General features: G+C 38.1%; 2 protein-coding genes across 2 annotated transcripts; both read left to right on the forward strand.

Moving 5' to 3' along the window:
- The first annotated feature begins 9,160 nt into the window (after nt 1-9,160).
- Nucleotides 9,161-11,189, forward strand: hes5.1.S (hes family bHLH transcription factor 5 S homeolog). The gene is given in 3 exon segments (NM_001095627.2): nt 9,161-9,226; nt 9,365-9,530; nt 9,790-11,189. Coding segments are annotated over 3 exon segments (465 nt in total). The 5' UTR covers nt 9,161-9,172; the 3' UTR covers nt 10,035-11,189.
- A 2,217-nt stretch (nt 11,190-13,406) lies between these two features.
- pank4.S (pantothenate kinase 4 S homeolog) lies at nt 13,407-50,208 on the forward strand. The gene is made up of 19 exons (XM_018227850.2): nt 13,407-13,562; nt 18,745-18,827; nt 22,997-23,205; nt 24,872-25,055; nt 25,367-25,459; nt 27,333-27,486; nt 28,799-28,980; nt 29,732-29,813; nt 31,222-31,322; nt 33,483-33,638; nt 34,258-34,370; nt 34,626-34,713; nt 37,098-37,249; nt 39,024-39,079; nt 39,674-39,723; nt 40,126-40,230; nt 47,007-47,107; nt 48,230-48,298; nt 49,795-50,208. Exons 1-19 carry the CDS (start codon nt 13,445-13,447, stop codon nt 50,006-50,008), a joined length of 2,310 nt encoding a protein of 769 aa, XP_018083339.1. The 5' UTR covers nt 13,407-13,444; the 3' UTR covers nt 50,009-50,208.
- Nucleotides 50,209-57,512: the final 7,304 nt, after the last annotated feature.

The raw sequence follows: 57,512 nt of genomic DNA on the forward strand, positions 1-57,512 counted from the left end.
TTTATTGCAAAGCTAAATGTGAATACATTCAATTTATCTTTTACTGCTAACTTCAACACACAAAAACTTGAATTCCTTGATGTTGAGATTTACAAAGATTATAGGGGCAACGTGTCTACGACCCTATTTAGGAAAAAAACAGCAAGTAACAGCCTCCTACATGCCCATTCCATGCACCCAAACAAATGTATAACAGGTATCCCCAAGGGGCAGTATTTAAGATTGAAAAGAATATGCTCCTCAGATGAGGAGTTCAGACATGAAGCTTATAAGCTTTATAAAAGATTTAAGGCTAGGGGATATAAATCCAGATGTTTACACCGAGCATACCAATGGGCAGCAGCCCAAGACAGAGATACATTATTATACAAGTCCACGAAACCACAAAAAGTCCAGAAAGTTCCTGGACCACGAGAAGGAAGAGAGACCAGACTTATTGTCACTTACAATACTAATGACAGTGAAATGCGATCAATAATTCAGAAACACTGGCAGGTTTTATCTGGAGATCCCCAAGTGGGCAAGTTAGTTTCCACATGCCCAAATATTACTTATAGGCGTAATACAAGCATTGGGGATATGGTAACACATAGTCACTATCAAAAATATTCTAAACAAGCCTGTTGTAAAAGACCTGGCACCTTTAGGTGTGGGGACTGCGAACAATGTCAATTCCTTAGAATATCTGGTGGTTTTGGAAGAACAGACAAAGAGTTCAAGATGCACCACTATATATGTTGTAATACCACCCACGTGATCTATTTATTCACATGTCATTGTGGTGCCTTATATGTAGGTAAAACAACCAGGATGCTAAAAAGGCGGATCTATGAGCATATAAGGGACATTAAAATTTGTAATTTGCTATCTAGTATTGCAAAACACATCCATTGTGCACACAATGGACGGATGGGAGACGGTTTCTTTCAAGGAATTGATCGCCTACATGGAGATATCAGGGGAGGTGACCTGGACAACAAGTTGTTGCAATTAGAGACGGAATGGATTTTTAGATTGAATACTTACAAATCACAATGGGGCTTAAATGGGCATTTAAACTTTCAGGCATTCATCAATAAATGATGAAATACATAGCTGAACTAATATTGGTATGAACTTACTTATCCTTGACATCTTCAGGCCCATGTAATCTCAATTGCTGTTCCTCCACTTAACATTTGGGATCACTATTTTTTCGCAAATGTGGACGGCCCCTTGGAGCTCTTTTTACATTTCAATCTCAACATGCCCCCTTTCCAACTATTACGTTTATGATAGTACAATTGTCTTCCCTGTTAAGGTGGCATTTATATTGTATATTATATTTTATATGCCTTTTTTTTGGGGATTATTACCCTGCTGTGACAGATCCTTACTATTGTAAATAATAGACATAAAAATATTTATTTTGCTTATTTGAGAAAGGTAGCGTGCTCTATTTGAGCGATATTGCCTTCCATAACACTTACTAATCTTTAACCTTAATTTTGTTTATTTTTTGTTATTTTTGTTGTTTATAATTTTTGTTCTAATGTCATTATACGTCAATCTTTAGGATATAATACCATGCAGTGACTGTATAGCAATCACGTACTGTCCCTCTAGCATTTATGGATCACAGAGATATAACTAATGTTATTTCAGCGCACTATCAACAGTGCGAACAGCAATTGAAGTGAAATGATATTTCCGGGCATTTCTGGATACAAATTCAACTCTGAACAAAATGTAACAGCTGAGTAGCATGTGGATCCGATTTTCACAATGAACATTGTCTAACAAGTGCAGTTTACAACATAATTGCAATGACACAGCGAGAGGACTGATCACGTGATGAGATGTTTAAAGCCCCACTTGATTTCCGACGCTTGATCTCTTGACAAAGCCACTTTCGTGGCGAAACAGCTGTCGAGCAGTTCGGCGCTGCTGGGCTCAAAGCGGTGTTTTTCCCTTGCGGATTGGATGCAGTTTTTATCCCGGGGATGATCTGACGGATATTTGTGAGCGTCCCACACCACGGACGATATCCACACAAGGGCAAGTATAGGAAACCTTTTGCTGGCATACTGAACTGGGATTCTGCATATATAGCCTTTAGGCTACTACATTGGATCCAGCGTTTGCTACAGCTAACTCCTTACTTACCCTGCATTTAACCTCGGCTCAAGGGGCTTCCGCTGAGGGACTTGCAAGGGGAGCCAGCCCCTACCCTGCTTGGGATATAGTTCTTATACAGAGAAGAAGGGACATTTTGGCACATATGCCCTTAATGTGGTCTTTGCCGGGAGTTCACATCTAATACGCTTTACTAAACCATCTACACTGCTCCAACCACATTTTTTACTTACGCAAGGTTTTTCAACCAGTATGGAAAATAGTGATCACTAATTAACATCAGGGTATTCCCCGTTTTTTGTTTCCAGCAGCGCTGTTGGTTTTTAAATATGTTTTAATTTGTTTCACTAGCATGGTTATTAATAAATATTGCTTTTTACTGTAATACATTGTGTCTAAATTTCTACAGTGCAACGGGATAGGGGGATAAGTCCTCTTTTGTATATAGGATAATTGCTTTAAATGTGGCGGACACCCCTCCCCCCTTGCACTGATACATAATTGAATGCTGGCGCAACTGTGGATGTCTGCTTCTTTTAACCCGGCGTTCTAATGTATCCGTAAGGTATGGCGTATTACAGAAATTCATTATTCAAAATAATAAGGGGCACATTTACTAAGGGTCGAATATCGAGGGTTAATAAACCCTTGAATTCAACCCTCGAAGTAAAATCCTTCAAATTCGAAGGATTTTGCTCAAATCCTATGATCGATCAAAGTAAAAAACGTTCGATCGAACAATAAAATTTTAATTCGATCAAAAAAAGCTTAGAAACTGATGGGGAAGGTCCCCATAGGCTAACATTGTACCTTGGTAGGTTTAAACTGACAAAGTATGTAGTCAAAGTTTTTTTTAAAGAGACAGTACTTCGAATAGTCGAACGATTTTTAGTTTGAATCGTTCGAATCGAAGTCGAAGGTCGTAGTACCCTATTCGTTGGCCGAAGTACCCAAAAAAATACTTTGAAATTCAAAGTTTTTTTCATTCGAATCCTTCACTCGAGCTTAGTAAATGTGCCCCTAAGTCTCTGAGCTTTACTGAGAGCATAAATTCATCTGCAAATATCCAACATATCTTTGCGTGGTCAAGGGCAAGGAGGTTAAATGTCATTTAATAATTTATTCACTTCATTAGTAATGTTATGCTAGGAAACTATACTTAGTCAAAGTGACTCTATAGTAGGTACTTAAATTTCAGTTGTATTTGAGTACAACTTATATAAGTGACCCAGGCAGCACTGTATCCTGTTCCAAAAAAAGACTCCAACAATGAGCTGAATGTTTCATCATGTAATAAGCCATCTCAGAACAGAGAAATGAAAGAGCTCCGGAAGTAAAGATATACTGTACCTATAAATGAACTGCTTCCAACTGCAAAAAAAAACAAACTGTAGTGTGGAATTGTTCCAAAATACTGAAACAAACATTTGAGAAGTTGAACAGGTAGAAGAAATGAAAGAACTGCCATCTGGAGATTTAGAAGGAGGAAGAAAATGATTATGATTCATCTGCAATGGGGAAGGGTGAAAATGTGTAAGCAGGGAAGAATTGCACACATGGGCGAAAATATAGGTGGCCATAGACATAACAATTACAATCTTTTTTGGAAAAGATATTTTCAAGAAAGATTGTTCATTTCAATACACACGTGTAGAGCTGAATCGTCAGATATACAGGTAGAAACAATAGAATTCTACCTGTATCTGACGATTCAGAACTAACAATGGCCGATGTTTGGGTGCCTTCAACGTTACCTGATCGGCAAACCGACTGATATCCAAGTATTCTGCCGATATCGGTCGGCTCTTTTCCCACCATACACGCACCGAATATCGCACGAAAAATTTTTCATACAATATTATCTGTGCGTCTATGGCCACCTTAAGTTATATCTCTAAGCCCAAAGCAGAAGCAGTTCAGTAAATACATAAATAAACAACATAGCCATTTATTTAAACTTTTACTATAAGCAAAAATAAAGGTTCGAATTTCGAAGTAAAAAATACTTTGAAATTCGACCATCGAATTTAAATACTTTGAATTCGAATATCAAATTCTAACTTTTTTCATCAAATTTGGGTATTATGCGGACGAAGTAAAATCGTTCGATTTTACTGCGACTTCAAAAAACGTAGAAAACTGCTGTAGAAGGTCCCCATAGGCTAACATAGCACTTCGGCAGGTTTAATTTGGCGAAGTTTTGAAGTTGAAGTTTTTTTAAAGAGACAGTACTTCGATTATCGAATGGTCGAATATTCGAACGATTTTACTTCGAATCAAATTCAAAGTCATAGTATCCTATTCGATGGTCGAAGTATCCACAAAATTACTTCAAAAATTCCCTTGAATTCAGTTCGACCCTTGATAAAAAGACCCGTAACATAATTTTTTTAAAAAATAAATAAATTTGTTTCTATTTAACGAAAGAAAACCCACCTAAGGAAGTTTTAAACTTTCAATTCGCAAAGTCTTTATTAAGAAATTACTTACCGATTCACTACTTCCTCTTCAGAAACGGTGGCAGGGCAATGATCCATCGTGCAGCGCTCGATTTCTCCTCCCTGCCTTCTATATGAGATAGCCAGGGAGGAGATTTTTTCTTAAAATTTTTTTTGTTACTGGTCCTTTAAGCAAGTGACATAAAAATAACATAGTAACATAGTAAGTTAGGTTGAAAAAAGACACACGTCCATCAAGTTCAACCATTTAACTCTATTTTAACCTGCCTAACTGCTAGTTAACAAGAAAACAATTGTACTAAAACTGTCAGTTTATAAAATATATACTGTACAATGCTACAAAGTGTTAGAATACAATTATTTACAAAGGATATGTAATTTGGAACTAAAAAATTCAATAAACAATATAAATATAGAATTTATATATAAAAGGTAATGTTTTCATTAAAACATTGACAAGAGGTATTTGTAGTGTAAAAATTGTGTAAATATATCTGAAATGTATTATCTTAAGCTAATCATGAAATGGTCCATCAAAATAACAGAATAGTTTTTGTGAATAGTGTTAAGGGTTAGTTTAGCATAGTAAATAGTTATTGGTTTACATTATTCTATGTATCTGTTTTAAGTTACACTTTAAACACCTACGGGCCGATTCACTAACTTCGAGTGAAGGATTCGAAGTAAAAAAACTTCGAATTTCGAAGTGTTTTTTGGGCTACTTCGACCATCGAATGGGCTACTTCGACTTCGAATCAAAGGATTCGAACTAAAAATCGTTCGACTATTCGACCATTCGATAATCGAAGTACTGTCTCTTTAAAAAAAACTTCGACCCCCTAGTTCGCCACCTAAAAGCTACCGAAGTCAATGTTAGCCTATGGGGAAGGTCCCCATAGGCTTTCCTAAGTTTTTTTGATCGAAGGATATTCCTTCGATTGTTGGATTTAAATCCTTCGAAGGATTTAATCATTCGATCGAAGGAATAATCCTTCGATCGTACTATCTGCGCTAAATCCTTCGACTTCGATATTCGAAGGATTTTAATTCCCAGTCGAATATCGAGGGTTAATTAACCCTCGATATTCGACCCTTAGTGAATCGGCCCCCAAATGAATTAACATGCAGTATATACATATTTTAAGCAATGAAACACAGACAGTCTTTCAGCTTCATTGTGTGCTGTCAGTTCGAACTGTGCAATTAGAGCATTAATGACTTACAAAATACAATGACACGTTTTACTTTCTAAGGAAAGTTCAAATTGTCCACCCACACTCTGAGAAAGTAGCCTTCAATGGGATGTGAATTTTCTTAGAATCTCCCACCGTTTTCCCTGTATTTGTAACTTCCACTGGAGTGGACAACAGACGTGTGTCTTACAAGAGGCGAATTGCTGATGATGTTTAACTTGCTATTGTGCTTACCATCAATTCCCAGCCCTACAGGCCATCTGGATCAGTCTTTTCCCAAGAAGCCCATTGATCGCTTAGCATTGTCATTTCACTCAGAGATCTGGGAAAGTAATGGCCCTTGACACTGAAGGAGTTGCTTAGTGGAAAGGAATTGAGTAGTATTAGGAACCTCTAAAATCATTAGAAATGCCTTCATTCTGCATTATACTATGCCTGATACTATATATTTTGTTTAAAAATATCAAAATAGCATCTCATGAAATGATAATTACATTTTGTTTATTCGTATGATGTGAATTAGTTGTTTTGACCCCCAAGGGGTCTCCAGGACATTTGAAGTCCGGGTTAACTCTGGCCAGAGAACACAATGACAGTATTCTCTGGGGGCCTCAATTGGCTTTGTGATGTTTACTGATTTCTCACCTTTAGCTTTGATAAAGACTTTAGGCCCAAACAACAAAGCTGTGCACATCAGGAAACAGTGGTGGTGGCTGTTGGTAATAAGCAGCACACTTAGGGGCAGATTTTTTAAGGGTCGAAGTGAAAGTTAAAAAATTTTTTTTGTGGTCAAAACTCTTAAATTGGAATTGTCAATTCGAATTTGAGATTTATCATACTCTGGCCCTTAAGAACTCGAATTCAACTATTTGCAACCTAAAACCTGCCAAATTACTGTATAAGTCAATGGGAGAGGTCCAGGGATCAATTTGGTGATGTTTGTAGCCTTCCTGACATTCAAGTTTTTTTTTCAAGGTTCTCGAGGTTTTTAAATTCGAATCGAGTTTTTATAACTCGAATCAAACTAGATTTTAACAATTCGATATTAGTAATAAATCTCCCCCAGTCGAATTTCGAACTCATTCAGTTTAAGGCAATTTAAAAAAAACTCACATAAATTCAAATTTGACCCTTGCTAAATGTGCCTCTTACTGTACTTTGATCTGCCATATACACATTTGGACAGAGGTTTTGTATTTCATTTTCTTCGCCGCCCTGAATTCAGGATCTTCTTTATTTATGATTATTGATTGATTAATTACAAATTATACTTGTTTCCAAATACCAAGCTGACCTTTAGATACAGGGCTGCCATGAGCAGTTTCTCTGGAATCCAATTGCTCAGAGAGGTCTTGATATAAGAACAAATTACATTTTATATTATAAAACAAATCCGATAGTATTCATGGGTATTGCACTGTACTGGACTATAATTCCTGCAACCCCCGCAGTCTTTTTTCAGACCGAAAACCTGCTTAAAGAGGACAAAGAAACAATATGCAAAACACAGATACATTACAGATAATGTTGCCTTGCTCTATATTTTTTCAAGGTGCAATTGTACAAGGTGCAGAATTCACAAATACTGTCCAGGGCACAAGTGATCTGTGTTCTTGCATTTGGAGCCATAGTAAATGAGCCCTCTAATTTGTAAAGAATGAAGGCCTCTGCTTGGAACCTGCTACCCTGAGATCATATGCGGTGTGCTCTTCTGTAAAAAGACATACACTGATACGATATAAGGTAATGTATGATTAACTGTAATCATACATTTAATTAATGTATGATTAACTGTTTACATTGTGGAGTTACTGCTGTTACAGCTGTTGCTGAACTACAGTTAAAAACTTTGCTGGCCAAAGAGATTTCTTGTGGAGATTTTTGTATGCAGCCAAATCTAAAACATTACAGATTAGGTGCATCCCTAATTCAAATCAAAAAGAACTAAAAAATAAATAAATATCAAACCAAAGAAATAAACATCATTCACTTTCTGAGAAGGTGACTGTGTGTGTGTGCGTGTGTTAATTAACCCTCGATATTCGAATGGGAACTAAAATCCTTCGACTTCGAATATCGAAGTCGAAGGATTTTAGCGCAAATAGTTCGAATCGAACAAACCTTCGACCAAAAAAACTTAGGCAAGCCTATGGGGACCTTCCTCATAGGCTAACATTGGGTTCGGTAGGTTATAGATGGCGAACTAGGTGGTCGAAGTTTTTTCTTAAAGAGACAGTACTTCGACTATCGAATAGTCGAACGATTTTTAGTTCGAATCCTTCGATTCAAAGTCGTAGTCGAAGTAGCTCATTCGATGGTCGAAGTAGCCCAAAAAACACTTCGAAATTCGAAGTTTTTTACTTCGAATCCTTCACTCAAGCTTGGTGAATTGGCCCCTTAATGTTTCTGCAAATGAAAATGGAATCATACACTGAATTTATTAAAAAAAAAAAAAAGTCAAAAATTGGGATCTAGGATTTTAAATGAACACAATTATAAATTATTATGATTTTATGCTAGCATAAATAATTGTATTATACAGGACATGTATTGGACCTGTTATCCAGAATTCTCGGGACCTGGGTTCTTTTCCCATTTGGATCTTCTAAAATTTTAGTTAAACATTAAATAAGTCCAATAAACTGGTTTTGCCTCCAATAAGGATTAATTATCCCTTAGCTGGGATCGTGAACAAGGTACTGTTTTATTATTACAGCGAAAAAGGAAATCAGCTTTAAAGATTTGAATTATCTGAATAAAATGGACTCTATAGGACATGGCCTTCCCATAAGTTTGAGCTTTCTGTATAATTGGTTTCTGGATAACGGATCCCATACCTGTACTATCATAACATTTGTATGAGGCACCACATTATCCAATGCATACATATGGCACACAGCATGGAACTAAATGTGCAAATTTTGCAGAGATATGATATTCCTTGTATTAAAGAGTAGACGTGCCCTATTGTTCAACATCTGGTTCTGCCACATACACGTAAGACTGCCAAGACACACTTCAAAAAAGAGCAGCATATTGCAGGGTAGATGTTCCCATCCAATCCTAGTTTGCTTCTAGTGATGGGAATCTCTTTCCCACGTTCTCCCATCTCATATTAAAGCTTGTCTCTATTGTCTAACACACTCTCCACCTGCTCCACTGGGAGCAGGGTATTATCCTCAGGCAATTCACAGTCAATTTACCATGCTGTAATAGATGCCTGCTCTATTGTCTGTCTCAATGCATGTATTGGCTTAACGAGTGTGGGAAAGTCTAGCAGGTTTGGGACTCATGCATTTATATGCGCATTTTGGGTATAAATACAGGCTCACTGGCTCCACAGCCCAGATCGTCTCCAGCTCAGCACTAGCACCCTGTGCACTCAACTCTTACACACTTTGGATAATGGCTCCTACCAACATTTCTCTGGATACTTTCTCCTCGAAAGAAAAAAACAAAGTAAGTATTACTTCAATGTACATTAAATCTCCTGGCTATTAGAAGGGACCCTCTTACAGCCATGGAATAATGCAGATGGTATAATACTACACTGACTTAAATGTTGCACTGCTAATGTTCTTGTTTTTTTCTTTATAGCTGAGAAAGCCTATTGTGGAAAAGATGCGCAGAGACAGGATTAATAACAGCATCGAGCAGCTGAAGCTTCTCCTGGGGAAAGAATTTCACGAGCAGGAACCCAATGTCAAACTAGAGAAGGCTGATATCCTTGAGAAGGCAGTGAGCTACCTGCAACAGCAAACAAGTAAGTATCCTATGTTTTACCTTACTCTCCAGAACCTGCACCAGTAATGCATAGCTTTACATAGTTTCATAATTCCATCCTCTATTACCTATAAAAAAACATAACATAGTTTTTTAATCATGCCTTATAAGTGGTGGACATTGATCAGTCCAATATGATTTGTAGTTATAATTAGGAGTTTCACGTTTTTTACAGTGTTAGAGTTAGAAACTTGTGCTGGGAATATGCTTCTAACCGATCGTGATGTTTTTCCCTCCAGGTCAGTCTCCCAATTTGGCAAAACTGGAACAAGATTACAAGCAAGGGTTCTCATGCTGTTTAAAAGAAGCCGTGCAGTTCCTGTGCTATTACCCAGAAAATGGAGAAACCCAGATGAAACTGCTTAATCACCTGCAAGCACCCCAAAGGCTCTCAGTTGCCCCTCACACCTATATCCCCAGTGTTTCTGACTCCAAACAAGTAGCTCTGGCGAGCACAACCAACAAAATATGGCGTCCCTGGTGAACTCCAATGGACTATTGAATCCCAGAGGGAAAAATGACTTGAAGTCACATATTCCTCTAGCAGTAAGGAACACTTTCCTAATAGTCTACCTGGATATGCTTGGATGTTGTCAATCAACTCAAAAAAAAAAACCTGATTCTGACAAGCATGCGCGTTATCCTATGGGATGCTTAGTAACTCCTATGAAGAAGTTCATTTACTTGTACCTTGCTCAAGGGTTTAAAGAGCGTTTTATCATTGTTGATAATGTAGTATCATTTATAATGTTTTTTTTAACATTTTATTTTATCTTCTATGAAGTATAATAGTTCTATAATACTTATAGATATATATATTGTACAATGGGGTGATAGTACATTCATGTGCCATATGTATTGTGTTATATACGGCAGTGCACCAGGATGGTGAAATCCCAACCCCCATTTCAGCTAGTTACTTCAGTGAAGTTGCCTTTGTAGCATATGTATTGTATAATATTTATATTAGGGCTATATTTTAGAAAATGAGAGAATTAGGCAAAGTTTTGCCAACGGTTTTATTTTTTTTAAACTGTACATTTGGATTTCTCTACCTGCAAAACAGGACCCTATTCTAATAGAATGTTGTTATGTGTATGTATAAAAGGATATTCTAATCCACAGCATATCATTCTTTAAGGAATGAAGACTAGTATTTCTAAAGAGGAAAAAGTGCTTTCATTTGTGTAGATGGCAACTTCCCATCTGGCAGCTATATGCTACATATTCTGTGTAACTTCTGTGAAGTTAATAGTGAGTAACCTCAATAACAGGTTCAAGGGAAATTATCTTTAAGAGCAGACTTTTATTAGAGAGTATCTTTAATGAAGTCAGAATAAAGATTCATGTATCTTTTATAAAGATGTGCTTCTATCTCTTTGCATGTTTATTTCTTGTTAAAGAAATGCCTGTTCTATGTGATCCTACAACTTTTTGTTGTAAAAAAAAAACAAGTGTATGAAATATTTTGATTCATCTGGTAGCTGCGCCTGTGGTTATATTGAGTAAATCGTCCTTGTGGGACGGACATTGTTTATGTTTAACATGTACTTCTGTACAATTTATATATTGCACTGAATTTGTTTTCTTTTTAAAGGAATATTGCACAAGGTTGAAATAAAATAATTCTTCTACAGTATACAATATTTCTTATGGCTTTTCTTTATTGATAGCAATTATAATAATTCTATACTAATTTGTGTCACCAATGTTGTTGTATCTGTGTGGCTAAAGGTCCCAGGCTTTTGGTGACATACAGTTTCTGGCATTCATTGGCTCCTATAGGATTCTGGGAGTTGTAGTATAAAAACAGCTGCTGGGAAAGGGGCAAGCTGCAGCTTATACAGTACATCCCTGGTGTATACACACACAAATATGAATAATGTAATAATGTTGTATATTATAACAAAAACATCTCGGCATTAGTCTCTTGTGGCTGTAGACCACCAAAATAATTTGATATAGACATATCAGCGATGCAATATAATCATAGCTAGACCTTCAATATTTACCAGTGTACATATATTATTTATTTAAAATGCAAGAATATATTCTGTTAGGATAGCTGAGTGTCAACAATCGATGGGTCAGACATCTTTCAGATATTCCCAACCAGGGGTGTAATGGAGGGCACCCTCTATAATCAAGCCAAGGTACATTGGTATAATTAATGCAACCATCACATTTGACCACGCCATTTATTGCCACACCCCCTAATTACCACGTCCATTTTACAAAAGGTTATAAAAGGTTGGACACATTTCTGGGAGTTTTTGGTCCATTTTTACGTGCTAATGAAGCTTTAATTGCCATTTAAGATAAGTTTCAGTTCTCCCAAGAGACTGCGCGCTGACCTGTCAAAATCGGCACTCTCTGCTGAAAACAGGACAATTGGGAGGTATGGTTAAAGCAGGGTATCTGTCACTGTGGGATATAGAGTTGGTTCATTAAATAGCCCTTAGTGGCCCTCCGGGCTCTTGACACACTAAAAAATGAAAGGGACACTTCTGTACTGCAAACCACATTTCTTACTGGACTACAAATCCCAACATACTTATTATCAAGGTTAAGGCATGCTGGGAGCTGTAGTCCAATGACAGCAGAGTATTCTTAAAGCAAAAGTGCACAATAAAACTTTTCTCCTACTTCTCCACAGCCAGTGGCTGCATTAATTCTCTAATGAGGATCTGTGTATATCTGGCTCCATGATGTTTGTGCCAGCAGTTGAAGTTGGAAGAACTAAAGCTGGCCATAGACGCAACGATTCGATCTTACGAATCGTGGATTCATACGATTTTCGGACCATGTGTGGAGAGTCCCGACATTTTTCGTCCGGCAGAGAACGGTCGTTTGGTCGATCGGACAGGTTCGAAAATTTCTGTCGCCTGCCGATAATATCTCTGCATGTATTGCCGATCATATGATTTTCAGTGGGAGACACTAGCTTTGTCAGACATAACTATCGTATAATTGCTGTCAGAGGTAGTACATTGGCTAATCTGTTCTTTTACTACTTTATTTGATCGGAATGGTAAGACTTTGATCTGAATGGTTAGTGGTGGGTCGGGAGATGGGAAAGTCTGATCGTACGTTGATTCGTACGATTGGATCTTTGCGTCTATGGCCAGCTTAAAGTGATACTAACACCAGTAGTATCACTTTAATGCATTTCTTTTTTTAAAAATAAACTACTGTTATCCCCAACCGGATTACGGGCTCTATTAGCCCACACCTTTGGTTGGGAATAACATTTTTACCCAACAGGTGCCCTTTAACATTAAATAAACCCAATATGATTGTTTTGTCTCTCATATGGATTCAAGCGGCTTAGTCACCATCAAGTACAGTTGAACTCGATGGACATGTGTCTTTTTTCAACCTTACTTACTATGTAACAAAGCACTACTTTATTATATTTATTATAACAGAGAAAAAAGGAATTAGTTTATAAAAAAATTTAATTCTTGCATATATGGGAGATGGTTCTTCATAATGTGGAGCTTTCTGCATAATGGGTTTCTGCTGGATAACAGAACCAATAAGTGTATTTAGGTTTATCAGCCGCTACAGATTAGTAGGGCAGATTTTATACATATGTGGACTGTCTGTTCCCAGAGAGATTCAATATATTCTGGTGTATTAAAAGTTTTGTACCCAGAGGACTATGCTTTGTTTCTATCTGTTGGTATTTCATATGAACATGATCTCTGTGTAGAAAAGTGCATACCCAAATATCTGAACCTTAGGCAGGGATATAAAAGTCAAAAAGAGATTGTATTCTTTTGTATTAACTCCCTACAACACATAATTCCTTCATGACACAAGGCTTCTCATTAACATAACCCATGCAAAGCATATTCAAATGTATGCGCATAGCATGGCGGGATATCAAATATGGCGGCCAGTGGAGGGAGAGGTAGGAGTGGGAACAGCATGGATAAAAGCATCACCTTGCCACCTGACGAGATTTTCCGTAATCTGGAGAATGCCAAGCGCTTTGCCATTGATATAGGTACGTGCTGTTACTGTGTGTTCAGAATGGGTCATTGACACAATGTGACCCGGAGACCATCATTTACATCCAGGCAGGCACTTGGGGCAAGTTAGCTTATTGCTTCTTCACCTTGCACTGCACGCCGGGTATTGTAGTTTTCGCTGATTTCTCATCTTCGTGGAAGCTTAGTTGGAAGGAGGTTTATAAACTACATGTCCCGCAATGCTCCATGGAAGATACGGATGCTGGGAGTCGTAGTTAATATAAGGGACTCTGCGGTTTAATTGAAGCATTTTTTTCGTTGCAGGAGACTACAACTCCCATAGTGCTCCTGGGGTCCTTACTGATGGGGACGAGAAGTAGAAAGTAAACAATTTCGCTGCGATAGTTCGTGCAGAACGCGGTGCTGTCAGTGTGGGTTTATTGCTGCGTGGGGCAATTTTCCAGCTCATTTAATGGCATTGCTTGGAGACATCTATTGTGATAGTATTGTGTGTGGAATAAAGTCAGGGGGGGGGGGCGAGAATTCAGGCCAATTAGCTCTCCTCGCCGATCTGGTCTAAATAAGAAACAATTGTGCTGCAAGCAACTGGGAGATTCCACTGTCTGTCCTGTCTCGGCGTATAAAATCGGTTATTTACACTTGCATTGGAATAGTTCACCTGGCCAAGTCAGTAATACAGGCCCATGGTGAAATAATAAAGAACAACACATGGAGTCAGACTGAATGATTGCACATTCCAGGCCAGTGCTATGGGCAGCTGCCTTTGACTTTTGTTGCTACTCTAATATTGACCTCTGATATTATGTTAGCAAAAGAGATGACTGAGACCGGTAGGGTGAACCATATCTGGGTTAAAATATTCGAGTATTTACCGTGTCGCTTGTTTACACGTTTGTTGTATGAGTAAGTAGTACAGTTGGGATTGTACAAAGAGAAATGTCCTTGCAGGGACACTAATGCAGCTGGTTGTCACCTTGTTGAAGCAAACACTGACTGGGATCAGAGCGGGTATAATCTAGTTTAATTTAGTAGCCACTGCCTTCAAGTTAATCTTTATAACCTATTTGTTGTTTTATTTAAAGCAGAGTGTCTACTCAAGGCATGTCCAAAGTCCGGCCCTGGGGCCAATCGCTTCCCGTTTCAAATTTACACCAGCCTTCAGCCTTCATCATGAAATTAATAATAATGTGGCCTGCCAGCACAGTGCGATCAGGAATCGCGTAGCCATAGCAGTAATATTTGGGCACATTAGTGAAATGATCTGCCACTTGGGGGCAAATTCACTAACCGGCGAAAATTCGCCAGGGCTGGCTTTGCGCACATCGTAACACTTCGCCAGGCGTAAATTCATCTGGACAACGCTAATTCACGAAGTTCCGATGTTGCGCACAGGGTACTGAACGCTGGCGAAATTACGTCAGCGAAATTACGCTCAGCAGTTTGAAGTTACGCTAGTGTTGGCTAATTAGCATGCGGCGTGCAGTTAAAGTACAATAGACGTATATGCTGCAGCAAATACATTACACTACACAAGGCCAGGGAACCTTAATAAAATTATATAAAGTTGTTATAATGCCCTATACATGTGCCCACAGTATAGTTTAGGTGTCATATGTTAGCAAATGTAGGGGGGAAGGAGGGTAGCCCAAAAAAAAAATTACGATCTTTTTCAGTCCCTTTGGGACTTAGAAAATGTTTCAACTTTTTTTTGAGGAACTCCTATTTACTCTATTGTACTTCCCTGGTTTGAGGTGGCGAAGGCAAGTCTGGCGATAGAGGTAATGGTCAGTAAAATCAAAAACGTAGTGAATTTGCGTAGTAAAGCTCTTTCACCAGACCGAAAATTTGCTTGGTGTTTGAGTGCGAAGTTGCGCAAGAATCTATCTCCTTGGCGAAATTACGCCAGCGACGAAGTGCCGAAATGACGTCACGATAATTTTCGCCAGCGTTAGCCACTTCGCCCTTTAGTAAATTTCCCCCTTGGTCTATACTGCTGCCTGTGTGCTGACGGTGTTAGCAATAGACATGTACTGGCACTTAGTGTTGCAATGCTGAAGGTGTTACTGACACGTAGTGACTCACTGCTCTCACATAGTTTTTTAGGGCTGAAGGTGCAATAGATGTACTAACGTGCCAGTTCAGTAAACGAAAGAAGTATGCGAAAACAGCGCGTCTCTATGTGCCAGTACGTGTCTATTGCTAACACCTTCAGCACACAGGCAGCAGTACAGACCAAGTGGCAGATCATTTCACGTGCCCAAATATTACTGCTACGCAATTCCTTGTTTAAATGATTTTAATGGTTCGAAGAATGTCATTCTGAATGGTCGGCCCCCACACATTTTCACCTCACCAAATCTGACCCTCGGTGCAAAAAGTTTGGACACCCCTGGTCTACTCTGTGTGGTCCTCCAGCTTTTTCTGTACTGAAACTCCCATCACCCCTACCAATAACTTGTGACTTTAAGGGACGCTGAAAATTAAAGTTGACTACCTTGAACAATGCAGTACTCGGAAATAACAACATATTATAGCTGCATATTGGGCAACCCTGATTTAGGTTTATTTAGATTCAGCAAGACAATGAAAGACGTCACTGCTTGTTATGAAAATGGCTGTTAGTTCCAGTTGTAGCTGTTACAAACCATGAATAAACACAGTATGGACTGCAAGACATTACAATTCTTTTTCCATTGGCTATTTTTTATTGAGTTGCATAACAGCCAGAAGAGTTTAAAGGGAAACAGGCTTCATTAGAATCAATCTGCTGCTTGAGTTATTCGAAGACATGTTTGCATATGCGCATGCACTTTCCCACATCTCCTCCTGTATTCACTATCTAATATTTAGTTTGAGCATTTAAACTCTTCAGACTTTTTTGTTCCAAATGCCTATCTGCTGTCGTGCATTTGCTCAGGGTCCCTGTTGGCATATTACTTTGTAGGCAGCATATACACTTTGTACACCCACAAAATCTCATACTAATGGGGTTTCCATCTGGACTTCCCAGAATATCTATGATCGCGAATACACTTGCCTCTGCATGTCAAGCACGTACTTTGGGCAATGACTCAGGCTTTTCTTTGTATGGAGTTGACAGAACTGTAAAAGTGTATACTGTATCTTGTTTGTACAGCAAATTTTATGCTCCTTATATCTTTCTTAAGTGAGATTTTTTAGATGTGTATTTAACCAAATAACAGCTCTGAAAATGGAGAACATGTTTGCCTTTTGTTTTTGCTTTACTTAAAGGAATGTCGCGGGTCCAATGGTCCCCATATGTTTTACACTCAAGCAAGCATTTGTAAGCAAAGGTCTGCCATGTGTTTTTTGGTGGCGGTGTGGTGTCCTATAAATTATTTTGCAATGTGGTAATGGGAAAATCGGTACTATTTTGACTGCTGTTGTTTATGGCCAAGGTCAGAATACTGTATGTCATATGCCAGCCTGTGTGCAGGCACACACGGCTGATTTTTGCATGAAAATGCAAAGTTGCCAAAGTCATCCACGTGTGTATACACCTAAACTGTCCAAACCATTCCGGGCTCAGGCAGTAGAAGGGGCTAGTGATGGGCGAATTTGCGCGATTCGCCGCCAGTGAATAAATTCGGGAAATGCCCGCGAAAATTCGTGGCAAAAATTCGCCGGCGTCAAAAATTTTTTTTTAAAAAAACAGGTGCCGGCGTCAAAAATGGGCGCCAGCGTCAAAAATGAGACGCCGGCGCCGTTTCGCGAACTTTTCGCGATTTTGCGAAATTTTAGGCGAAACGGCGGTAATTTGCCCATCACTAGAGGGGGCTAATGCCCACTTAGTGGCTGATTTTGGACTGCTTATACAAAGGCCGATTTTCCTGAGAAAGGAAGAGATGCATTTGGGGACTTTGCAAATCAGCCAGGAGCAAAGTCTTTATGATTAGAAGGGCAGTGTGCAAAATAAGAGTGAAATCTGCACAGTGAAAGGAGACGTACTCATAGTAAACTTTGTCAAGGCCATTAAAGTGTTTGTGCAAATTATGCTGCAACCCTTGCATATGCATATTTTTAAATAGCACTTCCATTGCTTTTATGTAAGAGATTATACCATGGGGCTTATGCTTAGTGTTGGTTTTGAGCATATCAGATTTATATAGATTTCTAGACATCCCAATTGTTCACATTCTGACTGTATTAGAGGGGGTGCTGCCATACAGCATGGACATTTCTGTGTATTCTTCAATACTAACTAAATATATCTCCTTTCGGAATTTTACCTGCTACTTTTTTTTAGAGCAGTTGTGAATCAATTGTGATTACCTGACTACTTGAAAATCACCTAAGTTGCATGTTGTTCAGATATAATGCATCTGGGACTGGCTACAGCTGGTGAGAAGAATCTTGTTTCTTGTCTCTTGAGAACAAAGTATAAGTGAACGTCAGAGGCTCTTGTACTAATGTAGAAAGCCCTTGCTACTTTTGTTACCTATTACTTGTAACAATTCTGCAAATGGTGGACATGTGCTTGCAAGTACAGGATCTGTTATCGGGAAACCCGTTATCCAGAAAGCTCCGAATTACTGAAAGTCTTTCTCCCATAGACTTCATTGTAATCAAATAATAAATCCAATTTTTTTAAAAAATAATTTCCTTTTTCTATGTAGTTGATCCAAACTAAGATATAATTAATCCTTATTGGAAACAAAACCAACTTATTGGGTTTATTTAATGTTTACATGATTTACTAGTAGATTTAAAGCATACATTTTTTTTTATTATCTTGACCTACTGTCAGGTACATATGTCGGTTAGTCACATTGCTATTTGTGTGGCTGCCTGTTCCAGTTTAAGCATTGCTGCACTCACCTGAGGGTATAAATGTCGACTGAAGCTGAAAATAATCAAATGCAGATCTGTGCAGTTAGTGTACCTACCAGAGATTTAAGAAGTGTAAGAATGCAATCAAATAAACAGTTTGCACCAAGTCCAACCAATCAAATGTTTGCTTTTACATTTGCCCAGCAAATGCTGGCTTCCGATTGGTCACTGTGGTTTTACCAGACCTGGTGCAAACAATATTTAATCCCTGACCCATAGGTTAAAAGTGAAGAAACCCTGTTATAAGGCCATATTTACAAGTTTTTTAACTTTAAAATGTAAACTATGCATAAGTGACTCCTAATGTGTTCTATGATGAGCAGTATGTTTAATGTGTCTTTACAGGTGGGTCTCTAACAAAGTTGGCTTATTATTCTACTGTCCAGCATAAAGTAGCCAAAGTAAGGTCATTTGATCACACAGGAAAGGTAAGAAATTCATTTTTATCACACTTATTCTTTTTTCCACATAAATGCTTCCTTTAGTATAATTAACCCTCAATATTCGACTAGGAATTAAATATCGAAGTCGAAGGATTTAGCGCAGATATTTAGATCGAACGATCGAAGGATAATTCCTTCGATCGAACGATTAAATCCTTCGAATCGAAGGATTTAAATCCAACGATCGAAGGAATATCCTTCGATCAAAAAAAGTTAGCCAAGCCTATGGGGACCTTCCCCATAGGCTAACATTGACTTCGGTAGCTATTAGATGGCGAACTAGGGGGTCGAAGTTTTTTTTAAAGAGACAGTACTTCGACTATCGAATGGTTGAATAGTCGAACGATTTTTAGTTCGAATCATTCGATTCGAAGTCGTAGTCGAAGGTCGAAGTAGCCCAAAAAAAACTTTGAAATTCGAAGTTTTTTAACTTCGAATCCTTCACTCGAAGTTAGGGAATCGGCCCCTTACTGTAACAGGAAGAAGTGAGGAAGCAAAAGGCAGAACTCTGTCTGTTAATTGGCTCATGTGACCTTACATGTGGTTTGTATGTGTGCACAGTGAATCTTACGATCTCAGGGGGCGGCCCTTATTTTTTAAAATGGCAATTTTCTATTTATGATTACCCAATGGCACATACTACTAAAAAAGTATATTATTATGATAATGGTTCATTTACATGAAGCAGGGTTTTACACATGAGCTGTTTTACTCAGTATCTTTTAATAGAGACCTACATTGTTTGGGGGGTATAGTGAGGGAGCTCAGCTTCCACTTGTAGTAGTTTCTGATTGGACTGACAGCATATCCAATAGAAGGATGGCCAATTGGTCAGATGCAAATGTCTATAGGCAGTGTGACAAGGCATCGGACTGATCAGAAGTTGAAGCTACATTTGATTGTGAAATAAATCTAAATTTAAGTATGGTATTAAAAATCTGGCTGGCAAGTTATATAGAAAGGAGACATTTCCAATTGTACTGTAGGTTAGGGTTACCAGCTCTTTTTGCAGTAGCAGGCCTCCTGACTAAAAAGTAGGGACAGACCGAATCCACTATTTTGTATTCAGCCGAACCCCCGAATATTTCACGAAAGATTCGGCCGAATCAAATAAGAATTTGCATATGCAAATTATAGGCAGGAAGGGGGAAATCATTTTTTACTTCCTTGTTTCCTTGTCCTGTGACCCTGTAAACTGTTCTAAATTGATACATTTAGTTCATAAATCTCTTATGTTTGCCATGCTGAGCAGAATCCCTGGGTTTCATTACAGGCAGCTTTTAGAATTGATACAATAGTTGCTAATATTCCAGAGATGCTGCTGAAAAAGTATCAACTTTATGTTGCAAAATTGTAACTTGTCTGCACTTGAATTACTGAGATACCAGATTCAAACACCATAGACAGGAACTTTCAACTTAAAACTGTAAAAACTGTAAAAAATGGAATGTAATTGAAAAAAAAGGTCTTTATTTCTGGGGATCAATCTGAAAACAACTGAACTGAAAAAAAAAATAATTGCCGAACAATCCTTCAAATTGTTAATATTATGCAGAGTGATATTTTGAAACAATTTATTGTGTTTTTTAAATTATTTAGCTTCTTGTTTAGCAACTTTCCAGTTTGGAATTTCAGCAGCTACCTGGTTGCTAGGGTCTAAATTAGCAGGCAGTGCTTTGAAGGAGAGTCTGGAATATGAATAGGAGAGGGCCTGAATAGAAAGATAAGTAATAACATGTAACAATAAAACTGGAGCTTTACAAGCAATATTTTTTGTCTGCTGTGGTCAATGACCCCAATTTGAAAGCTGGAAAAAAAAAAAAAAAAGGCAGCAAATAATTACACAACTATACCAAATAAGACTGAAGACTAATTAAAAAATTGCTCAGAATCTTCTTACTATTTTAGCATTTAAATGGGGGTCATCAACCCCAGCAGGCAAAAAAAAAAACTAATGGTCAGTGTGGTTGCAGTTTTATTGTCATTACTCTTTTATCACGCTCCTCTGCTATTCATATTATGTCACTCAGACAACTGCCTGGTTGCTAGGGTAAATAAGACCATCAAATCCAGATAGCTGCTGAAATACCAAACTGGAGAGCTGCTTAAAAAAAAAAAAAGCTAAATAACTGGAAAACCACAAAACCACCAGCTGCAAATTGCCTCGGAATATCAATGTCTAAATCATACAAAATGTTATTTTTAAAGGTGAACCTCCTCTTTAAAGTAAAGATGTAGGTTAGAAATGTTGTATATTATGTTTTGGGCTTCTGTACTAGCCCAAGGCAACCACAGCTCTTTAGCAGTAAAGATCTGTCTCTCCAAGGATGCCCCAGTAGCTCCCCATCTTCTTTTCTGCTGATTCACTGCACATGCTCTATGCTGCTGTCACTTACTGAGCTTAGGGACCCACTCGCAATATACAGTACACATAGAATAGAAATGTCACAATATAAGGCTGATTAGTAATTAATACAGATAATTACTACATGGCAGCTCAGAAACCAGTGCAATTAGCATCAGAATTTAATAATCAGCCTCGTAGCATCTGCTTATATTATAGACCTCATTTTCTGCTTGATAATTTGCAATAACCCCTAAACAGCTGCTTAGAGCCCACTGAGCATGTAAGTGTCACAGACACTTTTCAAGATGGTGACCCCCTGTGACAAGTTTGTAGTCCTTTATCAGTGGTGTAACTACTGGGGGAGCGAGGGGTGCGATTGGGCCAGGGCCCTGCACCCCCTTGGGGCCCCCGTCAGCTAGCACGCAAAGTTTTCTGGGCGGTTCCGGGCATACGGCTGGTGCATTAGGCTGGTGCAATACGTTGAGTATATAAAATAAGGCATTTTTTACCATATTCATTTCTAGGGTTTAGTTCTCCTTTAAAGAGGAGGTTGGTGGTTGTTTTTTTGTCTTTCAATAACTTGATATTATTATGATATAGCCGACCTATTCCATTTAAAGGAGGGGCAGGAATATGCATGAAGCCTAAACTATCAAAAATGCTGATTGTAAACTAGCCAGTTTTTTTTATATTTTAAAGTTTATATTATAGCCTTCCAGCATAGCAAGCAACATTACTAAAATGTCTTTATCTGAAAGCTCCAGAACCCAGGCTTCCATGATAATGTATCCCATATTTGTACATTCCATTCCATGAAGCTCCAAGTAGAATAAAATCTCAGAAGTTAAGGATAATGGTACGTACTGTCATCTGTGATCAAAAATATAAGTTCTAAAAATTGATATAGTCAAATATTGCCCTATAGTCAAATATTACCCTATGCTGTTATCATGATCAAGTCCTGAATTCTTTTAAAATCTCATTCCTCTTTACTTTAAATCAGTGGTCCCCAACCAGTAGCTCGCGAGCAACATGTTGCTCTCCAACCCTTTGGCTGTTGCTCTCAGTGGCCTCAAAGCAGGTGCTTATTTTTAAATTACTGGCTTGGAGGCAAGTTTTGGTTGCATAAAAACCAGGTGTACTGCCAAACAGAGACTCCTGAGGGCTACCAGTCCATATAGAGGCTACCAAACAGCCAATACCAGCCCTTATTTGACATCCCCATGGACTTTTTCATGCTTGTGTTGCTCCCCAACTCTTTTTTACATTTAAATGTGGCTCACGAGTAAAAAAGGTTGGGGACCCCTGCTTTAAATGGTACCATGAAATTGTCTAAACTTCATTTTCATCAATGACGCAGTTTTTTGTTGTCGTCCTGTCATTTCGTGGGGATATTTTATTCAGAGGGCTGTTATTGTTTTTTGGAAAATAGGTTAGCTGCAATTCTGGGTTTGCAATTTACCTGTTCTTCCCAATTAAGCTGAGAGAAAGCAGACATGTAGAAATCTACATGTCTAACATTCCCTCCCCGAGCTGAAGGTCTGGGGCTTGAGCACCTGGATCCCCTGATGCTATTGGTGAGTTTACCTTACTGCCGACATCTTCTTCACGCTGGAACTCTTTTCCTCTTTACCAATCCCCTGTTATCCTTGTTAAAAATTTGAGAGAAAGCAGCACCAGTGACTGTTGCATTTGTTGGCCTTTATTAAAGGTGGTTCTTGGCAACCCTATATGAACTCGGTAATGGGGATATATGTTTAGTATAGCTGTAAACCAACAAAATAAGATGTGCTGTTCTCATCTTTAGGATGTCAACCACGAACAGCTGTATGAAATATCGGTACAAGAAGAGATCACAGCACGACTTCACTTTATTAAATTTGAAAATACCTACATCGAGATTTGTCTTGACTTCATCAAAGATCATTTAGTGAATACGGAGACAAAGGTTATCAAAGCAACAGGTGGTGGAGCATACAAATTCAAAGACCTCATTGAAAAGAAATTAGGATTAAAGTAAGTTCATTATGGGCTTGTGCTTATTGTTTATACTAAAATATTTTTTTCTATTTTTACTGAGTGTTTCTTTGCCAATTTTTTAGTTCAATATGACATAGAATTAGCTTTCTGGTGGAGGAAAGAAATAGTAAAACATCGGTGCTAATGCTGTTTAACAAGAAGCAAGGTGGCGGCAGCCCAAGAATCACCCCTGCCTTGCAGTTATATTACTATGTATAAATATGGTACCCGTTATCCGGAAATCTGCTATCCAGAAAGCTATGAATTATGGAAAGGTTGTCTCCCATAGACTCCATTTTTAAAAATTTGCACTGTGTGAATAAAATGATTTTCTTTTTTCTGTAATAGTAGTACCTTGTAATTAATCCAAACGAAGATATAATTATGCACGAAATCCATGATTCGGTTCGGGATTCGGCCTTTTTCAGCAGGATTCGGATTCAGCCTAATCCTTCTTCCCGGCTAAACCGAATCCTGATTTGCATATGCAAATTAGGGGCAGAGAGGGAAATCACATGACTTTTTTTCACAAAACAAGGAAGTAAAAATTGTTTCCCCCTTCCCACCCCAAATCTGCATATGCGAATTAGGATTCGGTTCAGTATTCGGCCGAATCTTTCGTGAAGGATTCAGGGGTTCAACCGAATCCAAAATAGTGGATTCGGTGCATCCCTAATAATTAATCCTTATTGGAGGCAAAACCAGCCTATTGGCTTTATTTAATGTTTACATGATTTTCTAGTAGACTTAAGGTATGAAGATCCAAATTACGGAAAGATCCATTATCCGGAAAAGCCCAGGTCCCGAGCTTTCTGGATAACAGGTCCCATACCTGTACTATCCTCTTCTCAGCAAGCTTCACTCAAACACATCATCGGAGTACTACCTAGATGCAAAGAATGCATGTATAGAGACATGTTGCTGGGAGGACACTGAAGAATAACTTTATTCTTTCAGATAAACAAAAGGAACACCAAGAGCCCCAATAGTGTAATATGTATTGGTAAGGGATAATGAAATAAGAGTAGATAACATATACTCACAAACCAGGGTTACCAATAGGCAACCACTGTAAAGGCAGGTGGGGAGATTGTCCTGACCCCACTCAGGATTAAGAAGTCGCTCTCTGTAGATAGAAAAAGGGTATCAATCCTCCACCCAGGGTGGACTTAGTATTGTATAAAAAGACATTACATTTTTGTTTTTATGATATTTCTCCTTTAAAGGATAGCTAAGCACCTTAAAGAATTAGGCTAGAATTGATGTACCTTATGTATAGGGCTGATGGCTGCTGGGGGAAAGCATATGCCCTCAAACATCAACTGGGGTGGACAAATTCAGTTTTGATCAACATTGGAGCACACCCATAAAGCACCTAAAGCAGCTCAAATAACTGTGAGCAAGCTCAGTGCTGTCCATAGCGAGAAGAGGTGCAACCATTACAGATATTCACTGTAGTTTTGGCCTGTTCTAATTTTAAAGATGTGTTGTCTTTACAGATCAAAAGATACATGTAATATACAGTATTTACCTGGATTTCATTCGGTTTTGCATGTTATGTGCAAATAGTTTTTCTTTTTAACTTGCAAATGTGCATGAATAAGATTTTTGTTTCATACACCATTAAAATGTAAAAAATGAATGGCATCTCTTGTCTTTTTAGAGTGGATAAGGAAGATGAAATGACATGTCTCATAAAGGGATGCAACTTTGTACTAAAGAACATACCCCATGAAGCTTTTGCCTATGTCAAACATGCAGATCCTGAGTTTCGATTTCAGACCACTCACCCCAATATATTTCCGTATTTACTAGTGAACATTGGTTCAGGCGTATCAATAGTGAAGGTAAGATTTATAAATTTTACTTTTAACTCCTTTATTTTTTGTGTTTCTGAATATCTCACTTATCTCACTTACGCATTAACTACATTCAAGAGTATTATAATCCTCACAGCACTTTGTAATTGCATATCACTGCTGTATCTGTAGGGCTTTTTGGGTATACCTCTATGGTAAACAATAACATGCCAATGGGCATGACCACTGCTTTTTCCAGCTGAGCACAGCGGCCAAATATTTTATGTAGCATAGGCTTTATGACTTCATTAGTTGGGCAACTGTTCTAAAAAACCCAATGTTTTAATTTTACTTAACAGGTAGAAGCAGAAGACAAATTTGAACGCATCGGTGGAAGTTCTATAGGTGGAGGTACATTCTGGGGGCTGGGTGCCCTGCTCACAAAGACAAAGGTCAGATTAAACAGTTGTTTCTTTTTAATTCATGGTGTATCTGCCTTTAAAATGCAGTATCTAGCAGAAACGGGACACACATCACTTATAACTTGCATTTAAATTTAAAAGGGATGTGCTGGTATGGGATCCGTTATCCAGAAACCCAATATCCAGAAAGATCAGAATTATGGAAAGGCCGTCTTCCATAGATGCTATTTTATCCAAATAGTCCAAATTCTTAAAAATTATTTTCTTTTTCTCTGTAATAATAAAACAGCACCTTGTACTTGATCCAAACTAGGATATAATTAATCCTTATTGGAAGCAAAACCAGCCTATTGGATTTTTTTAATGTTTACACGATTTTCTATATAGTTAAATATCATAGAAAGCATGGACATTTGAGAATAAGGATAAGCTTACCGCTTTCCACAAGGAGTGCGGGTGCTCATGCTCAAAACCCTCGGCAAAGGGGAAATACATACAAAAACCTAAAATATCAAGCTGGCACCATTCCGGAACCCCAAAAAAGTTGATTATTTAGTAGAATCCAGGAGTCTAAAAGTTTTTATAAAGTAATACAAAAATCTTTATTTACATCTTGTATAAAAATAATAGCCTATTAATATATATATAATAGGCTATTATTTTTTTATACAAGATGTAAATGTATTACTTTATAAAAACTTTTGGACTCCTGGATTCTACTAACTAATCAACTTTTTTGGGGTTCAGGAATGGTGCCAGCTTGATATTTTAGGTTTTTACACGATTTTCTAGTAGACGTAAGGTATAAAGATCCAAATTACAGAAAGATCAGTTATCTGAAAGTCCCTGGATGACAGGTCCCATACCTGTACTTTGTTCATCTGCTCTGGTTTTCACTACACTGAAATCACTTTTTTATTTTTTTAACTTTCATTGTAGATATATATTAAAAAAGAATACTGATTATTTGCTGATATATGTAGTAATACAAAATTTTAATAAAAAAATGAAAATGAGAACTCCACTAGGCATTTTCATGATTTTACAATTTGTGACGAGAGAGAGAGAGTGTGTGTGTTTAAATGATGATATAGCATCTTAAAGGAACAATTCAGTGTAAAAATAAAAACTTGATAAATACATTTAAATAAAAAAAAAATTTCTAATGTAGTTGATTAGCCAAAAATGTAATGTATAAGGTTGGAGTGACTGCATGTCTACTTGAACAAAACAGAACACTGCTTCCTGCTTTTCAGCTCTCCAACTCTGAGTTAGTGAGCAACTTGAAGGGGGCCACATGGGACATAACTGTGGAAACCAAGAGAGCTGCAAAACAGGAAGTAGTGTTCTGTACTGTTATGTTAGACATCCAGTCACTCCAGCCTTAATACATTACATTTTTGGCTGACTAACTATATTAGAAACATTTTATTATTTTACACAGTCTATATATTTACCCATTTTTATACTGAACAATTCCTTTAATACAACGTACCGAAACATTGAATTAAGATGCAATATCATCATGTTAAATAAAAGAGCACATATATTTCACTTTAATTAATTAATACATACACAAAGGCAAATATTGCATATACATGGTATGTCCAGCGCGAACTCCTCCTTATTCATGGTCTGTATATGTATACACCACTACAAGGTGACACGTGAAACGCAATAGAGGTGTATGAGAGCTCTGTCAGTCAGTCGGTGCCCTTTGGTGATGAAGTAGAATTGCTCTGATGGCTCTAATTATATTAAACGCGTATTATATTTATTACATTATTGGCTAGAACTATGTAGACTATCTTGCAATTTACTTCACAGTAATGCTGCTAATTGTGGTGGAAATTAATGCAATGCCTTATCAAATATATTGTTCTTATTTCTTTTATACTCTCAGAGGTTTGATGAATTGCTGCAGCTCGCTGCCAAAGGACACCATACAAACGTGGACATGCTAGTAAATGATATATATGGAGGAGCTTGCCAAATTTTAGGATTGACTGGAAATCTGATTGCAAGCAGTTTTGGCAAGTCTGCCACTATAGACAAAGGTATGACGCTGAATAGCTTTTGAAAAGTAAAGATTAATGTTACAACATAAAATGATAATACGATTGTAATAATGTTGACACTTTATAAATATGTGCTAATTATGGCTCAGATTTGTAGTGAAAGGGTAGTTTACATTCACATTTCATTGGTTTCTAGTTTTAATTTTTTTACTATTTTTCTAAAAATTTCCTTTTAAAAATAGAGTATGTTTAATTTCTCCTCTCTTATGTTTCCTAACTAGCTTGCCACATCTTTTATAAACAGTCATTCATTTCCTTTGGCTGCTAAATTTCTGAAGCAACACAGTAAGACACAGCAGAAAATGGCACGGTGACCTTCCAGCATCAACTCCTTTACATGATGGCTTCAATAAACCCATAGCATAAAATATTAGGGATACACTAATTCATAATTTTTGGAATCCGCTGAATACTGAATCCTCCTCAATAGATTCAGGGCTGTTGTTAATTGTCCTGGTGGACAGTGGCGTAAATATAGAGGAAGCAGGGGCTCTACAGAGGGATCAGCTTCATCTATAGTCACTTCAGTAATTGACAATTTGTAGCCCATCTTCCTGCGTGTGAACAGACGCATACGCAGTTATGCACCAGCATCGGTAGGTGGTGTGTAGATCGTAGTGTGCCGCCATTCCCCTCCAATTTGTTTTTGCCGGTGGTCCCTGTGCCATTATGCTGTTGCTGGTGAACACCTTGAAAAATGATGATAGTTGCACATGAAATTGCCAGAGAAACAGAAGTTCTGTTAAATTTAATTATGTTAGTTGCTATCAAGGGTTCATGTCCATGAGTATGCTTAGTCGGGGCAGCTGCTGCTGAGAAATATTATAAAACATTGCTTATTTATGTATTTGAGCCTACCTCCTCCAGGGATGTCAAACAGTCTGGTATTGGTATATAACCCTAAAAGGCACTAAGTTTGTCCAGGAGCTGTAACCCGTAGCAACCATTAATATGTTTGAATTTAAACAAGTGCCCAGTAATTTCCACCTGCTGATTGGTTGCCATTGATTACTGCTACTGGGCAAACTCAGTGCCTTTTTATTACTACATTACCCCTTTGTGATGATGTATCAGGACAGCGTGTGTGATGGTGGTTAGAGATGGTGGGGGTCAATATTTTGTCAATCCTTGTCACTACAGAGAGCCCTTCTTGGTTATCCTGTTATCTATATTGAATTTGTATATGTTTCAATAAAAATACCAATCGGTCATCTTTACCATTATTGTTGTCTGTTTCTTTTATAACCTTTTGTATGAAATCACCATGTCATTTCCTTAAATTCTTTCTTAGAATTCTCCAAAGAAGATATGGCAAAAAGTCTGTTGCACATGATCAGCAATGATATTGGCCAACTGGCCTGTCTGTATGCCAAACAACATAATCTCTCTCAGGTGTATTTTGGAGGCTTCTTTATTCGGGGTCACCCAGTCACAATGCACACAATCACCTACAGTATAAACTTCTTCTCTAAGGTGAGAGAGTGTAAGCTTCAGTGGAATGCTATAATATGAATATCAATAAAGTACCCAGAGTGCTTTTAGAAAGTCATGTAACTCCAAGGTGACTTCTAATATCAACGTTTTTTTGTGTAATATATTTAAATGCCTACTTGTGTGGAGGTGGGGTGAATGGTTGCCACCTGCTTTGCAAAAATGTTCTTTCATGCTAGTACAGTGGAACCTCAATTTTAAATTACCTGATTTTAAGTTTTACCTCATTTCACATTGTTGTTTTGTGATACCACCTATATATATTATGCATAATACATTTCCCTGATTTGACATTTTCCCGGATTTTACATAATTTTTTCTGGTCCCCTGAAAATTGTAAAATGGGGGTTCTACTGTATTATAAATACGCATTAGGAATTTTTCTATTTGTTTTCAGCAGACTGGCAATCCTGGGGGTTGTATAAGAAATGTTTGTGGCATAGAAGGGACTAATAGTATTTAAAGTAGAAAGAAATATGACGTATTGCTCTGTCCGCTTCAAGTGCATTTGAACCTATCTTTATCTCTCGCTGGTGGTTCAGAGCCTTCTTTTACCCACTTATCTTTCCTAAGCTTGCCATGTGTTTAACCATAAACCTTCCTTTTTTCTGTCTTTGTGTTTTGCACATCTACGTAGGTCAATCTATTAGAATTTGTCTGTTGCTATGAAAAAATTATAAAAAATGCTTTTTCTTAACCATAATTATACTTGTTGTTCTGCCTCTGCTTTCAGGGAGAAGTTCAGGCACTTTTTCTCAGGCATGAGGGTTACCTTGGCACTATAGGGGCATTTCTGAAAGGAGCTGAGCAGGACAGTAAGTACTTATCAGCCATTTAATAATTAATGCCAATTTATAAAATAATTACTTTATGTTCAATTGTTTAGCCTGGTAAAAATGTAAAACCTATGTAATATTCCAAGAAAAGAGAAGGTTGCAGTAATTTTGCAGTTGCTTATTGAGCTGGGAAATGAATACTGGTTTGGAAGCAAATAGTGGTAGAAGAGGCACCTGCCAAATGCCCAGTGATGGTGGTGGTGGATTGCGGACATGTACCTCTTTTGCCTCCCTTTCTCTAATTTCCCGGCTGTGGATCGCGACTTGTGCATGCATGCGCGGGGGGGGGGGGACCGATGCTTACCTTCGCACCTAAACCAATTGTTTAAAGGAATTGGACTATTAACACTTATAAACATGAAACACAGAAAAGAATGAAGATTCACATTCAATTGCATACACAAATAACTTTAAAACAACTGAAAAACGTAATTAAAGGAAAAATATACCCCCAAAATTTATATTTAAAGGAATTGTTCAGTGTAAAAATAAAAACTGGGTAAATAGGCTATGCAAAATAAAAGTTTCTAATATAGTTAGTTAGCCAAAAATGTAACATAAAGGTTGGAATGACTGGATGTGTAACATAATAGCCAGAACGCTACTTCCTACTTTTCAGCTCTCTTGGTTTACACTGACTGGTTACCCTGGTTACCAGGCAGTAACCAATCAGTGACTTGAGGGGGGGGGCACATGGGTCATATCTGTTGCTTTTGAATCTGAGCTGAATGCTGAGGATCTATTGCAAACTCACCGAACAGAAATGTACCATGTGGCCCCCCTTCAAGTCGCTGACTAACTCAGAGTTATAGAGCTGCAAAGCAGGAAGTAGTGTTCTGGCTGTTTTATTAGACATAAATTCACTCCAGCCTTTATACATTACATTTTTGCCTAACTAACTATATTAGAAACATTTTTTTATTTTGCACAGCCTATCTATTGACACAGTTTTTATTTTCACACTGAACTGTTCCTTTAAGTATTTAGCCAAGCAGAAGGGTTCGGCTGAATCCGAATCCTGCTAAAAAGGCCGAATCCCGATTCCTGGATTCTGTGCATCCCTATATAATACTAAAAAAGTATATAATTATTAAAATGGTTTATTTGCATGAAGCAGGGTGTTACATATGAGCTGTTTTATGCAATATATTTGTATAGAGACCTACATTCTTCGGGGGTATCGTTTTCCTTTAATGCATATTGGAAAGGTTTTTAAAATTACATATTGTTTAATCATGCAAAAAAAAAACTCAGTTTTTGGGTCGAGGATTTATTTAGGCAGGACTGCACCAAACAACTGTCTTTGCCTGCTTTGACATTTTAGAGTCTGCTTTATGATAATTTTAAAATGTATTATAACTGGATTGTACTGGAATGTTTTCACTAGATCCCAATATGTACAGCTGGGAAGAAAACTACGCTGGCAGCTCTGGTCTCATGAGCACTTCACCAGATATTTACCCTATGCAACGGACTCGAAGTGGCACTGTGAGTTGTATTATTAGTCACTGGGAACGTCAACACCTGCTGTAACCAGAGATGAAAACAAATAGGAAGGAAGCATTCATGCCAAGCTACAAAATTGTGATGCAGCAATATATTTTAGTAAAACATTTACTTATCTCTATGAAACTAATCTTATACTGTAGGGATGGGAAGCTCGATGGCCTCCAACTAGTCATAACAGTTCACAACAACTGTCTGGCAATAGATTCTCATCTTTTCTTTGTAACACTCCAGCTGGCAGTGAGGATTTTTTTTTTCTTATGCTGAAAAACTTAAAAATGTCATATCTTAGCATTTAAAATGCTAGCAAGGGAAATTATGACGGTGGGATCCAATGTGAGAATGATATGAGTTCCCTTTACATAACATGCTTTTCAGCTTCTGCCTCTTTGCAGCTCCTTACCATCATGCCTCTACCGTTGCCTACTATCATAATTCTTTCCTACCCCCTTACGTCTGTGCTGCATTCCCATTTCACACACCATATCAGCTGGCCTTGTGTGCATTCATTATTATTTTTAACATTTTGCAAATCACCTCTTTATCTGCTTACTGATTCTTCCCACCTGCTTGTTTAACGTAATTGTAGTCTACCAATACCAACTATTTTTATTTTTGCTATTTCCCATTACTTGCCCTCCCTCCCAACTATTTTGCTCCTGCAGCTCTTTAAAGTGCAACTCTGTTTCTTTGACCACCACCATTACCCAGTGCCCCATTTGTGCTTCTTTATATTGATTTAGCAGCAAACTGATGTCTTGCAGACTTATATGTATTGTTTGCTCTGAACTGTTATTTGATTATCATGTTTGGAATTTCTTGTAATGCACACAAAAGTATGTTATAATATTCAATGAATATAGAGCGCTGGTATAATTACCCTTTAGGCTGTATTCTTAAAGGTATCTTGAACCCCTGCTTCCATCCAAAGCAAAATACAGTAATGCAAATGAGTTTGGGGAAAGAAAACCAACAGGCGCAAAGCTGCTGCACAGGTGCCTTTATTCAAACAACATGTTTCGAGCTAGTAGCTCTTTTTCAAGTGTCTGTGTGAATAAAGGCACCTGTGCAGCAGCTTTGCGCATGTTGGTTTTCTTTCCCCTAACTCGTTTGCATTACTAATGTTATAATATTCCAGGCATAGGATCATTTACCTAGATTAAAAAACAGTTTATCATTAGCATCTGTATATGTTTGTGTGTATATTTTTACAACTGTTTTTACCTCCCAGTTTTCTCATCCTTTCCTCCAGTTTACAGTAAGTAAATCTGCTCCTATATGCTCCTCCTGCAATTGTATCCAAACTATGGCATCCAAGTTCTGCTAAACCACCACTCTGACTCAGGCTAGATCTAGTGTCCTATATTGGCTGCTTTTAGAATGCTGCTGTTCTGTAGTGATGTCATAGCTTGCAGAAAAGGATTCGTTTTTGTGTTAGGAGGGAATCCATTAAGTGCTTTACCCGAGGTTATCAAGTTATTAAAGCAGTGCAAGATTGCAGTTATACATGTCTGGTTTGCCACTGCTTGTATTGTAGTCTAGCCCGTATGAGTAATTCTTTTATTTCTTTGCCAAAATGCACTCTTTTTTTTTCATTTAAAGCTTCCAGTGCAAGTGAAAAAGCGCAAATAATGGGACTAATGATGAGGGGTACATTTTCAGGGACTGTATCTGTTCCAAGCTGAATAGTTGGGTGTCCTACAAGCTTATACAGTATATAGAAATCTAAACGGAACAAGTGCAAAGTACTGAGCACTGTTTATACACGCACAAGGAGTTTTAAAAGAAAAAGAAAAAAAATGCTCAGTGAAGCAAAACGTATAGCTACATCATTTACCTTATGACTTGGTTACAGTATATTCCACATAGTTCTCTCTAGCTGAAATGCAATTTATATGGAGTTACTTGCAATATCATGTGCTCTTTGTAACACAAGCAATGTTTGACCTGAGACAGTAGTGCATAAACAACTGGTTGGTTTTTATTTGGACTGGGGTAGTTAGAAAAGTTAAAAAAGAGCTCCTATTGGTTGCTATGGATAACCCAATTGTGGCAAACCTTTTACCAGTGTAGTACATTATGGTTATGATTCTGCTCAAGTGTATTATAAACTATAGTGAGGTGAGATTCTGTAACTTACAGTTTGACATGTTGGAAATGGACCGTCTGGAACGGCAGCTGGTGAATTTGCCTTTGCTGTCTGATCCATCATCCTATGTATCCGATACAGTCGATTTAACAGAAGATGCTATGGCTCGGGAATACTGGCTTTCATGCTTCGAAGAAGCTTTGGAAAGTGTAAGTCAAAAATGTGTTATTCAAAAATATATATTTCATGTTAAGTCATACTAATTGGTAAATTAAAGCATTCGGATGATTCTGTTCTGAACTATATTGTTTTTTAGTACAGCAGTTAACTTTTGGTCTCAGCGCCATCATGTGGCGATTTGGTGCATGATAATTTATATATTACATTTTGTTACTTTATCACATGTTATGCAGGTCCGGACTGAGAATTAAAATAGGCCCTGCCATTTCAGGTACACAGAGGCCCAATCAGCCCACATAGAGGCCCAAACAGCCCCCCACCAGCCCATTAAATACTGACTTTCTATGGCACCTTATAGAACCCACATATTGCCAGTCCAGGCCTGATGTTATGGTTTACTTTTATTTTGCTTATTAAAGGGAAAATAGTATTTTTTTCCTAGTTAGGGTTCTCCTTCAGAAAAATCCCAGATAATAATGGATGAGGACATATTTGTGTAAAAAAAAAAAAAAATGCTGGCAACATCCATTTTTGCCATCTACTGACGCTACCCTCTGTTTACATAATAGTCAATATAATCTTGCCATACATTGTATTCTGGGAGGCAGTACAAGTTTACAGTACATACTTTATACATTTATTTTCAAGGTGGCTAAACGGGCTGTTGCCAGTCAACCTGATGCAAAGGAAGCAACAGATCGGGCGCAAAAATTTCAGCAGAAGTACTTGAATAAATTACAAACCCTGAGACATCAGCCCTTGTAAGTCTTTTAATATTACAACAGAATCCCAATTTTGCATTTCTCAGGGATTGATGATAAAACGGCATAAATTCCAGGAAAACATATAATCCAGGAGAGAAGATGCAACTTGCCTCTATGGGACCGTAAAAATATGACCTGGGAAACCGTTAAATCTGGGTTCATAAAATCGGGGTTCTACAGTAACTGCAATAAACATACTGCTAATTCCACTAGCAAAAAGTTCTGATAAAGCATTCTTGGCTATTTTTGCAGTGCTTATGGATCACTGACAGTCCGCAGTTTATTAGACACAAGAGAACATTGCCTTAATGAATTCAATTTCCCAGATCCGTATTCAAAGGTGAGTCAGTGTTTTCCTCTCCTTTTGTCACCTGTATCCACGTCTTTGTTTCTGACTAGGAGAAGCAACAAGCTATGCACTCAGGGTAGGTAACTCCACACTGCTGTGCTGTTTATGTTTTCAGTTTTCCTTTGTCATTAAATGTGTCAATTAACTTCATATATTTTTGCATGCTTCTTACATAAGGGTGCTACATTACAGGCGTGCATCCTGCACAATGACAGTTTAAGATCCTAGAGATATCAAAATAGTTCCAAAGCCAGGCAGGTTCTACAAGTCAGGGCTGACTCACTACATCTTGCCATCAAGGCAAACATTGATTTAACTTTAAAAATTGATGAGGACAGTTATATCCTGACAACATTTGCAAGTGGTCTTTATGTTTAATTTTTGTGGGTTTTTTTTTTGCATTATATAGCTTTTTGTTTCAGCGGAATTTCAGCAGCCATTTGGTTCTAGGGTCCAGTTTTATTCTAAATTAGTTGTTTGAATGGTGGACTGATAGATGGAAAGGACCTGAATAGAAAGATAGTGGTTTAAAATAATGATAAAGAAAAATTATCCCTTTTACAACAAATGTTTTTTTGCTTTCTGGATAGAGTGACCCCCAACAACAAGATATCATTTTCAATTGCAAAAAAAAGACAAATAATTCTAAAAGAAATAAAAATGAAGACCAACCAACTTTAGACTTGCTAAGAATAAGATATGTTGATTCTGTAAAATACTAAAATGTCAGCTAGCATTTTAGCTCTGTATATGCCAGTAAGCTTGAAGATAATAAAGAGAAGTGGAATACTGCTGGCCCTCTGCACTTATAGGTTTAATACATATTCTACAGCAGACAAAGACAATAGGGGATAATTACATCTGGTAAGGCAGTAAAAGTATTTATTTATTTATTTTTTGCCCTTGACATGCAATCTCCCTGCTTAAAAGAACTGTCGTAGGTCACTGCACTGGCTGTAATGGCAGCAGATGTTTTCCAGGTTACAGAAAGTTTTTACCATCACCATCATCATCATTTATCATTGCTTTACCTTAGTTATAACAAACAGGGAATATATGGAGGATTACAAACAAGGGGTTACAGAGTACAATAGGATTAGAGGGCCCTACCATGCCCTCTTAAGTACTTCATTTCAACCTTTCTCCTTAGTAACTTAATTTATGTCACACGGATCATCACAGGCATCATAAGCTGTTACCTGGAAAGGATTTTGCCTTGGTCAAATTAGTTGGCATGTATTTGTTGCATCTGAAATATATAAATATTTCATTAAATTAAATGTAAATATTGTCTTTGTAATATGTAGAATATACAGGTTTCCTTGATGAAGACCCCATAATACTAGGGGTAAGACAAGATGGGATATTATTATTGCATTGTTAAAATATGTTGTTTGCAGTATGTGTTATTTTTTGTTAATACAATTATTATTCAAGTTTCTTTATGTTAATTCAGCATGGAATACCTGTTAATATTTTCTACTGATCTAATTACCATATGGTTATGTCCAGCTGGTCCTAGCTATTAAGCACCATGTGAATATATACTATTTCTCAAGATATTCTACTTCCGGCTTTTTTTTTTTTTCTAATAAAGAGAGGTTAATTTAGCTATTAAAGTTACCAGGAGTGGTGATTTTGCCTGGTAACCAATGGGGTACTGCCATCTGAGACAAGTTTCTCAACTTTCCTCATTGGCAAAGCACCCCTGCCCTGGGCCAGTGCAGCTAACTAGAATACCTGTACATTTTGCCACCCTCAGTGATTATCATTTTCCTTTTTTCATTTTGTGTTTTTACAATTATAAACCTTTTCTTGCTTCATTATTGCTTACATTCTGCTTTCAGCTGCAGCCTAGGTGTTGGGGTCAGTTCATCAAACTGAAGGGATAGGTGGGGAATTTACTGCATGATTTATTTCTGCACACCCCAATTGTTACCACATAGAGAAGTGTTAAGTTGCAGTTTGAGCTCTGGCTTTGCCTAATTTTTACTCTGTTATGTGCCTTCTTTACCTCTCTAAATTATTATTTTTTTGTTTGTTTTGTTCAGAGTACTGTTAGTCACTCTAGCAACAACATATCCTATTAAATCTTGGTATTAAGCTAAATCACTGGACCTGGACAATGTTCCCTTGTCATAACGTATCCCCAATAAGAAACACGTTTTTGTAATGTGTGTCATTAGCTGTAGCATCCCAGTGTAATTGTCTTGTTAACATTAAGCATGCTGATAACGGTAACTTATTGGTTAAGTTGGAGGCCATGAACCTAAGATGAGAGTGAATGAACAGAAGGGGTCTTGGACCAAGGCATCGAAGCCTGGGTAAGACATTTTCCTTCTGTAATGTACAGTTTCTCATATTTTTCTTTACAGGTAAAGCAGAAAGAAAATGACATAGCATTAAAATGTTTTCAGAGAGTAATCAAATCATTGGATGCATTGGGCTGGGAGGAGAAACAGTTTGCTCTGGTGAAAGGACTGCTAGCAGGCAATGTCTTTGACTGGGGAGCAAAAGCAGTCTCAGAGTAGGTGTTCTGTATTTTAACCCAACAATTTTATGTATAGATATACTTATCCTTGTATTAAAATAGTCACACTTTGTCCTGCAATATTTGTTAAGAGTTGTAATATTCTTGAGTTTCCAGTTTTTTTTTTAATAGTGGATATTTTCCATTCATTTAATGTTGATGGCCTTTCTACAATACAGTATGTATTTGTTTTCAAGTTCAGTGCTCCATAACTTTATTAAACCATCAATGCTTTGCAGATTCCAAATGTTAAAGCACCTAGAGCCACTGTAGATAGGATTATCATCAGGGATCATAAAAACATTCATTTAGACTAGAGTATTAAAGGCATAATAATTGCATAGGTGAATAAACTGTGTGGCTATGGGTTGCTAAATAACATCCTCAAGGGCACCATTCAGCATTTGCGCAAACAAATTACTCTGGTTCAACAATTATTGTCATTTGGCTACAAGGTGTACAGGGCAAGAGAGTCCTGTTCTTCAAACCTTCCTCGAATAGGTAGGTACACTCTTCCAATGCAGGCAGTTCTGCTTGCTCCTGCAGTTATGTATGTTACCGTCCAAGCCAAAATCCTGTGTAGTAGAAAGAAGGTAGAGGCACACAGATTAGCACTCCACTAATAAATGGCATTTTGCACCTGCTAGGGTTGCATTTGCAAAAAAGTTGCTACTCATATTAGGAATAAAAATTCAAAGAGGTTTGGAAATATTGCATTGTGGTAAAAAATAAACCCTTTTAACCTTTTGCACATAGTTTTGCAAATTGCCACACATTAGTTAATAAGCCTTTAAGTATTATAGCACTTTATTGTATGTAACATTAACATTTGTGGCTGGATATAACCAGTAATGATGACTTACTCTTTAAATAAACCCTTCATCAATTATCAGTTGGATTTTCATTCTGATATCTCTCTGCTTCCAGTTTGATTTCAACTCACCATTAGGTAACACACAGGTAATCTGTTCATTAATTATATAATAAAACCTTAAAAGGTCACATATTACAGGCTTAATTTATTATTATTATTATTATTATTATTATTATTATTATTATTATTATGCCAAGGTCGAGGGAAGTATAACCAGTACTGATGAATAAATCACTCTGGCTTTGGTATTATATTTTTTGTTTTAGCCACACACAAGTTGAGCCCAAAGTTTGCCTTTCTTGGTTGCTGGCAGAAACATTCATCTTCATCACTGGTGTACATTAATTCTGATTTATAAGAATCCACTAGTGTGCTGACTCAGTGGCTGTGTTCCTTGTTATAAGCATCTCAATATTCTTTATGGCCATTGAGAAGTCTATGTAAATTGATTCTACTAGAGTTATGCCGAGACCAGTAGGAGCTGCTGTCTGTTCATCATGTATTTGTTTACAGCTTCAATGATAATATTTGGCCTGGAAAGTGTCCTGCCTTTAGGGTTATATCCCAGCAGAATCAGTGGAAAACATTGGCTTACAAACTTCATAATTTTTCTAGGGTGTTAGTGCTAGAAAATTAAAATAAAGTATTGTATAATAAGGATCCTCTAACCTGGTTTTCCAACTAGAACTGTGCTTGTAAATGGTTTCAGTGTTTCATATGTCACCTTCTGGGGAAGAATAGTTGACTATTCCTGCTATGTATAGCAAACTTAAATGTGTAGCTGAGCAGCTTTCGATGTATTTTTCAATGTGAAATTTTTTAGGCTTTGTAGTTTACACTTACCATATACATCTGCACAGCTAAATACTTTAATGTGTTCCTGATTATTTCATTTAGAGTCCTGGAATCGAATTCAGAGTTTGGATTTGAGGAAGCAAAAGAAAAGTTGCAAGGTGAGCTTGATATAGTACAGTCCACGGTTCAGAAAAAGTAAAGATTCAGGAGCACAAAAAACCCATCCCATCTATGATGTATTATGTTGCCCCTTCAATTGGAAGTAAAGCTCCCTGCCTATTTTGGCAGACATAAGTTAATGATGTACATGTTTGGCATTGCTCTTATACTGATTACCCTCTTGCCCAATGAACGATTTGTGCACATTGTTAGGCAACAGCTCACATAGCTGAATATGATTGATGGCCAGATTGTGAGATACCATTAGATCTTGAACTGGTGGCCAGTAGATCAAAGCAGCCCTTCTTTGGATGCATTCTATTACTTTCATGTTATTGGAAATGGATGTTGTCAATTTAAATACCAAAATATATTTTCTCTACTCCACACTGATCTTGACATCCTTACCCTATAGTCACTGCACCTTGCTAGTCAAATTGTTATCCTTGCGGCTTTATGAAGTTAAATTATTGATCTCTAACTTTTTTACTTTTAAATAATATAAATTATTTATTTATGTATTCCTGTGAGAACTTACCAGGTAATGTTGGGCATATTGTATTGTAACTGAATCTTATTCTCTCTTCCTGCAGCACGTCCTTGGCTAGTGGATACATACGACAATTGGATTGAACGATTAAGGGTAAGTTATATTTTCTGGGTTTTTTTAGCATTATAAAAACCTTTACAGTGCTATGATTTTAAGTTAAGTACCTGATCGCCAATGAGTTGGTGCTTGCATTAATAAATTTGATAAATGAATCAAGAATTACCAAAATGGACACATTGGTTGATCCATCAGCTGAACTGTTGCATTTAGTCATTCATCTGTTTACCTTGAAATGCACCATGGGATTGAAAACTTTCACCCATATGCCTGTTACATAGATCTGTGCTTCAACTTCACAGTTGTTTGCCAAGACTCTACAATCTCAAGTCATGTTCACAACAAATTGTACAATTCTTCTGCAGAAGAATACGTGATTCTCTTCTGGCTGCTGTATTCAGTCTTTAGTTGATTTTAATTTCCTTCTCTCTCTTTCAGGGTCCGCCTCATAAATGTGCCTTAATTTTTGTGGATAACAGTGGTATAGATATAATTCTGGGAATTTTCCCCTTTGTTAGAGAGCTGCTTGCCAGAGGAACTGAGGTACTGTGAAAAAAATATCCATTATTTTTCTCCAGAACGTTAGATTGTGATTGGAAAACGACAGTGTGTACAAGTATGCAGTCATGAATGGGTGTAACCCAGAGAGATGTCAATCTAACAGCATTTTTTTACCTTGGATGCACTGTTTTTCACTTGTCTATATGACTTTTATAAGTAAACCATTAAAATTTCCCAAGCCACCCATGGCAGCGCTTCACCAACGTGAGTATTCCCCGCCCCTCAGGTCACTGGACAGGAACGGGTTAATTCAACCCCCTATAATATCCGCCCTCCACCGCTTCCTCCTTGTCTTTTTCCTGTCCAGGTCACTACAGGATGGCTTACCGAATTTCCAGGGGTAGTAATCTCCCTCTATTCCCTGATGCCTCCCAAATGCTCCCCGGAGGGGATAGCTGAGGAGAAGGACCGTAGGCTGGGTCAACTTTCCACCTGTCTGGTGCACAGCTGAGGCTTGCCGGTGTTTTTGGTGGTAATATGCGGCTTCTAGTTTTACCGCTAGCTTCCGAGCGCATTACAACAGTGGATAATGGCGCAGATGCGTGTCAATTCCCGGAAATGCGTCACAGGAAGTTCCCCTCCCAGAGTCAGAAGACGGACGCGTACGTTGCGTTCCAGTTAGAGGATGTTCTTCCGCCTCACCCTATTTACATGCGACGGTTTAGGTCGCACTGACGTCACACGCGCGTCCCAGATTGAACGAGGAGCGGTGATTTCGGCTGGTGAGCGGATACTGAACGAAAGTTATTTTGCTTCAGGTGCTGTTGCTGATTATTCGTTTTGGACTTTTAGGTTACAGACAAAGATGGATCAGCCCGGCTCTGGGAAGGGAGTGCAGCCTAAAAGTTCTAGGTAAGCCGAAGAATGCTTAGGCTAGTATGGGAGAGAGAGAATTTAGGCTTATGGTGTTTATTTTCCATTTTAGCCTCTCTGCCTCTACGGAAACACAGAAGGGGGAGGGTCAGCAATCAAGAAAACAGTCAGTGACTGAACAATCTTCTGCGGAGCCTCAAGCCCCTCCTTCACCTCAACTAGATGCTTTGGTGTCACTGATAAAACAGGCTGTTGTGCAAGGAATGCAGGAAGCATCATCTTCAGTCAAAAGACCTAAGAGGTCTAGGGAAATGATTTATGAATCATTGTCAGAAATCTCGGAAGATGAATTCTATGATCCAGCGGATGGTCAGTCTGATCTGTCTGAAGAAGGAGAGGTTCTTTCGGAGGAGGAATCGACATTTGATTCTTCTACTGTGGATGGCTTAGTTAAAGCAGTAAGGAAAACACTAAGCTTGACTGAAGAAATACCTAAAAGCTCTTCGGCTGACAAAATGTTTCCGCCAGTAAGGAAACGTTTATCTACTTTTCCAGTCCATGGCTCGATTAAGGAGCTAATTAATTCAGAATGGAAAAAAACAGAAAAAAGAGTTGTTATACAAGGGAAGTTTGCAAAGAAATATCCAACGGATGAGGCGAACGCTAAGCTGTGGGATAACCCACCAAAGGTGGATGCAGCAGTAGTACGGTTAGCCCGTAAAACGACTTTACCAGTTGATGACGCAGTAGCATTTAAAGAACCCATGGAGAAACGCATGGAGTTTGATCTAAAAAAGTCTTTTGTCTCGGCAGGGGCATCTTGTAGGTCGGCAGTTGCATTGACATCAACTTCGAGAGCAATGAAAATCTGGGTAAACAATCTCGAGGAAGCTATTTCTACAAATGTAAAAAGGTCGACGTTACGAGAGATGTTGTCGGATATGAAAGTAGCAACTGATTTTGTGGCTGAAGCATCCCTTGATCTTGTTCGTTTGGCAGCTAGGTCCATGTCTCTATCAGTGGCGGCTAGAAGGGCGTTATGGCTAAAACCTTGGCTGGCTGATTCTGCTTCAAAGGCTAATTTGTGTCAGTTGCCTTTTGAAGGGGGCAGACTGTTTGGTGAGAATCTGGATTCTATAATTAAAAGAGTGTCCGGTGGTAAGAGTGTTTTTCTTCCACAAGAGAGAAGATTCAGACGACAAGGGTCAAGAGCAGAATCACCAGGAAATAGAAATTTTCGAGGCTCAAGACAGTACAGACCTGGAAGAACACAGAGTAGACAGTCATCTTGGAGATCCGCAAAAGGAGAGCCACGCCAGGTGCCGAGAAAGACAACTTCTTTTGGTGCCACCGCGTCAGGTAGAACACAATGAGATTTGGCCGGCCCAACCCTATGGTGTAGGAGCGCGTCTGGCACTCTTCAGAGGGGTTTGGGTCGAGAATATACGGGATTCCTGGGTCCTAGAGGTTATAACAGAAGGTTATCGCTTAGAGTTTTCCAGAATCCCAAAACACAATGTATTTCGGATATCTTCACTTCCAAGAATTCAAGGGGTGGAAGAAATATTTCAAGAATACGTAGATCAGTTGTTAGAGATTGGAGCAGTAGAACCCGTACCTCTAGCACAGCAGCGAAAAGGGTTCTACTCCAAGCTTTTTCTCGTCAAGAAAGCTTCGGGAATGTACAGACCAGTGTTGGATCTTCGACCCTTGAATCGCTTTATTCATTGCCGGAAGTTCAAAATGGAGTCCCTGGCCTCTATAATTGCAGCAATCCCTCCTCAGGCATGGCTAGTAAACCTAGATCTCAAGGATGCTTACTTCCATGTTCCAGTGTACAGGCCGCACAGGAAATATCTCCGGTTTGTATTTCAAGAGCAACACGTGCAGTTCACCTGTCTCCCATTCGGTCTGTCTACCTCCCCAAGGACTTTCTCAAAGGTCTTGGTGACAGTGATAGCCTTCTTGAGAGTGGAGGGAGTAGCAGCCTTTCACTACCTAGACGATATACTTCTGGTATCCAGCTCAGAGGAGGAGGCGATAAGGAGCAGGGACAAAACCGTGGCAGTACTACAACAATTCGGATGGGTGTTGAATTGGCAGAAAAGTCATTTAATTCCGACACAGGAGCTCATTTTTCTGGGGGCCGTTTTAAACACTGTTCAGGGGACAGTGTCTCTGCCAGAACGGAAGATATCTCAGATTATAGATCGAGTGAATTCCTTCCGAAAGTTACCCAGTGTTCCCGTCAGAGACTGCATGTCGCTCCTGGGGTTGTTCTCCTCCACCATACAAATGGTGCGTTGGGCGAGGTGGCATATGAGGCCTCTCCAAATATTCTTCCTAAGGTCAGGGGCGGCCAACGCTTCGAATCTCAAGAAACACCTTCATATTCCGGAGCAGGTAATCTTGAGCCTAGATTGGTGGCTAGTTCCAGAAAATTTGTCAAGGGGAATGCCGTTAACAGAGCCGGATTATGTGACAATAACAACAGATGCCTCACAGACAGGTTGGGGAGCAGTGTTGGACGGATCGTCTGCCCAGGGACAATGGGATTTGTCTCTTCTTCCTTCCAATATGTTGGAGCTGAGGGCTATAAGAATGGCCCTGTTGGTGTTCGCAGAAAAAATAGACCACAGATGGGTAAAGATCCGGTCAGACAATGCCACGGCGGTGGCTTACATACGCAAGCAAGGCGGCACCAGAAGTGGACAGCTGATGGAGGAAGTGTCGACAATCATGGCATGGGCAGAAATAAACCTAGAGGGTTTAGTAGCCTTTCATGTGCCAGGCAAATTAAATACGCAAGCAGATTTTCTGAGCAGAAATACTCTAGATCCAGGAGAGTGGTGCCTGAACACCGCTGTGTTCCATACCATAACTCAAAGATTTGGCAGTCCAGAAATAGACCTTATGGCCTCGGATCACAATCACAAGTGCGAAAATTTTTTCTCAAGGTACCCGTCTCGGATATCCAGCGGAGTAGATTCTCTGAATCAGGATTGGAGGCAGATCTTCGGCTATGTTTTTCCACCCTTTCCATTAATCTGGAGAGTGCTAAAGAAGATAGACAAAGAGGGGGCACGAGTAATTGCCATAATTCCATTTTGGCCCAGACGACCCTGGTTCCCTCTCTTGAGACAAATGGCGGTAGGAGCGCCAATGAAATTACCGGCAGTCAAAGACCTTCTGATGCAGGGTCCAGTGCCATTTCAAGATGTCTTCCACCTGTCGCTGATGGCATGGAAACTGAGCGGCAGAGGCTTTCAGATGTAGGTCTGGGGAAGGAGTTGGTGGATTTTTTATTAAAATCCAGGAAACGGTCGACATCGACTCAATACTATCGGGTATGGTCGTGTTTTGCCAAGTTTGCAGAAGATCAAGGGTTTGACCCTAGGACTCCTTGTGCAACAGCAGTAGTGCAGTTTCTGTTTGCTGGTTATCAAAGAAAACTCAGCGTTAGTACCCTAAGAGGACAAGTGTCCGCTCTGTCAGCATTGACGTGCAGGTCTTGGGCAGAAGAACCTCTGGTGATACGTCTATTCAATGCCCTCAAGAGAGAGTGTCCAACGAAACGGTTGAGAGTACCTCCATGGGATTTGCCTTTGGTTCTTAATGTCTTAGCAACAGCTCCTTTTGAACCTTTGGAAAGTGCCTCAGACTGGCATGCTATGTTGAAAGTCCTATTCCTCGTGGCAATAACTTCTGCATGTAGAGTGGGCGAGATTCAGTCTCTCTCGGCGAGAGAACCCGATACGGTCATCTTTACTGATAAAGTTGTGTTAAGGCCAGCGTTTGAATTTCTACCGAAGGTGGTGTCCAAATTTCACCTAGACTTAGAAATAACTTTGCCCTCATTTTGTCCGAATCCCAAAACTAAGCAAGAACGTCAATGGCATACATTGGACTTAGTAAGAGCTATTTCGCACTATCTGGATCGGACACAGTCATGGAGGAAGACAGAAAGACTTTTTGTCATACCGAAGGGCCCAAGGAGAGGTTTTGCTCCTTCAAAGACAACCATTAGTCATTGGATTGTTGGCTGCATAGTGTTAGCCTATCACAAGGCAGGCAGAGAGGTACCAAAGAACCTAAAGGCTCATTCCACCAGAGCTCTGGCTCCCTCCTGGGCGGCAGAAGCCAGGGCTCCGCCTGATGCAATTTGTAAGGCTGCGAGATGGTCTTCCTTACATACCTTTATTAAACATTATAAATTAAATGTCTTTCTCTCCCAAGATGCCAGATTTGGGAGAAAGGTGTTGCAAGCTGTATTGCATTCACAATAAAATATATAAGCAGTATTTGTGTCCCTCCCTTCTTTTTTGGCTTTGGGAATTCTCACGTTGGTGAAGCGCTGCCATGGGTGGCTTGGGAAATAGAGAAATTTTATCTACTCACCGTAATTTCTATTTCCAAGTCACCTTCCATGGCAGCATTCACCAACTTCCCTCCCTTTCTTAGAGCTTGGATACATAGACAAGGAGGAAGCGGTGGAGGGCGGATATTATAGGGGGTTGAATTAACCCGTTCCTGTCCAGTGACCTGAGGGGCGGGGAATACTCACGTTGGTGAATGCTGCCATGGAAGGTGACTTGGAAATAGAAATTACGGGGAGTAGATAAAATTTCTCTATTTTTCAATATGCAAGGCCAAAGTCAATAGTTTGCACAAAAAAATCTGAATTATCTACATTTTGTTATAATTAAAGTATTACTTTTTTCCTGTTATATATTTACCTCAACTCTGTTTTTGCTATTTTGTTTAAATTTCAAATTTGCATCTAGCCCCAGCCCAATACAGTATAATGCTCAAAAGACATTAACTTAATGGGACATTCAGTGGAACCCCAGACCTTAAAGGGTTTCTTATAAAAGCTGGAGTAAACATGCACAAAGGCAAGTACCAGGGTTAGATTCACCCAAGCACCACAAAGCTTTCACTTCACCTTCATTGTTTAATGGGGACGTAAAGGCAAAAAAATAAAATCACATTTTTACTTTCTTTAATGAAAAAGAATCTCTATTGATCCTAATTTGGCATCTAAGAAGCTCATGAAGAAGCCAAAGGGAGCTGTTCTATTTCAGCTGAAAAACCATTCTTTTCTTTTGTGGTTTTAGAGATTTTCTGTTTTGTTTTTTTTAATGCTTGTAATCACACAAATTCTTACGAAAAGGATTTTGAAGTTTCCGGATTCTTGTTTGGCTTTCTTTAAGGGGCTGATTCACTAAGGGTCGAATATCGAGGGTTAATTAACTCTCGATATTCGACTAGGAATTGAAATCCTTCGACTTCGAATATCGAAGTCGAAGGATTTAGCGCAAATACTGCGATCATACGATCGAAGGATTATTCCTTCGATCGCTGGATTAAATCCTTCGAATCGACCGATTCGAAGGATTTTAATCCAGCGACCGAAGGAATATCCTTCGATCAAATAAAGTTAGCCAAGCCTATGGGGACCTTCCCCATAGGCTAACATTGACTTCGGTAGCTTTTAGCTGCCGAAGTAGGGGGTCGAAGTTTTTTTTAAAGAGACAGTACTTCGACTATCGAATGGTCGAATAGTCGAACGATTTTTAGTTCGAATCTTTCGATTCGAAGTCGAAGGTCGAAGTAGCCCATTCGATGGTCGAAGTAGCCCAAAAAATACTTCGAAATTCGAAGTTTTTTTACTTCGAATCCTTCACTCGAATTTAGTGTTTTTTTTTCTGTGCTTTTTTTTATGAGAATCTTTTAATAAATTACTTGGCATGAGTTTTGTCATGGTCTTAAAAACTACTAAAATGAAAATGCCGAAAAATGGGCATCCCAGAAAGTACATTACAATTATAAGCAGAAAATATTTTTTAAATAAACACTTCCTGAAGAAACTTGTGTTTTTATAATGCCTGACAATTCAATGTGTAAATCTGTATAAAAAATGTACAAAATGTTTTATGTTGCAGGTTATTTTGGCCTGTAATTCTGGTCCTGCTCTAAATGATGTAACATACAATGAATCTTTGATTGTAACAGAATGCATTGCAGCTATGGACACTACCATACAGTAAGTAGTTATCAGTTTTGTCTGCTGTTAGATTACTAGCCATTTGGTGAAACGAAGATATTTATGGCTGGGGACATTTCATATGCATATAATTAAAGACCAGCTAAACTCATGGTGCAAAAGATGTAATATTTAATATACATCATAGTACTATTCTTAGACTAGGAGATACAACATCCTTTTAAAACCATAAAAATGTCTACCCTCCCCTAAGACTTGTGCTTCCTGATCTACAGCAGTACCTGCCCTATGTGCTTTCTTAGAATATTCAGATTGGCAATGGGACATGTGCACTGACACTAGCCAAGGGTAAAGGGCTAAATAATGGCATAACCATAGATTAGGGCGTAAAAGCTTTTATAGCAAATTCATAGCAAGCCACAGCACAAAGATAAAGTGATCTGTTTAAAAGGTTACTTTATGTAGGCAAGTAAATAGTATCACATACGATATGAATAAATATACACAACACAAATGCACCAGGTTTTTACGCAAGCCAGTTGTAAGCAGTTCATAGCATCAGGTATGTTTAGTTAAATAGCTGGACATTTAAGGGACTTGATGTAGCAAGATCTTTAGCGTTTTGGATGAAGTTACAAAGAGCAGGATAAATACTATATCTGCCGATACTGTATAAAGTGCAAGCAGCGAAGGGAAAGGTGGGCTGAAGAGACAGTATATAAAGTATAGTCAAAAGTCTTATTTTTCAAAAGTAGAAGTATCTGAAAACAATCTTCAATAAGTCTTATCATTGAGAAATATTTTTGTGATGAGAACACCCTGAACGTTAGGGCAGACCATTTTCATAATTTTGGCCCATATTGGTTAAAAAATTAAATGTTTTCTTCTATTACTTTTATTCTCTTTATAATTGGATAATGTTTAATTTAATGGATAATAAAAAAAATCTCTATCCTAGTGTTAAGCCTTTGATTGCTTTCATTTAAATACTTCCTAATGAGCAGATTTATTTTCCTGCTAAATGATCACTCTTCAATATATATTTTTTCCCTGCAAGAGGAAGAACTGTGATTAGACAAGTACTGGGTCCCTGTAACATGTATAACTTTATTACAACAGACCGCCCTTTCAGGTGCAAACTAAGCCTCTTTGTATTTCCAGGTCTGCTCTGCAGGATGAGAGGTTAATATTAGTACAAACAGGCTCAAGCTCCCCATGTTTAGACCTTAGGTAAGTTTTTGATTGTGTGTTGCCAATGCTTGATGCATATAAGCTACTTTATATTCCTTCATTTGAAAATGCTTTATGCTCATAATTTCCCAACTATGTAAGTTGAATTGAAAGTAAATTACTTGGACAACAGTATGTTGAGGGATGCATTCTTCAACCACACTGTCCGACTGCAAGCAAACTAAAGTGTCTCAGCAAAGTTTAATCATATGTGGCTCAAGGAAATCCGTGTTGTAAATGATGAAATGTGCAAAGTGCTCAATGAACGAGTGTCCCAAATAACAATTTGTTTAGGGACAGAATTCTGCTCATATTTTTAAATGGACCATATCTCATACCTATTGGCTAGCTAAGATCCATTAAGGTGCTTCGTACCGCTGCTCAAAATGTACACACCAATGAATTTTGGGAGTTCTTTGGAATTCTGGTAGGAGTTCCTGCTAACAAGGCTCTTGCTTTCTTCAACATCCTTGTCCCAATTTCCACCTATCGGGACATCGCTGATAATACGAATACGCACCCAGGGCTTAGAAATCAGGGTGAGACACTGTAGCAAAATCTCATTTATCTTCTTTGGTGTGTTTTCCCCCCCAGTCAAATACAAGAAAAATACAAAAAATTGCCAGGTAAAAGTTGTCAAGGTTCTATAGAAATTAAAGGAAGTTGCACTGGACTTATTGGAGCATTTTAAATAAATTCAGATTTTTTTTCTTGCTAGGAATTGTCTGAGAAATACAAATTTTTATAGGTTTTAGAAATATTCTTACTTTTTTTTCCTCTTGCATTCAGATGGCATTTGTGGTTTTAGAATATTTTACACTCTGCCATTACCCATGGTATACGTGCCATAAAGGTAAAGCAAAGATTTTGGTACCACCGTAATAATTTCAAACTTCTTCCAGCTGTAGATTCCAGGAGTTTGTGTCACACTCCCAAAGTAATCAAAAATAATTGTAGATAGAATAAGGCAGTGATTTCAAACTGCAAGTGCAAACTGCAAGAACACTACGGGGCCCATTCACTAAGCTCGAATGAAGGAATAGAGGAAAAAAAATTTGATTTTTGAATGTTTTTTTTTGGCTACTTCGACCATCAAATTGGCTTCTTCGACTTCGAATCGAACGATTCGAACTAAAAATCGTTTGAATATTCGACCATTCGATAATCGAAGTACTGTCTCTTTAAAAAAAAATTCGACCCCCTAGTTCGCCACCTAAAACCTACCGAGGCCGGGAAGGTCCCCATAGGCTTGCTAACACTTTTCTGATCGAAGGATAATCCTTCGATCGATGGATTTAATTGTTCGATCGAAAGAATTGCGCAAAATATATTTGAAGTCGAAGGATTTTAATTTGGCAGTCGAATATCGAGGGTTAATTAACCCTCGATATTCGACCATAGGTAAATGTTCCCCTTGATGTTTCGGGTCAAAGCCCTTTTTCAAGTGCTACATTTGCTAATAGTTTTTCTCTATTTTTGTCTATTGTTTTCTGCAGTCGACTTGACAAAGGACTCGCTACACTTGTTAAGGAACGAAATACTGATCTGGTAATCATAGAAGGCATGGGACGAGCCATCCATACAAACTACTATGCCAGCTTCCAGTGTGAAAGCTTAAAACTGGCAGTAATCAAGAACTCCTGGCTAGCTGAAAGACTGAGGGGCAAGATCTTCAGTGTGGTTTTTAAGTATGAAACTCCTTCCAAATGAGATCCTGCCTGGCTGGTTCAGACCCATTCCTCAGCACTAGTTTTATTCATCATTTGTAAAGAATGTATTTTTATTACACGGGGTGGGATGTTTACAATTGCTGTATTTATTTTGTGCTTCTGTGCTGAGAAAAAAAAAAAAAGCTTCGTTATAAATATATAAATACATTTAAATTATATATGTATAAAAAGTATCTTTTGAAATTTTTGCATTTTTTAATATCTATATGTAATCAGTGGGGTGGAAATTTGAAACATTTCCATGTTTTAAATTGTGCACAATATCAATGGAGAGTGTCACCCTTGGCACACATTGGGGTGTTTCCTGAAGGTATCCGAGTATACTTCCCTTGGGAGTTCTCACTTCTCTACAATTTCTAGTGTTTATTTCACCCCAAGCTACAGGTTTGGGGCAATGCAGCCGGGCCACCAACAAAAGTCTGGTTTTTTTTTTTTTTCCCCTTCAGAGGAATGCTGATTCAGATTCATGCTGATTTTGACTTGAGTTAATAACAGATTGACCAATGCGACAGCTCAGGGTTTATTTACTTTTAGGCTGAGCTGCATTGCTCTCTTTTTCCTATCTGAGTATACAGCTATAATTGCAGCAGTCAGAAAAAGATGTATAGAAAAACTATAAATTGAGAGAGAGAGTTTAAAACCTGTGCTGTTAAAAATTTAAGATGGTGTTTAATGAATATGTTTAACAAACAGACTTACTTATTTCATGTTAAAGTTTTATTTTATTTTCTACCCCAACATTTTTATTCCCAGCAATTTGCTATGTGCAACTGACAAACGGCATGGTGGAGTTATTTGCAGTAGGAAAAAGTATCCACTACACTTTGAGTGCAGACTTTGATAGACCCTGTTATTTTGGACAGAAAGTGCTTTTTATCTTCTGTGTGTCTCAAGCTAAAATACGCTGAAGCATTTCCACAACACAATATACTGAATATTAGTGGTAACTTATTGCATGGTCAGTAAGAAATAAGTTCAGTGGATCTATACATATTTTCAAAAGAGATATAGCTGAAAGCTGTACAAACTCCCGGCAAGGACGAGTCCCCTTGGTTCTCCAATGAAAGAATGCCATTAATATAAAAGGCTAAAATTCAAGAAAAGCTGAGCTTTCAAACTGATGTGTACTGATGGATTTCGAATTCAAATGTTCTAATGTCTAATGATTTTTTAATGAATTGGGCATGTTTAATCAAATCTTTCTGTTTTTCCTTGTAAATTTGACAAATGTGACTTTCGGAGAGCTGATTTGAATCCTTAGGCAATTTTTTCTTATCAGGTGTTTATGGGGGACGGGCTGAAACTTCCCTTCATTTCTTTACAAACTTTTACTGCCTCTGTTTCTTAGTTCCCACCTTCATTTGCAGGAAACATTAAAATCCGTACATGGATTTAATAAGGTCACACTGTTTTTCGGCTGCAAGTGAGTTGCATACGGTATGGAATCTCGTTATCCAGAAAGTTCAGAATTAATGCTCCCATAGACTTTTATCCAAATAATCCAAATTTTTTAAAAATGATTTCCTTTTCCTCTGTAATAATACAACAGTATTTTGTACTGGATCTAAATTAAGATATAATTAATCCTTATTGCAAGAAGCACCAGTCCATGATTTGTATCTAATATTTTCATGATTTTCTAGTAGACTTGGAAATCCAATTTATGGAAAGATCCATTGTCCGTAAAGCCCCAGGTCCAGAGCAATCCGGACAACAGGCCCCATATTTGTATTCGAAAAAGAACTGTGTATAAAGCTGGCCATAGGGCAGTGGTTTTCAGGTTTTGGAAGTTTGGACGCCCTATTTGCTCTATAGTAGTTGGTCTGGTTTACAGATGCCTAATAACTTTTATAAGAATCACATTGCTAAAATTCTATGGATATGCAGGGTACAACATAAGAATAAACTCCCCCCCCCCCATGAAATTATTTAGGTTTACATAAACGCTTAGTTCACTTTAAAATAAATTGCTCAGCCAGGCTTAGTGAGCCCACTAATCTGACAATATTTAAACTGCAAGCTTGATTGAGGCAGAATAGGAATTTAGATAAGACCAACTGAAAATTGGCTACAATTAGCAAATTTGACAAAAGTTGTGTGAAATTTAAACTGCCCCTTTAAGTGTGAAACCACCAACCAACCAACTTCTGGCACCTGTTACATTCCACGATTCTTCTGCATTTCTTGGTTTAGCCTCAGAAACTGCATTTTTTATGTCACCCCACAAGTTTTCTATTGGATTACAGTCCGGGGATTGGCCTGGCCACTCCATAACGTCATTCTTGGTGGTCTGGAACAAAGATATTGCTCATTTACTGGCATGTTTGGGGCCATTGTCTTGTAGAAACACCCATTTCAAGGGCATTCCCACTCTCTGTTGGAGTTCCTCAAGGCTCTGTTCTTGGCCCCCTGCTGTTCTCGCTCTATACAACTTCACTAGGAAAACTCATTCAGTCATTTGGACTTCAGTATCACCTTTATGCTGATGACACCCAACTCTACTTGTCTGCTCCTGATCTTTCTAATTCTGTCCTTTCCCAAGTCACAGACTGTCTTTCTGCTGTCTCCTCCTGGATGTCACAGCGCCACCTGAAACTGAACCTTTCTAAAACAGAACTCATCATATTTCCTCCAAGATCTTCCCCTGTCCCTCAGATATCACTCACCGTAAACAACACCACCTTTCATTCCACCACACAGACACGCTGCCTAGGAGTTATCTTAGACTCTCATCTGTCTTTTTCACCACACATTCAAACACTTGCAAAATCTTGCCGTATTCAACTGCGCAACATTGCTTGAATACGACCCTATCTCAGTTCAGAATCAACTAAAACACTGATTCAGTCTCTCATCATCTCCCGCCTTGATTACTGCAACTTACTCCTCACAGGTATTCCAACAAGTTACCTTTCACAACTCCAATCTATTCTAAACGCGGCCGCTAGACTCATTCATCTAGCTCGCCGCTCAACATCAGCTGCTCCCATATGTATGTCCCTTCACTGGCTCCCAATCTCTTCTAGAATCAAATTCAAATTACTTACACTCACATTCAAGGCCCTTAATAATGAAACCCCTCCCTATATTTCATCTCTAATCTCCAAATACACTCCTTCACGAAACCTACGCTCTGCTTCTGATCTTCGCCTCACTTTTCCTCTGGTCACTTCTGCCCATTCTCGTCTACAAGACTTCTCTCGGGCTTCTGCTTTTCTCTGGAACTCTCTGCCACAAGCTGTCAGACTTTCTCCTTCTTTCCAAACTTTCAATCGCTCCTTAAAGACCCATCTGTTTAAAGAGGCCTATTCGATGTACCTTAACTAATCATTGCTGTATTGTTTATACAATCCTAATGTCTCAATTGTACCCTAACCTTTTAGTTTGTAAACCCTATTGTACTCTGTAATCCTTGTCTGTTATCCACCAATTATTCCCTGTTTGCTATAACTGCAGTAAAGCACTGCGTATCTTGACAGCGCTATATAAATAAATGATGATGATGATGATGATTTCCTCTTCAGCATAAGGCAACATGACCTCTTCAAGTATTTTGATGTATTGAAACTGATCCATGATCCCTGGTATGAGATAAATAGGCCTAATACCATAGTATGAGAAACATCCCCATATAATGACAATTGTGTCACCGTGATTTGCTGGCTTCAAATTGTACTATGGCTTGAATTCAGTGTTTGGGGATCATCTGTCAAACGGTCTGCAGCCTCTGATGAGGTGCCAGAACAAGGCATGAAACGCGTCAGGTGACTGCACATGTCATAGTCTAGGAAGTATGTTTCATTAATGATACCTGTTTGATGTTTTTTAAAGGACAGCTTGGAAATAAATGTTTTTTAATTTTAATAAGTTGATTGCGGGACACTTTCCTAAAAATCTTTCTTGGCCTTTGGAGATCAAAAATAACAGTTCAGAATCTCTACTTTATTTCTGTTCTCAACAACCAATTGACACCCTCTGACAAGGGTCCCACCCCTTCCTGCTACATTTTTTTACTATTTACATATTTAAAAATTCCATTTTACTGCTTGCTGGAATATCCTTTTCCATATCGATTTTAATTTGTCTATTTTTTTTAACATGATTTTATTGGCCTCCTTATACGTGACAAATGTTTCAGCTGTCCCAACTAACTTGAAAGCCTTAAAATAACTTCTTCTCTTACCAACCATCTACACCTACTAGTAAATTATTTGCCATGTATACATATGATTTCTACCAAAAACAGTGCCTGATCAGGTTATAGATGTCTGATTGCTATTATTCTGAACACAACTGTAGATATAAAGCTTTTTCTAGTCACAATAAAAAAACAAGGGAAAGAAACTATTTTTTAATTAAAAGGGTTGTTCATCCCTTTTTTTATTTGTAGTTTGATTTATTTAGCTTTTTATTCAGCAGCTCTCCAGTTGGCAGGTTGCTGGCATCCGAATTACCATGCATTGTTTTGAATGAGACTGAAATATCAATAGAAGAGGGCCTGAATAGAAAGATGAGTAATACAAGTTGCAACAACTAATACATTTGTAGCCTTACAGAGAGCATTTGTTTTTAGAAGTCAATGGGAGCTTTTCTGATCTTATTGGACTGCGTTTAATCCATTTGGGCTTTTAGAGGTTTTCAGATATTTCTTTCTCTAGAACTTGTCTGAAAAACAAATTTTTATAAGTTAAGGTATTCGCATATATCAGCGCATTGTTCACTGTTTTTTTTCGTTGTGACTTTTTACATTCGGATCTTTTAATAAATCCAATGACATTCGTGGTTTTAGAGAATGTGAGTTTAGTTTGTGTTTTCAAAAACCGTTAAAACCACTAAAATCAGACCTATAATAAATAAGCTTCTACAAGTGAACCACTCCTTTACATGAAAACAAAACAATGTTCCTGTTTCCAAATTCCATTCATTTTGGCTGCAAAAATGAATGTGGTGATATTTCTGTAAGGGAGCCTTTCATTACCATCCATGAAAATAAAAGCAGCATTTTTTAAAGAAAAATACAAGTAGTAAAACTACGTTATCATAGAATATTTATTCGGTATATTAGAAGCACATCTGTTTAATCGATTTTTTGTTTTTACCAACACTTTTGTGATCATTTCTATACAAAGGTTGACAGTTGATTCATGAATATGCATAGTAACTATATGGTTTAGATCAGTTATAATGCAAAAAAAACCACAAAGACAATACATACATTCTGCACAACACAGTACACCTTACTGGAACAATTTGGTAACACTTTATATTTAAACCGCTCTGCTAAACACTGAAGTGTAGTAGCGGCCTCGAATTCTGTCACTAAAGCATGATGGGCAAAGTTGTTATTGATATTTTCTTAAATTCTGCAAAAATATATTTCTGGTCAGCCCTTTAGCACAAATAGGAAGTCAAACACTTATCTAACAGTTATGAGGAACATTTTAGTTGTAGTTATTTGCTCTGCTGCTTTTCTCCTAGTGAATGTTGCTTTTACACAATGCTGCACATTTGTTCCATCCCATATATAATCTGCACTGAATTTCATATGTAAGTTGCCATATCCAAGTACTTAAAGTCTTTCTTACTCTTTAATTTAGTCTCATAAAATAATTAAAACACATTTTTCTTATGTTATCAATGTTTCTAATAATGTATTGTGTTATGTGTAATTATATATATATATATATATATATATATATATATATATATATATATATTTTATCAAGGACCCGCACTCCTATGTTCAGTGCAAAAAATCAGTTTCGGCCCTTTATCAAGGATAGAATACAAGTGTTTCAGTGCATACTTTTATACTAAGCCCTTCCTAAACATGATTAACACGTTAAACCAAACCTCATTAAGTTAATTGACAAAGTAAACATTCTTTAGACATTTAGTTATGCAATTTGCATTCTTACCACAAGGTGCCACTATCAAGTGGAGTAAGAATGTTCATAAAAAGTCCATTTGTAGTAGGGATGCACAGAATCCAGGATTCAGTTCAGGATTCGGCCTTTTTCAGTAGGATTCGGATTCGTCCGAATCCTTCTGCCTGTCCTGTCTGAACTGAATCCTAATTTGCATATGCAAATTAGGGGCAGGGAGGGAAATTGCGTGGCTTTTTGTCACAAAACAAGTAAAAAAAATTTCCCCTTCCCGCTCTTAATTTGCATATGCAAATTATGATGCGTCTTATGCAAATTAGGATTCGTTTGGTATTTGGCCGAATCTTTCACAAAGGATTCGGGGGTTCGGCTGAATCCAGAATAGAGGATTCAGTGCATCCCTAATTTGCAGTTCATTATACAAATGGACTTTTTTAATGAACATTCACTTACTCCACTCAATAGTGGCACCTTGTGGTGAGAATGCAAATTGCATAACTAAATGTCTAAAGAATGTTTGCTTTGTCAATTAACTTAATGATGTTTGGTTTAACGTGTAGGACGTCATGTTTGACACCATTTTTTGAAATGGAAAGGGCTTAGTGTATAAGTATGCACTGAAACACTTGTATTCTATCCTTGATAATAGCCCGAATACGGGTCGAAACGTTGGATGCACAAGTATGAATAAATACAGATTTTTTGCACTAAACATAGGAGTGTGGTTCCTTGATAAATTCTACATGTCTAATTGTCTAATTTTGACCCAGCACCCAAAGTGGATTAAGACTGGATCAGAGTGCAAACACTTGCCAACTTTTATATATATATATATATATATATATATATATATAGACATTCTTTTTGTCTCCATCTAGGCCTGTAATTTTGGTTTCATAAGCTTAAATTGATATGCCAGAAAGGACACATCTCCATTTAATGATGAAGCAAACACTGCCTTATAACATTTCACATTATCCAGGTGTTGTGTAACTGATACATTTTTTAGGGTAAATATTTTGAATGTTATGCCCTCCCCTTCTGTACTCCCAGTGTATTTCCTCTCCAGTGTATGTCCTCTTCTTCCTCACTTTGTACTAGGGATGCACCGAATCCACTATTTTGGATTTGGCCAAATCCCCGAATCCTTTCCGAAAGATTCGGCCGAATACCAAACTGAATCAGAATCCTAATTTGCATATGCAAATTAGGAGTGGGAAGGGGAAAACATTTTTTTTACGGTCTTGTTTTGTGACAAAAAGTCACGCAATTTCCCTCCCTGCCTGTAATTTGCATATGCAAATTAGGATTCCGTTCGGTCGGGCAGAAGGATTCGGCCGAATCCTGCTGAAAATCCTGGAGAATCCTAGATTCGGTGCATCCCTACTTTGTACACAAATTAGAATTTTATTTAATTATAGGAAAAAAATAAAATGTAGTAAAAACAGTGGTTTGGGAGGAGGTTCAGCCAAATAATAAACTATGTAATAACAAATAAGGAAGAGCATGCTGTACAGCATATCCTCTAGGCAAAATGAAAAATAGCTGGGCTGGTACAGCAGGTGGTAATCAGTAACCACTGATGAAAATGGAGGGGCA

Source organism: Xenopus laevis, chromosome 7S, assembly GCF_017654675.1.
Source record: "Xenopus laevis strain J_2021 chromosome 7S, Xenopus_laevis_v10.1, whole genome shotgun sequence".
Classification (NCBI taxonomy): domain Eukaryota; kingdom Metazoa; phylum Chordata; class Amphibia; order Anura; family Pipidae; genus Xenopus; species Xenopus laevis.

What these genes read in the sequence shown, in the direction of transcription:
- pank4.S (XM_018227850.2), top strand. Translation starts at nt 13,445, where the DNA reads ATGGCGGCCAGTGGAGGGAGAGGTAGGAGTGGGAACAGCATGGATAAA. An exon ending in GAAAGGAGCTGAGCAGGACA is followed by an intron (nt 29,814 to 31,221) that starts GTAAGTACTTAT and finishes TGTTTTCACTAG; the next exon opens with ATCCCAATATGTACAGCTGG. An exon ending in TCCCCATGTTTAGACCTTAG is followed by an intron (nt 48,299 to 49,794) that starts GTAAGTTTTTGA and finishes TGTTTTCTGCAG; the next exon opens with TCGACTTGACAAAGGACTCG.